Below are 60,314 nucleotides of genomic sequence, written 5' to 3' on the forward strand. Positions count from 1 at the left end.
GATGAGCTCCTATATAATTTAAAAATAATAATAATCCTGTATTAGTCATAATATAAACTTATCTTGATGCAGATGCAAGAGTCACATTGTTTGTATCCATGGCCTTGTGACACCCATGGGGGAGGAAGAAACCAATGGCCTGTAACACCCCTGCATGAAGCACAAATCACCTGCACCGATGGGTGCATGTTCCTGAGTGGAGCTCAGGAAAAAAAAGCTTTTCTGTTTTGTTCTCTGTGTGTGCAGATATGGACATACAAAGCCAGGAAGAAAAAGAAGAAACAATGTCTTTGGCTTTTTACTTCAGAGTCTGTTGTGAACTCTGGCTGCTGTTTTCCCTCATGGCAACAGATCTCTATTATCATTGCCCTTCCTCATACACCTTTCGTAAGGCCAGAATATTTCTAGTTCATCAATCCAGGCAGGAAAGCTGTGCAGGAGTTTTCTCTCCTTGTCTAATCTCCCTGTTGGGCCCACTTGTGTCTGCAGGATACCCAAGGGAGACTCTCAAAACGCCTTTTTGCTGGAATTCAATGGGGCATAAGTTCTCCAAATAGGAGGGCCCAGGGCTGCTGAACCAGTGGGCATAGCACACTCCACTCTCTTGTAGCCAAGACAGTTCTTCTGAGGACAGGGACACCATGCCCCTCTCAGCTGGACTCACTCTTTCTCAAAGAAGGCAACACCACATCATCTCTAATGGATGCCTGCTAGGCACACACACACTCCTGACTAAATCCTGCTATTGTAGATAGTGTGGGGTGGTCTAACCTCAACAGATGTTTGGGATGGATTTGGGTTTGCAATTCGCCTTCCTCACCATGGGCTGCATCCTGCCTCTCCCTGCCCCACCATAGCAGCGACTGCCAAAGGCAGCCTCAAGACCATCCACACAACACCAGCAACAAAGTACTGCCACAGACTGCTACTTGAAGGAGCCCACGATGCTGGCTGAAAGCCTCTGGACATTTGTCCCCTGTTTCCTCATGTCCCCCCAAAATACACACACCTTCTGTCAACAGCAGTAGCATTTTGGCTTTGTGTTGGAGGACAAACTCAGCTGCTGAAGGGTGCATTAACAACTGAAAACAGCTCTTCCCATCTACTCGAGGAAAGATGGGCTGGATGAATCCATGCAGAAGCCTGGAGCTGGCCTGCAGGCGACCAGTTGGACCACACATAACACGTCCAGCAGTTGTGGTAAGCTGCTAGCATCTGCATGGCCTCCAAGGCAATGCAGAGCTATCCCTTGATCTAGAAGGCTTGTAACAATGCACTCACATCTGTAACACACATAGAACATGTAGTCATCCTTTGTAAATTAAGCTTTTATTGCCAAGCCCTGTTTATGAAACTACTCTGAAGCATGATGCTTTTCTCTAGGAAGAGGTTTTATAGTCTTGCCTTTTCACACAGTGAAGAAAGGAATTCTTTTCCCTCAACCCTTTCTTCCTGCCACTGCCTTTCCACTAACTCCACTGCACAGCTCTCTGTTTGCAGTAATTATTCCCTCAATCTCTCTTACTGAAGAATTTTTGAAGTGTTTTGGAGAAAAACACAGTTTGAGCAGAAGTCAACAGGAAAGCACTAGTCTGGGATCACTCAGCTCCTTAAGCATCAGTTTGAAATTGTTTGCCTAAGACTTATTTTAACTGCTTAGAGTAGACCTACTGATGGGAAGCCCAAACATTCATTTTCATCCCAGAGCTGTGAATAGTTATTGCTTTTCTCCTTTTTTTAACTAGAAATTACTGTGATGAAACAGCAATTCACACAGCTAAGATCACAATTACCAAAAGAAATAATTAACCTCTCAGGATTTAACATACCTCTCTGCAAACGTTCCTCTCATTAAGACCTTGGGCAAATTAAGAAGTATGGTAAACCATATAGCAAAATGAGCTTGGCCATTGCAAGGTAGGGGGAAAAGAATTTAGTTGAGATGTGAATTCCAAGTTTAAACTGAAGAACACTTTCTGTCTCATAATGTTGCACAGAACTTCTTTAATCAACTGAAACACCCTAAAAAGACAAAATCTTGCAGTGTCATCTGTTGAGTGGATCTTCAGGAACTAACAAAAACATTGTACTATATCTTCAGGGAGTCTGGCTTTGCCAGTAGAAGTAATTTAGTCATTCTTACATGGGGCTTTTATTCAAATGCTGGGAAAAAAGCTTTTCACACATGTGCCACAATAATTACTGCCACTTCTGCTAAAGAAATAGGCAGAACCACAAACTGCTATATTATGCTTCAGCTCAAGGTGTGAGCCCTCACTCCCGGAAAAAGTTATCAGGAATTTTCAGACTTTCAGCAAGGTGATACTCTGAAACTCTTCCCAGCTTTAGCCCACTTCCATTCTTACAGAAGAGTTCATCTTCTGGTCTGTATTTAATTAGAGGCGTAACACACTTTGAAACTACTTCTTAGCTACATAAAGAAGTTTTTAAGATCTCTCCCTCTCCTCTTTGACCCAGTGGTTTTGCCAGTGCTTGCATTGCTGATTAAGCCTTTCTAAGCAGCATTTTGGCCACACCTGTGGCTCTTCACCTTCTCCCTACTCAAAGTCTCGCACATCAGAACGTTGTGCTTTGGCCTTCTATAGCAGTTGGCTAGAAATGAAAACAAAAGTATAAATGGTTGTGAAGTATTAGATTAATACAACATTCCCATTTCCTGGACTCTAGTATTCTAATTAGTTGGCAGGTGGTTCATGATCATGATGAATTTCATACTCTAGTTGACACATTTTCAGATGTTAATGTCCTCTAGAGGAATAAACCATGTTGTAATGACTGGAATAATGGCTTCTAAGGTGAGCATTTGGCTTATTATGGTTTCAAGCCCTGGCACTCAATGTACATAGGTGTTAGGCTATGCACTCTACAAAAAGGAAATCATTATGATCATATAATGAAAGAGCAAGAGGTTTACAGAAAAGGGGCTGTGAAGAGGATCTGAATTATGGAGAGAACAACCTCCTTCATCAGTGTGAAACAATAGTTAATCAAGAACTGTATATGACAGAGCAGACAAGCACTCACAGGCATCCAAGAGCCACAACTTTCTGAATAATTGCAGCAAGTTTCTTAGTGGTTGTATAGTTTCAGCAGAGGCAAAACTCCAATATCCTGCTTCCCTGTCTGCCACCCTTTCCTCTCCACACTCACTGTGAGCTGGTTTCATCAGGGGATAGAACTGAGGCAGATTGCACAAAAGAAACAAGCAAGAAGAAAGTTGTGCTCTAAGTTCAGTCCCATGGCAATGCAAGAAAAGCATCCATGGTGAAGCAACAAGGACAGCTGTAAGGATTTGCATGTTTGGACTGTAACAAAGGATCCAGATCTTGTGTCTTGTGAACAGCTTACAGGCAAGTGCTAACATTCCACAGGTTCCTTCTCCCATAATGCTCCCACAGTCTCTGCCCCACACAAACACTAAAACCTAAGCTAGTCTGAACAGTTACACCTTGCAACTAAAGAGTTACGCAAGGTGAACATCACCTGGGCTCCTCCATAAGCAGCATCATTTCCTAGAATACGTTTATTTGGGTACACAGCTCCCTTCCAAGTATTTTCTCAATCTCCAAATATTTCCAAGCACCACCATGCAGTAGCATTCTCCTCTAACAACCTACTTGTCATCACAAGCAGAATTAGCTCAGCGAGCCTCCACTGAAGATCCCACCATCAGGGATGTAGCCCACAGTGCTCCTAACAATGGCTTGTGTTTCAGTGTCGAGGGTACCATAATGATTTATGCCCTCCCAAGACAAGAAGAATCATCTGCTGAGCAGCAGCCACGGCCTTGTTTGCCGCAGTATTTCATAATCCTACCTTTGCCCCTGTAACACTGCTTTGAAAGTGTCCTCTGTCAAGAGCCACTCTGCAATCAACCTCGCTGACCATGTGTTATTAATTAAGTAATTTTACAAAATTAGAAATACAAATCACATTGTTTTCAACCAAAATAACCATCTCCCAATTATTCTGCCAACAGAAATGACTTGTAGCTTTTGGCAGGTCTTTTCCCTTTGGCCATTGTTTTCTTAGTTATTAACAAGGTTACAGTTGGTCCTTTTGATTACAAAGCTTTTTGGCCAGAATCACTGCTATGGGAAAACAAAACCTGAAACCCAATATCCTTCCAGAATTCTTTTGAAATTTGATCTCAGCACCAACGAGGGAGGAAGGTTAGGGGCCACAAGGGGCATATTTTGTAACTTTTACATTTTCTTTCTAGCCCAAGATTCTTAAAGATGAGGCAAATAGGATTGGAAAGAAAAAAAAAAAGAACCATTTTTTTTCACTTGTCTTCCCATAAGGTATATCCCATATTACTTCAGACTTGATTGTAATAATAAATGTTCAAAACTATTAACTAGGCTTATGGAGTATGCGAGCTAGAATAAGGCTACATAGCGTGGTGTTGCTCTGTGACTGCTCTTCCAAAGCAGAGCATTCACATAGCCCTAGAAGGTCCTTTCAGCCCCTCCAAAGCAAAACAAAATTCAGGACAACAGGATCCATGTCCTTCTTGAGCTGGATAAGGATCTTTACGAGGTATTTCTTAGTATATGTTCACTAATTAAAAAAAAAGGCACTTCAATGTGACCAAAACAAGAACATAATTGACTGGGAGAGCTAGGTTTCAACACAAGACCTGATCCTCCTAAACGTATCTCCAAAATCAGTCCTTGTCCTTCAACACTTCAGCGCTTAGGACCAAGGGTGCTATGGAAGCAGTTTCATCTTAGAAGGTGAAAGTGTGTGCAACAGAGCACTGCTCTATTCCCACTGGGGAAAGCCCAGTGCTTAGACCTTCAGCAAAATGAAACTTCCATGCATTTGCCTTCCTGTGGGAGCCTACACAAGTACGGACTGGCTTCTCCCCCTGTGTAATACTGTAATAAATAATACCAACAGAAATGAGGGGCAAGACCTGTACTTCGCTTGTTCCTTCCAAAGAGGTTATTAAAGCAAGGTGGTGAGCTGTTCCTGTCATATTTGTGAGAGTCAGCCTCATTCAGAGGGACATGGATGTGCAGGGGCCAAAACAAGCAAAAGAATAAGAAGCATTTCCAGGTTTTACTGTGAACTGGCTTCTGCCAAAGACCTCCGACTGGATGTTTAAACAAGCATGTTATGCACTTCAAGCTTGGAAGACTTTAAGGCTCGGGTATAATTGACTAACCAATTCAGAAAATGGCACACGGGGACGTCAACCCTGCCTTCAGAAACAGCCAGGGATCAAGCCTACCCTCCTCCGTTGTTCTGCTTTCTCGTTCTGTCAAGGACACCAAGTGCAGCAAACAAATCCAAGCAGTAACCAGGAGAATAAATACTTTTCAAGAAATAACAGACCGAGTCTTTCACAAGACAAACTGAAGGGAGCTAGATTTTTTTCCCCTTTTGCATCTCTCTGATATTTAGGGACAGTGATTTATACCAGCCTAGCATCTGGTCCCTAAAAGGAATATACCACTATTTGCTGCAATTAGAGCTCAGGCAAGCAGTACACTGGATGCAAATTACTTCAGCAACATTCAAATCTCAACCTTTGCAGTACCCCAGCAACTCCTGTTAGCCATCTCAAATTTTTTCCCCTCCCCAGCGATGCAGCTACAATAAATGCTACTCTGAGTCTGTGATTCTTCTGCTCTTACATGGTGCTTTGCCTGGGATGAAATTGAAATCTTTCTCACTCAGGAAATCCTTTTCCACAGCCAGCTCACTCCATCCTTGGAGCAGGGGGAAAAAGAGAACCCAAGGAAAAAAAAAAGATTAAAAGTCAAGCCATTCAAAAATTAACCCTTCAGAAGAGGAGGCTGAAAAGCAAACATTGAATGTTACCATTTTGACTGCAGAGACAGCAAGGCTAAAATTAAATAGTGGAGTAGTCTTGCTTGACCTTAGAAGAGAAAGATCATGCATTTCAAGACTTCCAGATATTAGTAAGATTTATGCAATGCTGCACCAGTGACACTCACAGAATGTGCATTACAATTGGCAATGGGCCTGCAATCCAGCCCCTGATTTCCATCATGTATTATAATGTAGAGAGAGTCACACACCTGCAAAGCTTGTGACAAATGACATTTCATTAACTTTGAGGACTGCTGGATCATTTTCCCAGGCTACAAGTGAGCTGGGCCATAATGGTCCTTTCAACAGCCTATCATGAAAAGAAAGTCACTATAATGTCCCAAATATTTCAGGGAGTAAATACTTCTCAATTTGTTGATGATAAGTTCTATGTCAATTAGGTGTAATGGGATAAAAGCCTATCATTAGAGATCCTAGGCCACACAAATTTAGACTGGTATTTCCTATTGCATGCTGTGTCACTTCCTCACCACCCTCTCTCTCTTATGCCTTTATTTAATTTTTTTACTGATTCAAGTGACTAGCAGAGTGGTCCAGTACATTTCACACAATCTGTTTTCATGTCAAGCAATCCTTCCAGGTATTTCATTTCATTCCCTTGATGATTTCACAGGATCAACAAATCAAGCTGTGAGGTTTCACAAACAGGAAAATGTCAACAAAAGGACATGGGATACAACACCTTGGTAGCTTTCTCTCCAAACAGAAGGATTCTTTGCTCCCCAGTCTGCCTTAGCTTAGTTACAACAGCCAAACTCTGTTTAAATCATGCATACTACACATGCATTAGGACATTAGTCTGTGCTGTTGAAAAGGAAGGGCTTACAAAACAGCTCTTTGTACAGCACATGTCAGTGTTTTGCTCACTGTGACTCCTGTTGCCCTGAGTAACAGCACTCCTCGTTGCTCTGGTGGCAGGAGAGGTGGGGATCACTCACATGTGTAAAGACAAGCACATTTCTAGCAGCTTTGCTACACCAGGACTCAAATCTTTGACCAACAAGGTTCACTTGTGAAACTTAACACAGCTCAGACTGAGGCTTGCAATTGGATCCCATGAGCATACAACGGTTCTGTAGGCAACAGATCCATGGTGGGATTCAGTTCCTGAGGGCATTGATTGCACCCCAGTGGCCTCACAAAAAAGGTCTAGGGAACAAGACAGCATTCAATCCAGCTATATGGTTACTACTCCAAGGCGAGGTTTCCCTGGTGTGAGGAAAGAAACACCTGTAATAAGCAAACAGATCGTCCTTTTGCCCAGCCAGAGGCAGAGCCTGCCTAGAGCAAGAGCCAAAAGTCTAGCTCTTAATGTGCACATTGAGTGTCTTCATACAAGTTTATCCCAGAGAAGTTGCCAGGATCATCACAAGCCTTCATAATTAAACTGTCCCCTCTGAGCATCATTGAGGAGCACATAAGCTCACAGCTTGCACAGATCGCTGTCAGACAACACCTGCAAATCCTCCCTCAGAATGACAGCTGGCCTTCTATGCCATCTCTTACACATTCAGATATTAGATCTTTCCTCTTGCTCAGATTCTTGTTCAGCCACAGAGGAATTCAGCTGGGATTAAATCACATGAACTGCAGTCCTGGAGCTGCCGATCTCTGTTGGTGTTTGCTGGTTTCTCAAGAAATCATGCTGGCTGTATGTACAAGTGTACTGAAAAAATGTCTGCAGCTTGAAAGTAAGCAGCACATACACAGAGGAAAATGAATATAGCCTAACCACAACCTCTGGAGACAACTGGGGATGCATCTTTGTTAGGAGCACTTTAATTGTGAAGATGCAAATGAGCTCAACAAAAATGGAAAGCACATGAAGTGCTCTTCTGTGCCGAAGAAAAAAACTCAAGTGATAATGTGAGATCATGCTGCTGCTCCCCAAGGAAAGCAAGCTCCATGGGTAAAAGTACAGTTTTGCTGTTGTAAATGCACCCACACTGGAGGCTCACACTGCCTGCTCTGCTCTGTGACCTGGTGGTTGCATCTCATAACATTCAGCATAGGAAGAAATACCTGAAAGAAGCCTGTCATGTACAGATGGCCCACAATAATTAGCCTTATCTATTGTGTTGATCGACTTTAAACATGCTATGCTATACTGGATTGACTCAGAAGGTTCTGAATCAAACACCACCACAATGATCCAAACTAGGTATTGATTGATTTATGTCAACATCTTCTTACTTTAAAGCATACTATGGCAGGCCTCATCCATTAATTTTGTCTGTTTAGGAGTTTAAGTTAGTGTGTGTATTACTATTGTATTTCAACTACATACCCTATAGTAAATAATCTTCATGATCAAATGACAGCCTTCATATCTCTCTGAGCAGAGTTCATCTGATTTATTAAAGTGACACCAGACATTTACTCAAGGAGTAAACAGAGCTGACATTATAGGATGATCTCTGAGGGGAATGCTCCAGGGTAAATACTGAGGAAAAGGAGTGGTTATGCATTCCATTCCTTTGTATTTCTTGCTTAATTCTTTACTTTCTTCTTTTAAACCTTCTTATTAGGATTACAGCATCTTTTGTAATCCTTAAGCAGTACCTTCTGAAAGAGACCCTTGTAATACAGTAAAGAAAAGCAATTGGCTGCATCTGGAGAAGCCAGACACAGTCTCAACAAAATTGCTCAGCAATGGAGTCCCACCTTGACAGGGGATAAACTTCTTCACCTCATTGCTAGTGACAACTTAACAATGGGATTGTTGCTCTTCATCCCTATCCCCAGAAGACATCAACTTGATTTACCTTTCCTTGTTAGGATCAAGGGTTTGTGTTTATAAGAACAAAGGGAAACAAAAGGGGAAAGACAAACCAAAAAAACCCCTTCCAGTTTAACCACAAGTGCAGAGTTTTCTCTTGTAGCACACAGACAAAATTACTCGACCCAGCAAACCTATCCACTCTGTGAATGACAGTAAGAAGCTGTGTGGCTCACTTCTGGTAGCAAATTAAACTAAAACTTAAGACAGCTATTCTGTTATCTGCATAGAACACAACCTTTACCCTCCTCAATATTAGGGCAACACAATATCCTGTTTCAAGATACTGCTGTAGGGAGCAGCTATTCCCACCTGCACCAGTGGAGAAAGCCAACTTCCTCAAAGTGAAAGGAGGAGCTATTCAGCTGACCATTTATTCATACATAGGATGCAAGGCTTCACACTCAAACATGAACAGAAAAATCCTCCAAGAGTATTAACATGACACTCATGGCAGCAAAATGTTTTCCATGCTGACCCTTAGACCAGCTACAGAAAACAAAAGAAGAAATTAGTCCCTGTTGTTTTTAAATCACAACCAAGAGACAGGAAGACACATCTGAAGAGTGGAAACAAGATGTCAGAGCCAGGAGGGTCACAAAGGACTTTTTCATAGATTTCAGTCTTTCAGAGAAGAATGCTGATGGTCTAGTGACTGCTGCTGAGAGGATATACCCTCTGATAATGAAACAATGTCCAAGTTCTCCTTGGCTACCTTCTCCTCCAGTTGTAGTACCTAGAATTCCTGGTGTAGCAGCATCTAAACATTACCTTCTTTCCCCATTTTTTGCTAGATATTTTGACAGTTCTTGAACAAAGCTGAAGCAAGGCCAAACAGCTCTCACTCCCTCAAAAAGACAGCACTTCAAACTTGTACACAAGGAAGGGGAGAAGGAGTAATAGATGCTGACTATACAGACATTGAGAAACACAGCACAAATGAAAGCTATCATTCATCATAATGGCTTGAGGGCAGTAACGAGGACAATGCTGAAGTCTGTTGAAATCTATCACAAATATCAAAGTTTAAAAGATCTCCCCTAAAATCCTAGTGTCAGTAAGGCTGCCACAGCAGAAGCACCACCTTTGACACGGGATAAAACTTCTTTACTATAAGGGTGACAGAGCACTGGAGCAGGCTGCCCAGAGAGGTTGTGGGGTCTCCCTCTCCAGAGATTTTCAAGACCTGCCTGGATGTGTTCCTATGTGACCTGCCCGAGGTGATACTGCTTTGGCAGGGGTGTTGGACTCAATCCCTGGAGGCCACTTCCAACTCCTACCATTTTATGATTCTATGACATGAGCCATCCTTTCCCCTCCTCTCAAATGGGGATCATCTAAACACATTTCCTCTCATCCTCCTATCAGACAGCCATGTCAGCCCCCTTACACCTCTAGGGAGAGGTCCTACACTCTAGGCCAGCAGACTCATGATTCTTGAGGCACTGTTTTTAAATGAGAAAGTGCCTTAGCTTCTCAGCTAAACTTTGAACTTAAGGTTCTTACTGCCAGACACACCAAGGACAGTTGGAAATTTGCATTTAGGTCACAACCAGCAAGTTAACTTCGTTCTGTCCTGAAAAACGCCTGCTTGCTTGGCTCATCCATCATCAAGGCATAATAAATTTATAATCAAAATTACATCACTTCAGCTGTTGCTGCCAATCTTTTCTTAATGGATTTACTTTAATAGATTATTTTTTTTTAAGTTTCCATGTGTCTGGAGTAGACAACAATATTAACAATGGCCTCAGAGGGGACTGTGGGGAAAAACCCCAGCAAACTAATGTATTCCACAGTGGCAAAGTGCTCTGCCTAATGGGATCCTACAGGGACGATGGAGGGACTTACCCTCACAGAGCAGAACTGAGCCTGTCTGCTCTTTCAGGGAAATGGAGTGCAAACAGTTAATCTTTTCTTTTCCCAATTCTATCTTCTCTGCCACTGGCTAGCATCCAAGCCCAGGAGGGTTGTTTGCTGTCATTTCAGGAGGGTTTGGCAGGGTTTAGGAGGGTTAGGTCTCTGCACCTGTAGATACCATTGCGAAGCCTCACTTTGTAACATTTGTGTGATGCAAACTGCTATTCCCCTTCAGCTATTTGCCTCAAAGTTTTGTTCTTTACTTCCCCATTTCTCCCCATCACTCAAGATGATGAGGCCAGTCCAGTGCTTACTACAATGTTAGGCCTTTCTGCTTAGCTTGAAAAGTCTGGTAACTTCTTCCACTAGATGAAAACAGCACCTACTACAATGAAGAGAAATAAATAAGTTCTGCACTCAAGGCAAACTCACCTCCAGATCCAGAAGACTGAGGGATTTTGAACCTTATGATGTCAAAACCTAAACCAGTCATTGGGAGTTTGCTTGGGTATTGAGATCAAAGGAATGTTAGTATGGTATTTCCAGCACCTACAAACCAGTTTCTACCAGTCTTAAGCCTGAGCCCTTTCATCACAAAACAAACCCAAGATTAATGGAGACTGTAATCAATTAAAATCAGAGAAAAATCACTTCAGTTGGAGCAAAACTGGAGTTTCTGTTTAAACAAAAGCATTTTGAGTGGAAATAAGAAAGTTATTGAAACAACAGCAACACTCTTCTAGAACAATTTTCTTGGGGCCAACAAACTTAACTAGTTAAGGAAAACGACAGAATTTTCTTCACAGGACTAGGCTACATCATTGTCTCGTAGAGGACTTGATGGCCCTGTCCTATTAGTCACCTTTACTATTAGATTGATGCCCTCCTCAGGAGTGTTATAAAAGGCAGCACTGGTGTAGACACATTGTTTATGAAGAAAAGGGAAGGGGGGAAAGGTTAAAAGTCCCTTTTGCTCAATGGATATGCATAATTTGGTATTCCTCTTAAAAAAAATAATAATGATGTAAAGTCTAAAGCCTTTGGCAGCTGCTAGTTATATGCTACCGGATTTCTTCCAGCAAGTGAGTATTTTGCACTCACACTCCGAGATACAAGCAGGGAATTCATTTTTGGGCACAGCCTGTGTGATGTTTTACCAATGGGTAGATTCAGGAGACAAGTCTTCAGAGACTCATGCTGCTGAAATTCTGGACAGGAAAAAGGAGTGACCAATATACAACGAACTAGATGTGTCAGTGGGCTGTGAGCGAAGATAAAGGACTGGACTTTGCATTCCTCCTACATTCAGTGGGGAAAGTGGGGCAGGAAGTGTGAATCACCACAAGTTTTGCTCAAGGAATGTAAAACAGAGCACGAGGTCTATTGCCCCCAGCACAATTTCACTACTGCATAATACTAGTGATTTCATTAGAGCCAGCCCTGATCTATTTCAAAGCGGAATCAAACCTCAGGTCTAAGGTAGTCCTTAAAATAAGTCTTTACTAATGCCTTATTATTTTAATGGTGTCATTCCACAAGAATCAGTCAGGCTAGCCAAGCTTTATGGTGGTATATATGAAAGTAAGATTCAGGAATTAATATACAAATTTCTTGGACCTGTAAGGTGTTCATTTGGTACTTTGAACTTAGACACAGAAATCGTGAGTGACCAGATGCTAAGCTGAGAACAGACACTATGAAAATTAGACCTCACCTCCAGAAAATTCCCAGGAAAAGTTTTATAAGAAGGAGACAACAACAAAAGTAGGTTTTGGTGGCTAACATCTTGCACTGGTAAAAACCAGCATCATTCCATTACGAGATGAGCATCCATTTCACTGGCCAAGATGGCCGTCACCCATCTTTCCCCTCCTATTAGGAAGGACGCAGCTCTGACCTGAATGGTGCACTACGCAGGTGTACTCATCTCAAGCAACACACCTAGCATGACACATCATGCCAGTTAGGACTGATAGGCAGTAAGCAGGGAAGACAAGTCAGCACCTGCTTAGCTCTGCTGGTAAATCTGCATCACTTCATTCCCAGAGAAGTGCAAAGCCTTTGGATTCCACGGAGCAAGGCTCGTTGCATCAGCTGGGGTCTTGTCCTCCCATCTGCACTTGAGAAATGCTGCCCTTTTCCACTCAGTATTTGCTCGAGCAGAAGAATGAAGGACCTGATCTGTTTCTTGCTTACACCACTGTAAATTCGGGGAAATAAATAAACAAACCGCATCCGCAGCCTTCCATGAGTATAAAACAGGTGCAAGCAGAAACAGGTCTACAGACTCAGCTGAATTCAGACGTCAATGTGTTCCTTTCCAATCGTGCAGGGATTACATTACGTTATGTATACACACTACACACATACGCCCTCTTCAAAAACCTCTCCGGAAACCAGACACAAACTAAGCAGAGCCCCTGGAAATGTAACCGGTTGCCATGAAAAGCTGCTAAACCGTGACAAGGTCCGAAGCCACAGCAGAGCCTGCCGCACGGGCGGGGAGCAGCAGGTTCACGCGACCCAGAAACGCAACGCGTCTGGGGGCTGAAAGAGTTTTCAAAGCGTGGGTTCCTTTGCTGTTGTTTTTGGGTGCTTTTTGCCGTGGTTGTGGTGCCTCAACCCCGCGTGAAGGTGTCGAAGGCTTTAAAAATACGTAAATAAAGAACCAGGAGCCCCTACCTCTCGCCGCGGCCGCCGGCCTCTTTGACGCTCCTTTGCTGCCCCCAAGTGGCAAAGAAGCCGAAAGGCTGAAATCCGCCGAAAGCGCCCGATGCTCACGCCACGTGTGAAAAGCCTCGGCCAAATTCTCCTTCTCGCTTTTCCCCTTGCCTGCCGCTACCTTTTCCCTCGGCCTCTGCCTCCTCCGGAGCAGCCTGCAGCGAGAGGGACGTCGCGGCGGCGCCGTCTTAACTCCTTGTGTCTGCCCGGCACAGGCACGCTCCGCACCTGCGCCAGCAGCTGCAGCACGCACGTGGGCAGGAAGGCGGGAAACAGTCATTGGGCAGCACCTCTAACAGGTGTGGTAAGCGAGGGGCTGCTCGAGCGCTGTTTCCTCTCACTAACATGCGCCCGCGTTGCCTCCTTGACGAGCTTCTGCTTCTTCAATGAAGTGACACAGGCGTGCTTTCTGCACGAGTGTGAGAAAGCCTAGGTCCTGCCCTTTTTTTCCTGCAGAAAGGTCATAGACTCATAGAGTTGCTTTGGTTGGGAAAGGCCAAATGATCGTTGAGTCCAATCTTCAACCTAAGACCACCGTGGCCATTAAACCATGTCCTGAAATGCCCTGCCCAAAGGTTTCTTGAACATCTCTAGGGATGGTGACTCCACCACCGTGAGGAGCTTATTACAATGCTTGACCATTTGTTTGATAAACAGGTTTTTTCTAATAGCCAATCTAAACCTCCCCTGGCATACTTTCCCTCTCATCTATCAAAATACACTGGCAGGCAAAGCACTTCACAGACCCGCTGAGGGGAGGTAATGAAGCCCACCTGGCACCGCCACCATTTTACTTCTGAGACTCGTCAGTGACTGTGAAACATCACACAGGGTCAACAGGCAGGGTGGTAGGGTGGGCAAAAAACACAGTTAGACCCCACCAAGGTCAGGATGAGCCTTGCATGTCTTTAGGAACATGCAGGGGATGTGTGTGTGTGTCTTCCTCGCTGGTGAAGGAAGGGGCAGAGGTGAGGTGGGGGCCCCAGCCTCTGGGGAGGGGGGGCTGTGAGGTAGAGGAAAATGGCGTCCCTTAAACCCCTGAGCCTGGAGGTGCAGTGGTGATGGAAGCAGGTAACAGCCCCACCAGGGGACAAGTTTTGCTCAAAGAAAAAGAAAAAGGTAAAAAAAAGGGCACTGGGGAGGGAGGAAGCAAATAAACCTTTTGATGAACCACTTAGCCTGGCTGCTCAGTTTGCTTAAACCATGCATGTTCCACCCATGTATTTAAACGAGGTAACCCATGCCAAAGCAGATGCCTCAGTGATTCTATTCCACGAGGGCTAGTTATAGGATTACAGTTTTGAAGAGTTAACCACTTCTTGCTGAAATGTATCAAGTGATTGTGCTGTGGATGGATGGGTTAGGGGCAGAGTGCTGCCCGCCCTGGAGGGGTGCAGGGGACCCTGTGGGGAGTGCTGACACCTGTGTGCCGGCGCTACAAAGGAATCCAACAGGGCGCACTGGTTTCAAGGGACATACATGCTCTTCACCTTCCCTTTTAATTTAAACTAATTTAACCTACTATAAGATGTTCTCCCTGCTTTAATAGATCTTGTTTTTGTAGCAATTACTGTCATTTAGGTAATATCACACAGATGTGCCCAAAGAGCACAAACTTGTGAGAAGCCCTGAAGAATTTCTGGCAGTAGTTCTTTCATTCAGTCTAATTTCAGAGGCAGAAGGAAAGCCACCCAGCTGAATTATGCTGAAGGCAGACATAGGAAAAGCAGCTGAAAGACTGAAAAAGAGATGAAATGGTCTTTAAACACAAAGGTAATTAAACATCAGAATTTACTTGCCTTCTCTGTTGTGCTGCAATCCAACTGAAAAATGCTTGCCTCTCAAGCTTGCCCAAGTAAGCTAAGCTACTAAAATAAGGAAGTATCAGAAACACTAAATAGGGGAAAATGGCAAATTTCTAAGTTCATGGTGGCTAGTTCTTTTTGCAGATGCTGTAAGATGTGTTCTTCAGTTACACCAAAGAAATACTCAGATTATCTTAACAATGGGACCACAGATGTGTTAACACACACTGCCAGCAAAGTTTACCTCACTTCGCACCAGCTGAGAATCAGCTTTTGGGTAGGTTTGGGGTTTTTCTCTGCTGTTGGTGGGACTTCGGCTCAGATGCCTGAGTAAATTGTTACTAATGTTTGCCAGCTGAGGTAATGGCCACCAAGGCCAGCAGGCTACCCAATACAGGCTTTGTCCTAAATGACTTAGAACCTCAAATTCCTTTTTGACACAGATGAGCTTACCACTATGCATTAACTGAAAGCTTGGCTCGATTATATGGTGGCTTTTTACTATGGGACTGAAAGTGCAGTGGGGCCAGGAAACTCCCTTGCTAGTCAGAAATCACTGTAGCTAACGTCACAATCTGGCCTCTTTGCCTTCTGAAAACCCATCCAGGCAAATCCAAGGGCAAAATCTGAGGCTTAATGTTTCTCAGCTAGGTGGCAGAAAACAAAGCAAAAAGGGAGAGGAAAAAAGTATTTTTTGAGCTTATTTTGTATTTGTTATTTTTTTCAAGTGGGCCAAGTCTCACACTGGGTAGTTTGGCCTGGTTTGAGGAAAAGTGTGGGGGGAGGAGGCAGGGGAAAGGGCACTACAGGGCACAGGTACATCTAGAAATATTAATCAATGCCCAGAAATTACTCATTTATCTACCAAAAATCTCCTGTGTGATTCCATATCTATAAAGGATGAGGTCAAATTCTTGGTCTTGTCCAGAAAACAGAACGCTGTCACATCCCAAGAACACCTATGAAAAAGGAATACATTAAATGGCACAGACTTTTGTTTTCCATTTCAAACCTGGAGCAGCTCCACAGCTTAAAAAAATAAACATGCATCATCCAAAACCCAACCAAACAAAAAACCCCCCACACCATCTAACCACCAAATTTGGTGGGGAAAAAAAATACAACCCCCCCCCCCCCACAAAACCACAACAAAACACAGACAGTGTGAGAGTTGTAACCCTTCTTTTCACTAGACTCTGGGTTTCAGATCTCTAATGTATTCAGCATACTTAAACAGAGAAAAGAGGTACCCTTACACTGGAGTTACTTAGGAAGCTAAATTAATTCCATTTTAGTTCAACTAGCATGAAGTTGAATTCCTCAATGTAAATCATTCAGACACATATGGCAGCAACCTTTGTCCACATTAACTTCTTTAAGATTCTGAAATCCACATAAAGCTACATTAAAACAATGCTGTTAGAAGTTGCAAAGTTGTGCTGGATCTGCAGTTCTGCAAATGCAGTGTGTTAGAGAGCCCTGTCATCATCTGAGATGAACTGGACTTTAATAGCAGAGAACCTATTTGTGGCTTCAAAACTCTGCTGGGAGCTCAGTAATGCTGATGACCATGCATGGGAAAACTGGAATACAAGCTAATGTAGAGCCAGTGTCTATTGTGCAGTTCTCTGAGGTTTCTCTGGAGCCCTACTCTGCACAGGTTTTTCACTGGATAACCTTTCTTTTTTAATCTCCTGTTGATACATTCCAGATTGTTACCTCAATGACGGAGTTACAACCTAGAGAGAGACCAAAGGAGAGCCACAAGGATGATCAGGGGACTTGAGCATCTCCCCTATGAAAAGGGGCTGAGAGACCAGGGTCTGTTTAGTCTTGAGAAGACTGAGAGGGGATCTGATCAAGGTCTATAAATACCTGAGGGGTGGGTGTCAAGTGGAGGGGGTCACAGTAATAACACACGGAACAATGGATACAAACTTGAACACAGAAGATTTCACCTCAGCATGAGCAGAAGCTTCTTTACAGTGAGGGTGATGGAGCACTGGAACAGGCTGCTCAGAGAGGGTGTGGAGGCTCCTTCTCTGGAGACTTTCAAAACCTGCCTGGATGCATTCCTGTGAGGACTGTCCTAGGTGATCCTGCTTTTGGCAGGGGGGTTGGACTTGATCTCTGGAGGTCCCTTTCAACCTCTAACATTCTGTGGTTTAGAAAAGCAAGGTCAGAAGTTGTAGCTAACACTGCTAATGTGTCCTATACTTCTAAAGTATAACCATGTTCTTTGACAGCTGTAAGAATAACTGCTCAACCTTTCCAGGGAGGAGGGCAGAGTGGGTTAAAAAAATTCAGCCATGTCAGAGACCAAACATGAAAAATTCCAACACAAGTAGTCAAAAGCTGGCAAAATTATAAACATCTGGGAACAGAACATTACCATAAGAAGCTGAGGCATAGTGTGGAAGTATCAGTGGTATGCCCTGTATATAATAAAAGGCAAACAAAGCTCAACAAACACTGTCAGAACATGGAGGAAGTGAACTTTGACCAACAGACAAGAAGATTTCACTGGAAGTCAGTTACTTAAAGCCACCTAGACTCTGAGTGCTGGTTTTGTTACACGAAGACATTTAAGTTGAGATAAAGATACTCAGTTTGAAACAGAGCTGCCCAATGCACTAATCAGCACTGACAGGAGAAGAATATATTGTGGTGCTCATTTCTGTGGCTTTCAACTAGCATAATCCTTCTTGAAGAAGAAGAGAGAGTTGGAATAGATTAGATCCTTCCTGGGGAATCCAGGACCAGGTTAAGGGAAAAGGCAGTATAAATGTTTTTAGTAAGGGAAGAGTCTAGATAAGGATACACATTGGCTTCAAGGAGATGAGATGTCTGACAGTACTGGCTCAATGATCTGCACCAAGCACCTTCTTGAATTACTTAGGTCAGGAGTTCCTTCTCCTAGAAGTTATAATACCTTTATGTAGTACCCACAAAAAAGCCAAATTCTCAGTTCTTTTGTGCTGGATTTTTGCTGCTGTGGCCCTAATGAAGTCAAGATTTAAACTGACTTACAGAGAATTAAGCTTGTGATGCTACACCCAGGCTTCGACAACAGCATGTCACTAATACACACTTTGTATTCTATTGCACACCAAAAGAACTTGTTGCCATTCAGGAGGTATACAACATGCAGGTGGATTTGTGGTGTGTACATACACAGACAGCACCTCATAAGATTAGTTGCCTTGAGGAAACGCTCTCTCCATGTCAACTTTGCAGCAGAAAACATGTTTTGTCTTGTGAGCTGGGGAGTAGGTTTGTAAGGGCAGTAAGTTAGAAAGATTGTTTATGCTGTCCAACTTGACAGTGTGTGTTACCAACTATTTCTCCTTACCTTTTAATAAAGAGGACAGCAGCTCTGTGCTTCTAAACAGTAACTGATTTGTTCCCTTGAGGCAAAAACCTCAAGTGACAACAAATAAACATTCTAGGAAAGAAAGGAGTGAAACATGCTAATGGAAATGAACATTCACACCGAATGAGAGAATAGCAAAGACCACTGCTTTTTCAGACAGCTTTTCCCTGGCACAACTCAGCAGCTGCTCATTTACTTCAAGTGAATCTGCTGGTAAACAGAAGCTTAGGAATTTGCCACCCAGAATTACTACTTTAGGAGAGTTTACTTTCAAGTGCAGCTGAGCTTTGTTTCTTTTCTGCTTGTTCTGGATGATTACTATGCAAGAACCATTACCATGAATCTGAGGTGATTCTTAGCTTTAAAACTATTTTGTACTCTTTGGAGTACCTTTGTCTTGCTGTAAAGCTGCAACACCAGAATGCTGCATTTTCTGCCACTTAATACAGGCTTTAAATTCGTCCACAAACGCGTCCGCACTAGACTGAGAAGCAGCCTCTTGGCAGTACTGAATTATCATACGGAATTGCTTCCATCCATTTGCTGGGGCTGCCAAGTTGAAATGATGCATGTCAAGGCAACCCCACACTGAAAAGTAAAAGATAGCCTCTTAAATGTTCCATTTATAAAGCTTTTTATTCACAGTCAAATTTAGTACCCTTTCTGAAATATATCACTTTACAAAATTGATACCTTGCCATCACAAGATTTCCACACCATATTCACTCAGCTTAGTAGTAAAAACAAGCTTTTGCTCTTTTCCCTTTGGTACAGCTGATGAAAGCTGAGCAGTCCAAGGTCTGCTTCTTAGATCACCAGCACGAAGTATTCCATAGATCTGTAATCTTCTCCTACAGGGGAGGTTAAAAGTCAGCAAAAAGGCCAACTGTTAGTTGTGTCAGTAAGATAATTCAAGCGCATCAGACTGGAAGATAGACACTGAAGAAAAGTTAAAAAGGAAAAGCAAACAAACAAGCACACAACTGTGCTGGGGTGCTACAAGTGACATGCAAAACAAAAGCGTTCACGTGGGCTTTCTGAAACTCCCTGCACAGAGTATCACTCATAGCAAATGAGCAAAAAGGAAAATTACACCACCACAATGAAGAACTTCACTGTAATTCTTTTCCCTCATCCCTGTCCCATATGATTCTAAAATGAAAAATGGCATTATTTACTTTCTCTATTATTTCCCTGAATTCCTGCAGCATAGCACTTTTTTAAAGCTCAATGGCAAATCAACTTCTCAGAAACACAGAGTCTTTATAACGAAGGCCCTGGTTTGGCATCGTTATTTCTCAGTTACTGAGAAAGGCTACTGACCAGTTTCAATTACTTTGGCCCTCTTCAGTCGGAAAGTGTCTTTGGCTTAACGTTTGTCAAAGTTAGGTTTTGGAGAAGCAGCACATTTCCACAAAGGCTCACCATAATTCCTCCAATTATGCTCTGATTTGCAGGCCACTGTTCAGCTAAACTAAGGTTCGGGGTTTTTCCTCCCCCAACTTCTGACTTGCATCAAAACCAGCTTGCTGCTGTTTCCTTACACTTTAACTCTCCAAAGCAGCCATACTTTACCAGCCAGTCATGTCTGACAGAAGAAATGAGATTCTGATCCTTTCAATTCTTCTTATGGACAACTTGGCACATATCCCAGCTTGTAGTGACGTTAAACAGAGGAAAGGGCTTCCCCCCACAGGTGTAAGGGTTTTTTACAGTTGCTTGCAATAGACAAGAATCTGCATGAATTAAGTCAAAAGTTCATTGCCAGAAGGAGCCATGTCCCACAAAATGCCACTTGGACCAATATACCTCCACCCCTGTTTCTGTGGGTTAGGAGTTTGTTGTTCACGATTCTCAAAAGGCTTCCTGTGATCAGCAGCTGACAGAAGCCTTCATCCAGGTAACCAGGTGTCTTCTGGGGCTGCAGAACCAGGTCTTCATCAATCCCTGGGCAGAGTATGGAATTTACTATGAAAAGCAGGATTTCCCATTAAATGTCTAATAATCTCAGCTCCACAAGTAAGAAGTGATTTTCTTAAACCCAAGAAATTCTGAGACCAGATAACTATGATTTGAGGTGATTTCCAATGAAACTGCAGCACTAATATGTTTTGGCATAACTTCGTGACAGGATAAAAAAAAAAGGAAAGGAAAAAAATCCATTTGTGAGGATACAGTTCTCCAATCATAAAAAAACTGAAGGAGCAGAAAGGAGCACCAGTGATGTGTTGCCTGTCCAACTCTTGGCTTGCATTTATAAGGGTGGAAATTAAAGTTCCAGTAAGATTCCTCCTTTGTATGCAGCTAGAATAAACTCTCTGTCAGAGAGAGAGGTTTTCTAAGAGACTTTACACAGCTGGGAGAAGACAGAGTTTGTAAGGTCAAAGATGCCCATTTTGGTTTAGTGAACATGTCTTCACACAGCTGGGACAGCTGATGACACGGAGTGTTCTCCCTGCAATATTTTCTTGAGAAGTTAGATGTGTAAGGAGGGAATCTTTCCCTAGACATTTAAAGATGCATCTAAGAAAAAAGTAATTCCCTGACTGGAAAATCCTCACTGCATCGTGGCCAGACATACACCACAAAGTCCCCAGCCACTGATTGGATAACTGAGTAGTAACTGCAGCAGTTCAATGAAGCCAGCTAGCCCAAGAGCCAACATCCTTGAGGAGCAGGTAGAATGTTTTCGCCTAACTCCGTGAGTCAAGTCCCTCCTTGCCAACGTCCTCCAAATTTTGCCAAGCACAGAGCTTCCCAGATGCTCCCAAATCTAGTTGTTAAACACTAGGAGGGCTTAAAACCTTGAGTTTCTTTTTAATTTCTCTTCTGAAGTGTATTTTTTTTGTAATCTTGGAAAATGCCACAGGTAACCTCGGGTCCAATTTTAGCCATAGCTGCTACCTTCACATGCTCTTGCCAACCTTATCACTTTCTTGGGGCAAAGATTAGAAAGCAAGAGAAGTCCCAAGAGCAGGTAACACATTAAACACATGCATCAAAACACAATCTTGAACAGAATAAAGACTATTGCTCACTTTTAACTGCAAAACCCGAACACAAGTTCTTCTGATTGTGACATCATTTATTACAGAATCACAGGATCTACCTGCTTGGAAGAGATCTCAAAGATCATCCAGTCTAACTCTTGACCCACCAGCACACCTAGCTCTAGTCAGGCCAACTACAGCTATATATAAATAAGTCATACTAACACAAATTAGAGTTTTGAATCATTTTCTCGTTACGTAAGTTAGAAACATTCTCAGAAACAGCAGTTTAGTTTGTGCTTTTCCCAGCTGGTATGCTTAAGTAGTATTAATTAACACATATTTATAGCAGAATGAAGACAAACCAGGGAAGTAACAGCAACTTTCTGCATTGCCATTGGCATTAACAAACAGCCATGGGACTGGAAGTCTCCCAGATCGTTCCTTCCCTTTCAGGCCCTGCAGAACCACTGTATAAATGATGGCTCACCCAGGTTTCTGCACACAGGAGGCTGGCAAGAACAGTGACTATTTTAAGGCAGGAAAGCTATCTTTTATTCCCACAGTCCTGGAGCTTTTCCAGGGAGGAACATTCACAATGCTCAGTCATGTCATTTCACTTTGAGGCCTCAGTGAGGTTAAATATGTAACCTGCAGCCTAGGTGTTCCAGGAACACTTCAGTGATACAAAAACACTTGGCATTCACAACCACGCACTTCAAGCCTCCTTCTAATAGGGCTCTTAGTACATAACAAGCCCATGGTGATGCCCCCTCTGTAGGACATCTGCCTGGGTTGTTTTCTTAGTGTTGGAAAAGTCACAAATGCAGGCTGTGAATGATACAAGCCTTGAAAAAAAAGAATACAAGTTTACAAAGTCACATTTGTAACATCTATTTAAGATGCCCTATCACAAATGTCAAATAACTGGATATAATTAATTACACCAGCTGGATTTCAGCCTCAGTCCTAGCTAATAGCCTTGCATTATTCTTGTTTAAGCATTTACCAATTAAACCTGTGTACTTTCCTGGACACTGAATTATGATCCTTTTCAGAAACTGGCCTTTTAAGACAAAAGCTATACTTGAAGCTTAAGAGGAAAACCATGTAATGGCAATGTCCTTCAATCCCCTTTTAATTAACAGCAATGGGCACACATACAAGCTGAGCTCTCATTTCCTCAAGACAATGCCTCTCAAACCATAAGATGTTATCTCAGGACCCCCCTGTATCGAAGCGCTTGTGCCGCTTCAGACCACTTCTATCCTGTTCTCCTCCCCATTAGTTCATAGGGCACATGGCCTTTTTCCAAACTGATGGGTTCAAGATTAACATTTTGCACCTCATGCTCTGGCTTTGCACACACAGACTTCCACAACCACACACACTCCAAAACTCTGTTTAGAATAATCTGTAACTGTCATCTCCAGCAGCAAGTTGAAAGGGGTAACGACAGGACACACAGACTGCTGGATGAACTCTGTCCAAACCTCCTGAGCACACCAAGAACTACTTTACATCAGTATTGCTATCTTTGGTTAAGAACACACTTTGGGTCTTTTGCATTTTTTAACCTTAATTGCATAAAAAAAGACTCCCAAGTCCAACAGCTCTTTCATTTGGCACAGCCATGCCATCAACCCATAGAAATAAAACATTCTCATTTTAGCTGTGCAGCTGGCAAATGTCTGTGGCCTTCTGACATACACACTGCAAGCAGCAGTCCTGTAGATCAGTAGGCAGCAGTTAGGTGCCTAAATGAACAAATACACAACCAGGTTCTCTTGAAGGAATTGATATTTATTCATAAACAAAACTGTGTAAATTCATACCAGCCACTTTAAAAGTTTCTAGAGCTAGGCAACAATTGGCTGAGTTTAACAAGCTTGTCAGTGCACTGAACTTGTACTTTCAAGTATGTATTTTTAGATCGCCAGTGACAAAAGAACCTTCATTCTAGCCCCTAATTCAGTTTAGTCCACATTCAGCATAGGTATCCTGGACCCCTTCCTTCTTGTCATTTGGTTTTTGACACTGACAGTCTTGCCCAGCCACTTTTGCAGACTGCCACCCAAACTGCAGCTTGGTTACTGCTGGCTGCTTTTGGACAGATAATTGGGATTTGCTTTGCAGTATATTGAAGAATAAATTAATGAGGTTCTTCTGAAGGAAGTAACACACCTCCTCTCCTCAATGACTGAGCTTCACCTTTTGAGGAAAACAGCAGGAGTTTTTATTGCACCCAAGAATGCTTTCCCTGATGAATGACTGAGAAACAGCAATGGATGACCACACTCAGAACCATGGAATGCGCTGGCTGGAAGGCACCTCTAGAGGTCATCTAGTCCAACCCCCTGCAGGAAACAGGGACATCCCCAACTAGATCAGCTGTCTCAGAGCCCCATCCTGACCTTCAATGTCTCCAGAGATGGGGCCTCCATCACCTCCCTGGAGAACCTCTTCCAGCATTCTTCCACCCTCACAGTAAAAAGCTGCTTTCTTCCTGACATCCAGTCTAAATCTGCCCTTCTCTAGCTTCCAACCATTGCCCCTTGTCGTACTGCCATATGCCCTTGTAAACAGTCCCTGTCCAGCTTTTTGCAGGCTTCCTTCAGATACTGGAAAGTTGCATGAAGGTTTCCCCAGAGCCTTCTCTTCCCCAGGCTGAACAACCCCAACTCTCTCAGCCTGTCTTTGTAAGAAAGGTGCTCCAGCCCTCTGATTATTTTTGTGGCTCTGCTCTGGACCCTCTCTATCAGGTCCCTGTCATTCTTGTATTGAGGGGCCCAGAGCTGGACACAGTACTGCAGGTGAGGCCTCACCAGAGCAGAGCTGCTTTTGATGCAGCCCAGGATGCCATTGGCCTTCTGGGCTGCGAGTGGACATTGTTGGCTCATATCCAGCTTCTCATCCACCAGTACTCCCAAGTCCTTTTCCACAGGGCTGCTCTCTATCATATCACTCCTACCACCTCTAAGCACATTTCTCTTTCTCACAGTGTCAGCAGGAAAGGATGAGCACTGCAGACAAAATTCCAAGCGAGTTCCTACCTGTGCTGTTTGCTAAGACTGTCCCCAACCTGCTCCATTATTTGGACACTACAAATGGCCCCCTGGAGATATCTGTTTTTTCCATTGACCAGACATGGTGGCTTTGAGGGGAAGCCAAATGGCCTCTTTGTGGCCCTTGACGTTCCATTTTCTCAGAGGCAACAGAAGTAAGGAGATATGGCATACATTCAAGTTCAGAAGCTGAAAAGGAAGCAGTTTAACACAGTAAATAACCCTCACAAAAATACAAATACAGCATTTCACACAGCAATGTAATGAGAAAGCAAACATGGCTCTTTCACAAACACCACAGACTGGATAGAACTGGTTCAGACTTCTTAATATTTAGGGGATTAAAGGCATAAGAAAGTGTAAATCCTTCAGGTGTTAAAAAAAGGGAAAGGGGATTCTCCAGCATTATGAGCAAAGTATCACTTGCATCTATTACCAGTAAGTGTATGTCAGGTCACTGTCATTTGAACACTGAAGTGTGCCTGCTCTCAGATCAGATGGCAGACACACACCTCAGCGTTCTGGGCAAAATAAAACCCTATCAACATTCCTCTACCTTCATCAGAGGCGTGCGATACAGCACCGCTACAAGATGGGTTCAGGATATAAAACACATGTAAAAATCAGCTCTAGGTGTCTCTAACTTTTACATGAGGGGAAACAAAGCTTCAGTCCATCTTTCTCTTCTTCCCTTTGGCAGGGGTTTTGGAGGTATGTTCCTTTTCAGCACTTGGTTCCCAGAGTGCATTTCTTACAAATCTCGAGGCAGCTCCTTTATTGAGTTTGGATGCCTTTTTCTTGTCTGCTATTTCTTTGACCTTGTTCATGTAGGTTCTTATTCTCTCCTGGGGGGAAAACAGAAATAAGAAAAGAAAGAAAAGGAAAATGTATATTTCACACCATTCTCCCAAGACTGCTGTTACAATAAAATCAATGAGCAGAAGCTCTCCACGCTATCCATTCCTGTAATAGCTAGAAAACCACCACCATTTCAATATACATACCAGGCTCTTTGCTAATTTGAGCCTTCTGCTTTAGCAGATCTTCCACCACAGGTGCCTATCATACCAATAGCTGCATGACATCCACTGTCTTAGGAACATGCAGTCCTACACAGATGCAGACTCTAATCTACAGCAAGGCAAGAATTGCTCTTGCAAGCGAAACTAGAAAACAAAGCCCTCCATTCAGTTTGGAGTTTGGCCTGCATCAAGATGGCAAAGTAATCTTTAGATATTTCCCATATTTATGGATAGTTAATACTACCTGACTGCTGCCTAAAAAAAAATAGAATTCAGCATGTACAATCCAAGCCAAAAGCATCCTACACAAAATCAAAGATGTTAAAAGCACTATACCTGCAATCACACAGAAGTTGTGAGGTTAAGATCCTGAAATGGTCAAGGGAGCTTATCAGTGAACCTATTTAAGGCAGCCTGGTGAATTTCCAGCTGTAGCAAAGTTCTTTTTACAATGTAAATTAATAATTAGAAAAGCCTATTTCCACTGGCATTCCACAAAGCAAGGAGATACTGCCTTGCCACCTCAGCCTACCATAGTTGTTCAGTGCCTAAGGGGTTCTGGAACAAAGCATGGCTTAGATTCAGCCCCACCTAAATACACTCTCCCAGCTTGACAAACTCATTTATGTGCCAACTCATCCTCATCTACTTCTGCAATCAATAAAGAAAATTACCCTGAGAGGGTAACCAAACCCTTCTACGGTGGGGGAATCACCCTGTGTTAAGTGCCTGCTTCTCTCCCCTGACTAGAGAGGATACTTACAGTAATTCTGTAAAATGCATAAAGGTTTGGTTAACAGATTTTATGTCTACACATTTAGCCTAATAAGGCCTCCAACTCCAGGGCCTTTAGGTGTTACTGGAATGCAAACATTAAAACATACACATATATATATGGCACATGATTTATAAATGTGGATTAACAGAACATTTATGGATATCCCTAACTCAATAGATTTTATTACACAACCCACACATTCCTCACAGCTCTTGGAGTCTGGAACGTAAGTTACAAGACCTACATTACAGAACTGATCTTCAGTTCTGCAGGATTCTAAGCAATTGATTTGCCATTGGCCACTCTTTCTGTATCAAAAAGATAGCTTTAATGAGGAGAGCTATACAAGGTCTGAAATCATGATAGACTGTCATATTTCTTTGGTGACTGAGATGGCCAACAAGAACAGATGGCAAACCTACATCTATCAGCTTGGGGAAAAGGAGCTGACAAGTGCCAAGGTGACAAAGGAAGTAACTCCAATAGCTTGAATTCAAGTTTTACTAACACACTTATGAATCCCCATGTATTCCCTGTATGTAGTCAAGGAGAGCAACTCTAAAAACAATTGTGGCAGAAGAATCTTTTTTCATTCCCTTTCCACCTGAATAAGAACAATCATAATGCTCCTGGAAGGAAGGAAGGAAGGAATGTGCATTTATTCACCCTGATACTTGTAAAAGGGAGAAAGACTTGTCTAAGAACCTAGGCTGTGATAATTTGATCATTCTTCAGCGTTAAAATGACTGACAACTGTGCAGTAAAATACCCGCATAAAATATCCACAGCGGAAAAAAACCTATTTCTTTTGTTTTACTATCACTAAATTAACACAATGCTCAGACACTACATAATACACAAGGAACAAGAAACTGACTGAAAGCTCATGAAATATTAACTGAGCCATTTTTTAAATATGATCCAGCCTAGACCACTGAAATTAAAAACAGAAGCATTCTTATCACTCAAGCTAGCTTTGCCACATTTTTTCAGTCCTATCTTCAGCTGGTTATGTGAGGATTACATTTGAGCAAAGTATTTTCCTATTGCCCTGATGTAATATTGTCATTTATACAGGAATTAAAAGGGGTAACTCTAAGTTTGTAAGTTTTGATACTTTTTTTTTCCCCTTTATTTTTCCTTCCTCAGGCTACATGATTTGATTTTTTTCAGTCAGCTGAACTTTCAGATAGTTGGGCCTTCTGGACTGTAGTCATGCATCTAAATGGAATATAAAGACAAACCCAGAAGATTTATTACAGGTTGTAAATATGTCACTAATGCAAAATTACTGGACAATACACATACTACTGGTGCCAAAAAAGCTTTTAGCTTTGTTGCTGAACTGGATTCTTTACTGCTGAGAAAATGAATTAATGGAGGACTTGGAAGGGGGAGGGGAGCTCTTTCCCGTCTTCGCAAGTAAATCAATTGCGTTCTACTTCCAGAGTCATCCAAAAGTAAGGAAAAGCAGCCTCAGAGTTTAACATGATTCCAAGTATTTGTAAGGAAAAAAAATGTCATACTGGAAGTTATAAATTATTATCAGACATGCAACATTTTTCCATTTAACAGATAGCAGTGAAAAGCTGCTCTGTTCAGAATCCAGTCCTCCAAGGTGGGGAAAAGAAAAGATGACACTATTCATCTTCTTCTTCTCTTCTAATTTCAGGAGGCTACAACTTTGCTTTAAACAGTACTTTTTGGAAATAAAAATAGAACAATCTTGGTTTTAAGAGCTGAGCAGGGCATATGAACAGTTGTTTAACACCAAATACCATAAGCACACGAGTATGACAACGCAGCCATTTGAAACAGACACCAACATATTTTTAATTCTATGCGAGTTAACCATTCTGGACAAGAAAGTTACTGCAGTGCAAGCAACATAAGAATCTTACCAGTTCCTGTTTCACTGGATGTTCTTTTGGATTGATTCCCTGAGTAACCAAGTATACTAGAACAAAACAAACCAACATGGGTTATTCTTGAAACTGAAGGCTGTCATGACTGAGGACCCTTCCACATAAAACCATTAACATGAATTGGCGTTAATGTCCTGAATCTTGTGTTGTCCCACAACTGCAGATTCAGGACACTGTGTTAAGCATCTGACAAACTATTATCATCAAATATTGTGGCTAAAATAAACCCAACCCAATAAACCTAGCATGTTTAAACTTTTAGTCCTTAAAAGGACACAAAATGTTGTCATGAAGAACACACTCTCATGCATGCAGAGAGTCAGATTTTGTGAATATCCATTTTTTATTTGGAGTTTCAACATCATTTACCCTATGGTGGGTAGTAATTTGGGTCCTCAGGGTAATTACAGGTTTCTAATTATTTAGCTGATCTTTGCAGCTGTCTAGAAGGTGCTCAAAAGCAATCATAAATACTGCTTGTTTCCCCTACCACAGACTTACCCCAGAACATTGAATTCAGTGTGTACACCGAAACCAAATCCAGCTTTGCTTGCTCAAGAGGGTCTAACTAGAGTGAAAAACACACACAACACAAACACACATTTGAAGACTTGTGCACATACTTTAGCAATATGCACTTCATACAATGGTGAATGCATTCAGAATACACCCTGAACGAGCCCACTTTTGCACCACAAGCTGATTGAGACTATGCACATTTCTGTGCCACCACAGAACCAGTCTCCCCTCTGAAAGTATTAACATCACTTTTCCAGCCTGATGTTAAATGCTGCAGTCACAGATAGCCAAAAGCACAACAAGCTCTTGGCCTGTAGCTCTTAGACTACCCTTCCCACAGTCAGAAATCAGTCTCTATTGAATTAAGTTTCTGTGGAAAAAAAATAGTTGTTGCTATCAATGGGTAAAAAAAACCCCAAAGCCAAACTGAAACTCAAATGTGACTGTAGTACACTGCAGACAATCAATGAGCATTTACACCACACATGGCAGACTCTGTTCAGTGCATGCTGGAATACTTAGGGCTGTAAAGCAAAAGAGGAATAAAGGTAATGAGGTTTTTTTCCTTGGCTGTCAAAGTCAATTTATTATTTCAGCCCTATAGCATTTCCAGAAAGGCTGATAACATCATTGTACAGCTCACTAGTTCTAACATGGATACTGTCAAAAGATCAGTGTTGTCAAGACTGTTTTCTTTGTAATTTATTTGTGTTTGAATCCCCAGAGGATAAAGAAGTTCCCTCAAGTGCTGGATTTTTCTTGCCCTACAGAAAGAAATTATGTTAAAAGACAGAGAGGCTTGTATGAAGTCTCAGGGCAGTACCCTGCTTTGCCTTTATGTCCTGAAAAAAAATAAACACATTTTACAGACTTATGCTTTGTAACATTGCTACAGGACACAAGTGCCAGGTTCTGCAGGTCTAGACTTCTAGAATCAGATCATTTCTCTCTGCTGTCAATTCACCTTCGCTTCCTTCTGGGTATACCCAGTTGCATTCAGTCTGTCATGAAAAGGTCTCAAAAATGTGAGTGACCTCCCCGTGATGAAAGAGCACCCAGCACACACTTCAAGAACGGTCAGGAATAAGCTAGAAAGTCCTCTACCTAAATGACTCACTGGTAAGATGATGACTTTTCAGCTTGAAGGAACAGGTCTTTCATTGTTTCATCTGTAAGAGCAGCTGGATACTTAGGAATGTAACGATTTAAAATGTTTCAGGTATCAAAGGTAGGCAGTGTCAGGTTTTCTACCTCTCTGTGCAGTGGCTAGTCTAACCTGCCCTTGTATTTCTGTTTGGGTTCCCAAGGATTCTTGTGCTAATAACAAAAGGGCTGTCAAAAGCCAGATTATTTACCTTTTGGAGAAGCTCACTCCTGGGAACTGACATCATTGTCTTCAGCATCTCATCTACAGAGCCAAGAGATTTTTCAAAGGCTGCGAGATAATCGTGAATCTCAGTGGGGTATTCTTCCGTGTTAGTGTCATCTTCTGACATTTCCATCTGCAAAAAGGAAACAAAACTAATCAGCCTTCTTCATTAAGGCCCTGCAGAGTCAAAAGACTGCATTTTATGATACCAAGCATTAGTATTTGCTCATCAAAAATAAGAAATGCCTGCTTCTGAAGAGCTCTAGCAGCTAGTGTCAACAGTGACACAGCTGAAGGTCCTGTGGTTTCAGAGGTGTCGCCTAACTGCTGTGCAACAGGGCACAAAGGAGTGTTACAAATGACACAGCTGTAAGTACCTACCTTCCTAACAGTCCCAAACCAGTATTTAGCTTTTATGGTCTGTGATAGAAAGAAATTATTTGCTTGTTTAAAAGAAGTGGTCCATAAATCACAGCATATAAAGAGCTACACCAACAGGCAGCACACAAAAACAACACCCAGCAGTCCAGACATTACTTCAGCTTTAGAGCAATCACACAGCACCATTTAAGTCAAGCTCAGTTACATCTTCCAGTGCTACATTTAAGAGTTGGTCCAAGAAATCCTTTGTGTGAGCCCTGTATCCAGTTTTTCTGAATTCTCTAGGGGATATTATAGTCTGTGGTATAAGTCTGCTAGCTGATCTGGTCTGGGGATTTCAGACTACCCTGGAAATCCTGTGGACACATCTATGCACAGCAACTCTGCAAAAAATCCCTTCTTTGATCCAGCATTCATGGCAGCATGGCATGGCTACTGCCAAACCATCTGGCTGCTCCTTTACAACCAATATCTTTAATTCATCTCAAATCATACAGCACCATCAATCTTGGGGACTTATTGGTACTTAGAGCTAGGTTATTTTCTACAACCTTCTACTGACTGAGCAACAGCATTTGGAATGTTGTAAGGAAAGAGGAGACAAAATAAATCATTTTGTGGCCAAGAAGGCAAATGGCATCCCAGGGTGCATGAAGAAGAGTGTGGCCAGCAAGCCAAGCAAGGTTCTCCTCTCACTCTGCTCTGCACTGGTGAGACCACCTGTGAAATACTATGTCCACTTCTGGGTTCCCCAGTTCGAGGACAGGGGCTTGCTAGAGAAGGTACAGAAAAGGGCTACAAAGATCATTAGAACAACTCTGTCTCCTCAGAAGGGAGACAAGTCTCTTTGTCTGGAAAAGAGAGGACTGAGGGATTTTATAAATGCTTATAAATACTTAAAGTGCCAGGAAGATAGGGCCAGGCTTTTTTCAGTGGCACTCAGTAACAGGGAAAGGGATAAGGAGCACCAACTGAACACATAAGTTCCATCTAAACATGGGGAGGAACTTTTAATTTAAGGGTGGTGGAGCACTGAACAGGCTGCCCAGAGAGGTGGTGGAGTCTCCATCTCCAGAGACATTCAAAGCCAACCTGGACGAGTTCCTGTGCAACCTGCTTTAGGTAAATCTCCCTTGGCAGGGGGGTTGGACTCAATGATCTCTGGAGGTCCCTTCCTTCCCACTCCCTATCATTCTGTGACTTTCCTGCTCATTTGGTGAGCTGCATCCAGAAGAGTGGGAGCATATGTGTCACTGCAGTCCTTCCTACTTAGATCTGACAATCCCACTACCCAGCTGCTGCATACAGAGCGGCGGCACATAAGTTGTAGAAACTGCACTTCATCTACAAGCACCAAGTGCAAACAGCAAGGAAACAGCAAACAGCTGTCACTGGAGTTTGTTTTAGATAATGATTTGATCTTTCCCTTTTCCTGGCAAGAATAAGGTATGTGTGAGAGAGGTTTCTTTTTATTTATATTGTCTCCTGGAGGTCAAACAGGAGGAAGACTGGGAGGTGTGGTGGGTTGAAAACAGTCTGGAGCTACTCAAGCTTGTCTGCAACTCCAGTTTTAACTGCACCAGGGTGATTTCAGAACTATCAGACAATTAACAGACCCAGTCTCATCACTGCTATTTGCACAGCTCAGTATTATAATCCTACTCAGCTTCACAACTTCTCATCCTGAGCTGGTTTTCAGATTGAGTACAGAACCACAATGCTAATGATGACACACTGAAGCTCCCCTCCCCAGCTCAGCAGGTAACTCACATGTAAATACTATTCAAGCCAGCTGCAGCACACCTAAGCAAAAGAGCATAGCTGAACCTACATGATATTGCCCCCAGAAGAAAGCTGATCTGGGCCTACAATATTGCCCCCATAAAGGCAAATTACCAAAACAATTATTTTTGCCATGAAGACAGCATTGTTTGTGCTTGGTTTGGTCCTGGCCACTCGCACTAAAATCACCCTTCTTAGGTTGATTAAAAGAATTCAGAAACAATGTTTGTTGTTAATTTTTATCCATACAATACATCACAGGAAATACTCAAAGCTACAGAAGAAAGTACATTTTCCCAGCTGTTAACAGAGTTAAGCCTGCTTAGAAGGTGTCTGTCCATACATGTTTACTATCCTTACACGTGCAGGGAGAGAGGTGTAATCCAATCCAGCTATCACCTATAGAGCCTACCATCACTGCAGCACTTATTGTACTATGGTCTTAATTTGATGGCCAGGCATGAACATAGGGATAAATTCCAACTTTTCTCTCTCCTTTTATCAGGGCATCCAGCAATAGCAACTGCAGGAATAACAAAAATTTCAATATTAAGAACCAACCCCTCCACCAAAACCCCACAGCAGGAACATGCTACCAGCCAAAAGTAACTTCATCTGTTTTATGGCAGTTGCAAGGACAAGCAGTCACTGGAGTACACATGATATTCTTTCTACTAGCCCGAGCTAGACCAAAAGAATGAGACAGAGAAAGAACAGCGAGATGGAAAGATAACAGGAACAGTCCACAACATATTTTTCTATGATTGCTCTCTCATGAACCAGGGAAAAAAACCCCAAAGTTCCCCTTGTATGACTAAGTATTTACTTGACACTGTCAATTAGCAAGGAAAGGGGGGGGTGAGGAAATGCATCAGCCTTCAATGGATGGAGACTGCCCATGAGCCAATGTACAGAACTCTTCACTGGTAAGTCTGCTCCTTCTGCCCCAGGAGGAAGAATAATTTGTTGAACTTGGGGTTTCTGTTCATTTCAACAGGAACTAGCAAGTTCCGACTCCTGCTGTGGAGGGGCCTCTCTTTCCATTAGACTGTTGTTTCAGCATTACTAATCTCTGAGCAGGATATGTTACAGTGTTGGCATATGCCAACAATAAGGTGGCAGTCAACAGCCTAAAATAGTTTTGATAACATTAAATCAACAAGAGCAAACTCACACTGCATTACAAACCACGTTCACCGGAGACTCCCCAGCGTGGCTTCTGCCAAAACCAACACACAGACTGCAAAGTCACACCTGCAGAATGACAAGGCCAAGGACAGGAGGCACCAAGGCCACATCAGTGATTCTCTAAACACACCCAAGGGCTCTACTGCACTCAGCAGTTACTAAACCACAGACAAAATTTACCTCACAGGTTTACAAGCAGTTCTCTATGTATTCTGAACAATGACAAATTTGATTCAGCTCCTGAGCTCAATGTTTGCCACTCAGGGTTTCAGTGCTGAATTTGCTGACCTTCAACCAAATTTTATTGTATTTATTTATTTCAGGTAGTTGTAGAGGGCAATGAGGTCAGACCTGAGCCTCCTCTTCTCCAGGCTAAACAATCCCAGCTCCCTCAGCCTCTCCTCACGGGTCTGTGCTCAAGGCCTCTCCGCAGCCTTGTTGCCCTTATAGCTTTAGGTTAAGTGCTTTCTGAATCCTTTCACACGAGTCATCCTGCCACTCAGTTAGCAACATCCATGCATTCCTCTTTGAAAGTGTTCTGTGTTTGTAACCACAAAATACATAGAATACATAGAATACATAGAATAAACCAGGTTGGAAGAGACCTTCAAGATCATCGCGTCCAACCCATCAACCAATCCAACACCACCCAAACAACTAACCCACGGCACCAAGCACCCTGTCAAGTCTTCTCCTAAAAACCTCCAGTGATGGCGACTCCACCACCTCCCCAGGCAGCCCATTCCAATGTGCAATCACTCTTTCTGTATAGAACTTTTTTCTAACATCCAGCCTGAACCTCCCCTGGCGCAGCCTGAGACTGTGTCCTCTTGTTCTGGTACTGCTTGCCTGGGAGAAGAGACCAACATCCGTCTGTCTACAACCTCCCTTCAGGTAGTTGAGCCAGACACCTTCCAATTTTGATTTATTTTACAATAATGTGTTGCCATTTCTGTCTCAGAAATGAGGCCTTTTAATTAGCATAACCTGAAGAGTAATTTGCAAGGCAAAGCCCCTTCTAAGTTGCTAGCAGCAACTAAGCTTGCAGAAAAACTGTGACAAAGCATAAGGCAGGAGACATGTTCACCCTTGCAGCAACATCAGAGAAAGGTAACAAGATTAACTTCATTACAAGCACTTGAGCTTAGTAATTTTAAGCATCACCTGCCTTTCTGTCAGGGAAAAAGAGTGGTGAACTCCAGCTATGACCTGGCCGTGCAGGCTGTATCTTCTCATCGGCATGCACGTTCTTCCTGCAACAACTGCCAAGTTCTCACAGTTGCAATGCTATTTTCCTGACTTTTAATAGGAATGTTTACTGCCCAAATATAGCCTTCTGGAGTATAACCCTTCTCAAGGCATGACTCCAGCTGAAAACCCTCTTTTTCATGGGCAGCTACACAAGTCATGAATTCAGCTGTGCTTATGCTTACCACCAAAATCTGCACCACACAGACTCCATCCCCTGTGCTCGATAGTTTCAGAGGAGCAACCACAAACCTGGCACAGGGACTAAGAGCTCCCCTGGAAGCCTAGTTCAGCTCCTAAGCCTCACATGCATACCAGGTGAAGTAGATATGCATGCAAACCATGGCCTTCCCAACAATTTAGAAACCAAATCCCCTGTTCCAGCACCTCTTTGTGAAAAATGAAACACTGTACTGATTCTTCAGACACAGCAAAATGGGGTTCTAAAGAAGGCCTGTAAGAGAAACGGGAACAGGTCTTTAACAGGACCTGTTATGACAGGCCAAGAGGTAATGTTTTTTAAACTAGTATTTTTTTAAGATAAATGGATTTAGACTGCATGTAAGGATGACACGTTTTAGAGAGAGGGTGGTGAGACGCTGACCCAGGTTGTGCAGAGATGGTAGGAGCCCCATTCCTGGAAACATTCCAGGTGAAGCTGGAAGGGGCTCTCAGCACCGGGCTCTAGTTGCAGATGTCCCTGTTGACTGCTGCGGGGTTGAGCTAGACGACCTTTAAAGGCCCCCTCCAACCCAAACCGCTGGGTGATCCCGTGATCCTTAGCACGCCAACCGGATGCCCGAATGCTTTCGGTCACAAGACTTTCTCGGGGAGCTGGAGGTACCCCTGAAAGCCCACACAGGACTGCTGCTTACAGTACATCGCCAGGCCCTATCACCGCCACTTCTAAACAGACTGGAACCCCAAAGGGTCCTCACAGCCCACTTGCGAGCCGCCACCACAGGCCCTGCGTCTGACAACACAGCTCCCCCTTTTCCAGCGCCTCTGAAAAGCCCTAAAAAGCACCCGGAGTGCCTGGACGACAACGCTCACCCCCACGCCAGGCTCTCATCTCCCTGTGCTCCCTGGGCAGCCGGCTCTCGAACCCCCAGGAAAGGGGGAGGGACAGGCTCTTACCTGGGGGCCGCGGGGCCCACGGGCCACGCCGTCAGGAGAGGCACGAGGAGGCGGAGACTCCGCCGGCGCGCGGCGGTGACGTCAGTTCCGGGGACAGGGGGCGCGCGCGCGACGGCCGCGGGGCGGAGCCCTGAGCGGCGGCTGCCGGCGGCCGCGGCGCTGCCGGCGCGCCGGGTAACGGCGTGGCGGCGGCCGCGGCGCTGCCGGCGCGCCGGGTAACGGCGTGGCGGCCGCGGCGGCGCTGCCGGCGCGCCGGGTAACGGTGTGGCGGCCGCTTCCCTCCTTACGGAAGAGGAATCGGGCCCGCTCTTTTGCAGCAGAAAACCTCGCTGCCCGGCGGCCAGCCCTTGGGGGTGGAGAAGGGAAACAGCCGCGTCTCTCCGACTGTTCCCAAACGCTCCAGTTGACTCCTGGGAAAAGGGGAGGCGCAAACTGGTTTTCGAGGTAGCCCCTCAGCGCCGGAGGTGCCTCGTTTACACGGAGATGTCCCAGGGGAAGGGCTGTTTCTGGCTGAGGTTCACAGCATGGCAGGAGTTGGAAACGGCCTGTGAAGATCGCCTAGTCCAAGCTCCCAGCAAGGCAGGCTCACCCAGAGCAAATCGCACAGGAACGCGCCCAGGCGGCTTTGGAATGTCTCCAGAGACGGAGACTCCACAATCTTCTCTGGGCAGCCTGATCCAGTGTTGCGGCACCCTCAAAGGGAAGAAATTTTCCCTTACATGAACCTCCTGTGTTCCAGTTCATGTCCCTTGTCCCCTGCCCTGTCACTGGACCTCACCGGACCCCACTGAGAAGAGTCTGGCTCTATCCTCCTGTCACATCTTCACCTATTCCTCCAGTAAGGGTTGGTTTCTTACTGCATTACAGGTTGTATCTGCAACTGTTTGTCCTCAAAATTTCGGCAAATAAATCTGGGTTCAAAATGCAGTGGATTAGTATTTCCCCACTACAAGAGCTTGCTGAGTGGAAGATTGCATAAACACATCTGTGGCTTCCAAAGATAAGACCTGCATTTGACACATTTACCTTCTGACAAGTGCCAAAAGAGAAGTCTCCATCTGCATCAAAAGCATTGGCTTTACGAGCCAAAGACCTCTCTCTCCTTGTTTCCGGTCACAATCTTATCTGAAGCTTATTATAACTAAAGTCTGCAGCCTATCCCCTCCAAGGCACATTAAGATAGGATCACTGGAATCCTTCACTGTAGTAGAAGAGGGCCTGTTCTCAAGCATAGGTTAGCAGGAGTGTATGTGGCTGATTAAGTCACGGCTGGTTGCCTGAAGGGAATGTGCTGAGCTGGCTTACTCATCATCAGGTTTTCTAGAGAAAGAAAAAAATATGTCCAGTCTGAAGAAGGATGAGGTCAAGGCAGGGGAAAGTAGAAGAATGTATTCACAGAGGGAACATGAATACAAGTCTGAGGGCCTTACCCGGCTTCGGGGCACTTCTCTGCCTTCAGCACAATTGAAAATACTGCAAAAGCGAGGTTAATTTGTTCCTGTTAATATGTTGATTTATATCTAAGTGTTGTACTATGTCTGTTCTAATTAAATCAGTATGAAATGCAAATATGAGTCTTTTTCCCTACTCCCAGTTGGAAGCATATCTAAAGATCTTAAGATGGAGTAGTTACTTGTTTGCATCTTGTCATCTCCTTTTCCTCCAGGAGATGTAGAGGTTTAGGTTTTCAGTTTCAACCAAAAATGTCTGCACAAGCAGTACTTTTCTCTTTTTTTCTGGCAGAGTATTTATAGAAGTGGCAAACACAGGGATTCTTTAAGAGCCCTTCTGCTGTATGTGGGCTGTATACACAGATAGAACATCTGGGGCAGGAAATGGTATCCCTGATGTCTGCTAATAGTATCATATTTCACTGCTGTCTTCATAACCATTTCTTAAATTCAAAACCCAGTCTATTTTATCTTGGTCATTTTTACTACTACAGACACAGAATTGTGCACTGTTGGTAAAAGGAATAACACAGTATTTCACTGTTGGGTTTTTTCTTAACTTTCAAAACCCACCATCTAAATTACTTTATCTTGGTCGTTTTTACATGCCAGAATATGGAATCACACACTGTCGGCAACAGGCAGTTTAGAAGACATTTTAAAATCAAATAACGTTTAAAACTCAGAAGTGCAACAGCCTGAGTGGTAGCAGAGAAATAGCAAGACCTGCGCTCCAAAATGAAATGAAACTTTGCATTTCCAGTGCACAAAGCGTCTGCAAGGACCTCAGAGCACTTGACATATGTTTAGCTCGTTCTTACCTCGGTACTTGCGTGTCACAGGTTGGGAAATACAGATAGGGAAGTTGACTGATAGACTAATTGATTTACCAAATGTTAGGTGGAAGTTTCTGCCAGAATCTTATTTCCTAAACCCAGTATTTTGTTTCAATCACAAGATGAAAGGGAAAGGCAACACACGCTGATCAATGTTCAGATTCAGCCATCTCTGTTTGTAGTCTAGCATTAATGCAACACAGGTTGTACTCAGCCTGTCCTGATCCTGCAGTGTGGCTCTCTGTCTCCCTCCAGTGGTTTACATTTGTTATAGACTGGCTACTGGCTCCAAACTGCTACAAAATGTGCATCTGGCATTTCATTAAGTGGAGTTCCCAAAGTGTGAGTGCCTTAAGCCTTGGAATTTCTTCACTCAGACAGTTACTAGGCATATAAGCATTCGTTTTCTGCTTAAAATGCCTGTTGGTTGGTTTGCAAAAGCAGCAAGCGAGGAGTTAAGGATTTCCATTTATCCCAGACAAAACCTGACTGAGATACAGCTCATGTAATTCAATTGTTTTATGCTGGTGCCACTCTGAAAATATATTATGATTTTATATATTTGGATATCTATATAGAGATCTATCCAAGAAATGCTGTTCTGCCAGCCAGTACTTAATGGAAGCCGTTTCATTTGAGACCCCTATGAATGATTATTGATTTTTCTCCATGTTCCCTGAAACAACAGAAAACAATCCTGAGTATTTTCTCCGAAGCAGGTGAAGTGACAGGCCTCTTTAACATAATTACTCCTTTATTATGATGTATCTCGCTCGTTGTACATACTGTATATTGATTCCTGCAGAGTCAGTGTTCTTTGTGGAGCACACATGGAGGTCAAGTCTTGCTGTCGTGACCTCAGTCTGGGTCAGGCAAAGCACCACAGCCTGACCTACAGACCAGCTGTGGCAACTCCATCTCCCAGAAACAATGCCACTTGACAAGCTCACATAGAAGACAAATTTTAAAATAGCCTAGATGATTCTTCTGTTAGTCTGGTGTGAGTACAAAGAGGGATGCTAGAAGCTGCTTGTAGCAAAAGGGTTTATAAATCGCCAGCAGGATTAAACAAAACAAACAAACCCCCCACCCAGATGCTAAAGTCAGTCCCAAAGCAAAAAGCAGTTGTAACAAGCACCTGCAGTCATCCTAAGGGAGAAAATAAAGCCACAGAATTGCTTTCCTGCACATCCAGCTGCTTCTGACACCAAATTGCTCTTTTTGGCCTTTTAAGGTGCATCCTACTGCAGAGATACTTCATTAAATAATTCAACCTTTCTAAGCAGACACTTTTATCATGTGTCTACCAAAAGCCCAAACATACAGGACAGTCTCTTTTATTGAGTTTGTTTCTATCTTAAACCTCCAGAGGTTCAGCAACCATGCTGAAAATGCAAAACCAACACTGACTTACGTGAGATTTAGTCTACAAGAGTACAGCCATGCTGGCTTGAAGCTAAGCTGAGACATTCTGTGTTTGCAGTCTGGAGGTTATATTTAAAGCACATTCATCTAAACCTGTACAACATCACACCTGCAGACCACAAGGAGTCCTGGCCTACTTTGTTTAAAGTCCAGTTGTGGACAAAGTCATTAAAAAGCAAAGTATGAATTGGTAGCTTTTAAAAGCCCAGGTGTGGGCAAGCAGACCATTTTGGGAGACCACACAGAATGGCAGGGGTTGGAAGGGACCTCTGGAGATCATTGAGTCCAACTCCCCTCCCAAGGCAGCTTCACCTAAAGGTCATGCAGGAACATATCCAGGTGGGCTTTGAATGTCTCCAGAGAGGGACACACTAGCACTTCTCTGGGCAGCCTGGTCCAGTGCTCCAGCACTCTTAAGAAAGTTCCTCCTTATGTTTAGATGAAGCTTCTGCCCTTTATCTGTTGTCCTATCACTGGGCGCCACTGCAAAAAGCCTGGTCCCATCCTCCTCACATCCACCCTTTAAGTATCCCCTCAGCCTTCTTTCTTCTAGACTAAAAAAGACCAAATTCTCTCAGTCTTCCCTCACAAGAGAGAGGTTCTTGTTCCCTACCATCTTTGTAGCCCTCTTCTGTACCCACTCCAGCAAGTCCCTGTCCTTGAACTGGAGAGCCCAGAACTGGACGCAGTATTTCAGAGGTGGCCTCACCAGGGCAGACCAGTTTGGCAGATGTTAGGATCTGTAGTAAGCTTGAGTCTGAAGAGCCTCAGCCACTTTAGCTGCTTCTGGGGTAGGCATTTAGTGGTTTTGAGGCCCTGCAATATCATCTAATGAATTTGCACTCTGATTTATGGGCAGGCTGGCAAGTTCCCAGCAGAAGATGCAGCAGGAGCAAACCGAAGCATGAACATCCATCTGCTCACCAGTACTTGCACTGGCTGCTCAGTGGGACACAGGTGAGTACCTGATGCTTCCTCTGACACATCAGAAGACAAACACTAGCAAAAGGACAGCTGCCTGGCTCAGTGGCATGTTTATGGTAACGTGTCTCTGCCAGGATTCTGCAGAGACCTGATGTATGCAGGGCGTGGGGAGGCAAGGCAGCAGTGGAGTTATTGCAAGGCGGATGGCGAGTCCAGGAAGAGAGCTGTCTGCTAACTTTGTTCCCCAGCCCCTAGGCAGGGTAAGAAGGGGAACAGTCTTGAGGCTAACAGAGATGTCCCACCTCTTCAGGAGTTAAAAAACCTGTAGCAGGGACACTTAAGGTACTGGAAAAGAAGTGTAACCTCCAAACTGTTCTCTGCTGTGATACAGTTTGCTGGGCTTGAGGACTGAGTGTGTGGCAGCTAAAGCCCAGGTGAACTCAGACTCACCTTTCTGTTAAAATGCTCTGGAAATGTCTTTTTTTTTCCCCTGCACTCAAATTAAATTAGAATGGCTTTAAACTCACTAAACACAGACTCTTTCCCCTTTTGAAAACATAACATTCTTAATCAAAATACAGATGGAAAGGTACATGGAAAGAAGGAAACTGAGCTTGATGTAGCTTTGTTTTAGGGAGGAAAAAGAATATAATTCAATAAGACTAGCTCAAGCCCTCTGATTAAAGCTTTTTTAACATAACAGATAGGGAGGATGAGATCTACACTGAGATAAAGATAGTTAGTACAGATCAAAAGAGCTTGTGTTCATGCCAACCAGATTAAATGACAGGATGTGGTGAAGTGCTGGGCACCGTATCTGGTTCCTTTCCATACAAAGCTTTATTGGCTGAGTGCAGATATCTCTATTAGGTTACATGCATTTATATGTGGGGACTGGAGAAACAAACTGAACACAATCTATCAGCTGTAGACTGTTCTAATACTCTTCTAAGACTGTTTTTTTTGTTTTTGTTTTTTAATAGCTCTCACTGAGCTTATGGAAGTAAATTGTGTCCAAAATTGGGGTTTGTTTCTAAGTGCATTAGTAACCCACTGTTCTCACTCACTGGTTTCTGTGCATAAGTTCAGCAGGACCATGTATTTCCTACTCCAGCTTCCTTGTAGCAGGAAGCCTAGGACAGCCTTAGTAGCAAACTGAACTTGGAATCCCAGTTGCCTCTTTTTAAAAGAGTCTTTCATATTTATTGCTCTGCACATGGCCCCTGAAGAGGCAGGATATGGGACTGGGAAGGCTCTCTGGTCTAACCCAGTGTGGCTGCTCTTATGTTCTCCTACACTCTGCAACATCAGGATGTGGGAGGAAGGGAATGTGAATGTCAGGAGGGGGAAAACTACCGGATATGAAGATGCCACAGGCCCGTGCCACTGCACATTTCAGCAAGGCAGCATGAAGGGTCTCTCCCCATCTGCTGAACAGGCTGCAAGGTCCTGCCTGGTTGAGCTATGTCAGAAAGAAACATGAAGGAGAGGTTCTGTCATCTGTGCAGGAAGACTGATGACTCAGAAAATGAAAGGTTTAGCATGGGATGCAACTGAACAGATTTCTTTGGCTGCACCTACATCTTATTGTTATTTTTCATTGTTGCTACAGCACTGCCTAGAAACCTGAGCCTCACAGCACTCCATGCTGCAAATAATCAAGAGAATAAATCTTAAACAATCAGCAAAAGACAGAAGAGGAGGAAAAAGCCTTTAGTGCACAGAGGACATCTATAATGTTTGATTATTTCTGGTGGACAGATGCAAAGCAACATCCCAGCATAACCAGAGCCAGAAACAGCTACAACTGCAGTAGAAGAGGTGCATGGTTCCATTATCATCTGTGAGATGGGCAAAGGGGGCAAGAGGCTGCAGCTTCCTCAGCCCTCCCAGCAAATCCACAACTAGGAACCATATGGCTTTGTGCCATGGGCAGTCATTCACATCTGTGCCAAGTGAGAAGGCAACATTCCAGTGCTGATGAAAGTCTTTGCACAGAAAAAAAATCAGGTCCTCAATATTGTCTGAAATGGAAATATTGCCAGTAGTGTGGTCCAATGCAAGCAGGCTTCACCTGCAAGAGAAGGAACTGGTCTAGTTGGAGATGTCCCTGCTCACTGCAGGGCAGCTGGACAAGACAACCTTTGAGGATCCCTTCCAACCTGATACATTCTGTGATTCTGTGAAGTGGAAGCAGCTGGGACCTGGGAGACCTAACCCTTCATTTACTCGAAAGAAACAGTAGTTTCAACAGCAAAACTTTACCAGTGAGACAGCTGGCAGCTAGTCCCTAGCCCCTCTCACCTCTTGAGGCACAGCAAGGGGATTCATTTCTTACCAAATGTGTCCTTCTCTAAGTGCAACAGTAGTAGCTGGAAAAATGGGCAACCCCTGTTAAAAGCCAAACCAGCCCCCCAAGGTATGCAAGATGTGCCCATGTCCTGGCTGCAGGAATGCCCACAGATTTTTCTCTGCCCTGAGCACAGAGCAATGGTTTGCACAGGAAACGAGCACCAGCTGCCGAGCACACAGGCTGCCAAAACGTGGTCACTCCTGGTACAGCCAAACTCGGCAGCACATTCCATTCCCTGGCCCAGGGGCAGGCAGGGGTTTTCCAGAGTGCTCCTCAGTGCTGCATCACAGAGGCTTTGGCCCTCTGCACTTCATCTCTGATGCATGACCATTTTATTTAGAACAAGCTTAGCTTGCCAGCCTCCAGGCTGCAGAAGCAGAGTGCCAGTCTTCAGCAAGAGGAGGAAGGGCTATAAATAGGGCAGGCAGGGCTGCCACAGGCAGCTTTTTGTCTGGTTAAGTTTTCTTGTTCAGCCTGGCAGAAGCAGAGATCCTGTCTGCTGAGAAGACACAGCACAGAACATGCACTAGCAACAGCTCTTTGCTCCAGCCAGTATCTTTTGGTTCTCAGGTACAAAGCTAATGGAGGCCATCTTTGAACAGTGCATTTTTGACTCACAGAATGCACTGGGTTGGAAGTGACCCTCAAAGGTCATCTTGTCCAAGCCCTCTGCAGTGACCAGGGACTAGGCTGGGTTGCTCTGGACCCTATCAAGTTTGACTTTGAATCTCTCCAGAGATTTGGCTTCAACCACATCTCTGCACAGCCAGTTCTAGTATCTCACCACTCTCACTGTAAAGAACTTCCTCCTTATGTCCAACCTAAATTTGCCCTGCTCCAGTTTCAACCCATTGCCCTATTGCTACAACCCCTTCTAAACAGTCCTTCCCCAGCAGTCCTGTAGGTCCCTTTCAGATCTTGAAATGCAGTTGCAACGTTTCCCTGGAGCCTTCTCTTCTCCAGGCTGAACAGCTCCAGCTCTCTGGACCTGCCCTCAGAGGAGAGGTGATACAGCCCTCTGATCATCTTCTTGGCTCTCTAGACCAAGCACTTGAATCAGTTCTTTGAATCCTGCACCCCCAGCTATTCAAAGGCAGCTACAGCCCATCTGGCAGAGCTGTGGTTCCCCCTGTTCCTTCCTGCTGGGATGCACCCAAAGAGGGACAGCATTTACAATCATTTCAGAGTATGCTCTCAGCACTTTACTGTACACACAAACAGATGGGATTACTTGTGCCAAAAAGAAATAAATCATATATTAAATATTACACTTGAAAGCAAACCATCAAGTCCTAAGGAGAGCAGCTGAGTCTCATAAATCATTGCCTTCCACCAAGCATTTAGCCTGCATCGCTTGGTAAGGCACTTGCAGACCTACATCTAACATACTGCACAACCTGCCATTTGCTTGCCAAGCCAAAGTGAACCTGCATGTACAGCAGCAGCAGAGCTTAGCTCAGCACCTTTCTGACAGATGGACAGACCTTGGTAGCCCTTGCTTGGGGATCTTGATGGTCTGGTCTCAGCTTTAGCAGCGTTGATGCTGGCCCCCACAGCACTGGGAACCCCACCAGGGCACCTCCTTGGTTCTGACCACACTGGGGCACCTTCCCAGTATCAAGCAAGATGCCTCCTTCACAGGGGGATGGATTCCCACTGGTCAAATATAAGGGCAGCTTTTCTGGAAGACAGCCTGTTCCATCTCCAGATAGTTTTGTTTGTTACTGTTCATTGCTGTGCTTTCAGCCTTGCTGGCCCTTGCTAAACCTGAGATAAGAGACTAAATGTAAAGGCAGGCTAGAGCCCAGTATCAGTGACCTGCTGACACTGAGTCCATCCTGCCATGGCCTCCCACAGACAGACTGGGTTTGTGGTCTATTGCAGTTTTCCTGCTGGTTCCACTCTGCTACGCAGGCATGAATGATTTCTTCATTCCACAAGGCTTAACAGCCTGTGATCAGCCTTCTGCACTTTTTTTCCTCAGCTGGTGTAATCAGTTGATACCCAGAGGTTAGTAAGGACAACTTCATCCCACTTGTGTTTAGCTGGAATATCTCAATAGAAGTCTGAAGTCTCTCAGTGCAAACCTTGTGCTCGCCAGAGCTGACCGACAATGCACAGGCAAATCTGCATTCCATTTGCCTTTTAAGTTGTGATTCAGCTATCCCCAAACCATTTTCAAACACAAGCTGGGGCAACATTTCCAGATTTTGAGAAGCTGGTGAGAACAGAAATATAGCAAGGTCCAGTTTGGGTCCATCAGCACATTCAGACCTGCCTTTGCCCAGCTACCATGTCACTTGCTGAAGCAGAGAACTCATCAGTCCCTAGCAAACCAGAGTGGCAGTTTTGGCAAAGGTTTCAGAGCTGCTCCCCAGCAGGCAGGGGACATGCACAGTGCCAGGCCTGCACATTTGCCTTCTCTCACTACCTAATCCCAGCCTCAGTGTCTCCCTGCTACTCCAGCCCACCTTCAGCACTGCAGGCTGTAAACCTACACAAGAACACTTCTCCTCCAACCCCCTGGATGTCTGAACAGTGGGACTTGGCTCACATTAAGACAACACTCTGGATAATTTTATTTGTAGAATACCAAGTTGCAAACAGATATAAAAACAACAGAACATAAAAACTCATTAGGAAACCAAACTAAAATAATCTACCAGTGCATTTTGCTCTTAGTTTCAGTATGATCTTCAATAAAAACCTTAAACCTGAATATCTCAGCATTCACTGGAGTTCTTATAATGTATTGAAGAACTGTAAGTCGCTTTAACAAACATTCTCATTAACATACCCAGCAACACACAGAGTTTCTGTGAGGGAATGAGCATAAAGCAGTCCCCATTGCATGGGTGTGGATGGACAGTACTCCATGTGAAAAAAACAAACTATTTAATGAGGGTGAAGAGATTTGCACTGTAATGAAACTGAACACAAATAATGTAAAGTGATTGCTAAAATCACAGGCTGCTCTAACACAAAGGCACATGTTACTGTGACTCTAAATTCACATTTCTAGAAGGTGAAAGTCTTGTGCCCAGGCAACTTCAAGTCACTGCAGCACAATCAAACAACTCTAACAGCATGTATCTGAACTTTCAATAGAAAGATCTGGTTTCTACGTCTTTAATCCAGTTTTAATGAGAGGAATTAATTTAGAAAAAGGAGGGCTCTCCCTCCCCTATTTACAGCCTGCAGACCATACTGCTCTCCCATCAAACTTTGTTAAGCTTTGTAACTATCAGCACCCTCACAGTTTGGTCAAAGGCACCACAAACACACAGTCCTTTTTTGTCAGGGCTCCAGTCTAGGCTCGAGATGGGCTGCGTTGAGAGAGTCACGTTCTGCAGGAGACTGACAGAACCTGCCACCCCCATCTCAGCTCCTTCAGAGTCCTTCCTCGAGCGCTGAGCTGGGTACTCGCTGCCAGCAAGAAAAGTGGAGGGGAAAAAACACTTAGAATTTACCAACACAAAGACATCATCATCCTCCCTAAGAGCTTCCTCTAATCTATAGGGAAAGCAAATAAATGTCTGAAAAATAACGACTGGTCATACCCAGCTACATCCACACTGCACACTGAGCAGCTATTTCATTAGAGACAAACTGAGGCAGGCAGTCTTGGACCCTGACACCCCTCCACTTTCTAACCATTTGGCTTCTGCCATAGGCAAGAAAATTTCATCTAAGCTACCCCTCTGAAACTCAAAGCACCTACCTCACTGCTATGAGGAGGGTTGAATTATTTTTACATGTCATATAAGAAGACATAAACATAAGAATCATTACGAGTCCAGGCTGTCAACAGTCTCCTCAGACACAGCTGCTACCATATGAGAACTTTCCATCTATCACCTTCTTCACCAAGGATATAATTAGATCTTGATTATGTGAAGAAAAGTGACAAGAGCAAGATTCACCTGTGCTGTTGTCACATTCTTTCAGGGATTAACTCAAGATTCCAGATCAAGTATTGACACTGAAATCACTTCTGCATTTTAACTGCATAGTCTGATGTCAGAAACAGAAGCCCACTCATGGTTTGCCAGAAAATTGTTTCTTAAAACATTAGAAGGTTGGTTTCTTACTGCTCTTGTGGTAGGCTGGAGAGTGCTCACTTACTATTTCCAGAGATGAAGGCTCCCAGCTCCTCCGCTGGTCATGAAGATGTCCCTGTTCTGCGGCAGGTGCCGAACCTGCCATATGGTGGACTTCTGTGCCTAATAAATAAGCATTATGTAGAAGTCAGCTATGGATGAGCTTCACAAGAGAACACAGAGAATCTTAAACCAGCCATCCCTTTTGTGACAAGAACCCAGCCTCTGCACAGTGGATATTGGAGCATCCATTCTGAGGCAGCTTCCCTTCCTCTGGCCCTGCGGCCTGCTGCTGCAGGAGCAGCCAAGCCACTTCCCACACAGCAGAATCATAGTATCATAGAATCAGTCAGGGTTGGAAGGGACCACAAGGATCATCTACCTCCAACCCCCCTGCCATGGGCAGGGACACCTTCCACTAGACCAGGTTGCTCAAGGCCACATCCACCCTGGTTTTAAACACCTCCAGGGAGTGGGCATCCAAGATCTCCCTGGGCAACCAGTTCTAGTGTCTCTTCACCCTCACTGTAGAGAATTTCTTCCTAGTATCCACTCTGAATCTCCCCTCTTCCAGCTTAAATGTATTCTCCCTCATCCTACCCTTGTAAAAAGCCCTGTTCCAGTGTCTCACCAGCCTTACTGTATCGAATTTCTTCCTAATAGCCAGATCTTTTGGAACTACTCTAGAACTACAGGATTCCCAGGCCTAGGTGACAGTTCCCACAAGTCGCCACAAGGTGGCAGTCACCACAAGGTTAAGTTCACTCTCTGCATCGCAGAACGGGAACGGTTGGAAGGGACCTGTGGGTCCCATCTAGTCCGACTCCACTGCTAAAGCAAGTTCATGTAGATCAGGTTGCACAGAAAACCATCTGGGTGGGCTTTGAGTATCTCCGGAGGAGACTTCACAACCTCTCTGGGCAGACTGGTCCACTGCTCCATCACCCTCACAGTAAAGAAGTTTTCCCTCACGTTCACTTCCTGTGTTTCAGTTTGTGTCTGTTGCCCCTTGTCCTGTCAGTGGGCACCACTGACAAAAGTCTGGCCCTATCCTCTTGTCATCTGCTCTTTAGCTACTGATAAGCATCTGACATCACTGAAAATCACTACTGAAAGGGAACATACTACAAACACTGTGTAAACTCAGCAAACCATGTCTTTTCTAACATCAAATTTTGTCCACTCAAGTAAGTAAGTACATAAATAGATAAATAAATACTGTTTTATAAAGAATGCAAACTAATCACTGCTGTGGTCACAAAAGGTTTGAAGAGTTCTCCGCATTTAACAGCCTCCAGGTTACTAAAGCCTCTCCTGTATATTACAGGATCATAGAATTGTCAGAGTTGGAAGGGACCTCAAGGATCAGCCAGTTCCAACCCCCCAGCCATGGGCAGGGACACCTCACACTACAGCAGGTTGCTCACAGCCACATCCAGCCTGGTCTTCAAAACCTCCAGAGATGGGACTTCTACCACCTCCCTGGGCAACCTGTGCCAGTCTCTCACCACCCTCATGGTGAATAACTTCTTCCTAATATCCAATCTGAAACAGCCCACTTCTAGTTTTGCTCCATTCCCCCTAATCCTATCAATACCTGACATCCTGGAAAGTCCCTCACCAGCTTTCCTGTAGGGCCCCTTCAGATACTGGAAGGCCACAATAAGGTCTCCTCACAGCCTTCTCCTCTCCAGACTGAGTAGCCCCAACTCTCTCAGCCTGTCTCCACAGGAGAGGTGCTCCAGCTCACTCCCAATATGCCATCCAAAATACTTGGTTCTGATGGACAATAATGATTTCTGTGTCTCATATGAGGTCTGATGACTGCAGGATGAAAACTGTTTGCAGAGGGCTCACTTGGTTTGGGGATATATTTAAGGTTTGAATCTGCATGCTCATCACAATTTAATATGGTCTCTGCTAAACATGACTCCCAGACCAGGGGCACAGCTGAGTGGGCAGATATACAACTGCAGCAGGCCCAGACCAGGGAAGCCCAGCTATCAGGTTATAAAAGGGAGGAAACCTGAGTGCTGGCAGCTGGACACACAGGAGCCCTTTAACTGCTTGCCCCTGGAGCCACACCAGCCACACTACCACATTGCTTGTGCCCCAGTAACCTAGGCATCTATCACCTAGCAAAGACAAGAGGTGTAGCCCTAATACTGCTTTGCTGGCACACAAAGTTTGTCTCTTACTGAGAAATTCTGTCACTCCATACCTTCTCTGAAACAGAAGCAAAACCTTTGGTTGGATGCTGAGTTCTCATATCAAAAACATGAAATTTTCCCTCAAGTGATGTGGCCACCAGCTTGTTCATATTGACATCTTTTCTGTCAAACTCCACACTGCAAACCTGGAAATATTAAAAAAAAACACTAATTATATTTGATATAGAAATATACATTTATATGTATAATATACATATTTATATATATATATATATATATGACATTTAGCCACTGCTGAAAAGAAGTGAAAGGTTTGTGATTTGTAAATGCATATTAATCATTAGTTATTTTCACAATGACATCACCACCAACCTGAAACAAGAAAATAATCTCAAAACATGAAAACCCAGGAAATCTCCTATGCTATCCACACCAAGAATTTGAGGGATGCAGTTTGCTGAACATAGAGAAAATAATTCCTTGGTACAGTCTCAGCAGAAATATCTTCTGGGTACATTTCAGGGTCCTAATAATTTTTCCATCCTGCAAAGGAGCTGGAAGGAAAGAGACTTTCCTGGTTTCCTTACCCCATTCTTGATGCTGGTCTCCCATCGCAGCGACATGGTTTTTAAGTCAAACAATTTGATATCCCCATTGTCATACCCAGCACACACAACACGCTCCTCCTGGTTGTAAGCATTGCCTAGGCACAGAGAAAGAATTCATCACAATACAGAAACCCCCTTTAGTCTGTACATTTCAGACCTCCTAAGCTGCCAGTTTCAAACTGTATGTATGCCAGGAAAATATTACTACTGGGAAATGAAGATGCAACAAACCAGCTGGGTTTCAGTCCTGAAGGGTATAGCAAAACAGTCTGCTGCTTTTGAAAATGAGAACAGAATTCTTTCCCACCTTTGTCAAATCCTGCCTAACCCATACATACTGAGCACTGCATGCTGCTCCTGTCAACCTACACAAATATATTCCTTCTCCTAGATCTTCACCTGCTACAAACCATGCTCTCCAGGCAGCACCACGGCGCTGCACTGGAAAGCAGTTCAGCAGGTCCTTAACAAGCATCTGAAGCACAAAATGTTAGTGGGAAAAGAAGACTTTTCTGCAGAGCCAGACTGGTAGGGAGGCCTTGGGTGTTACCACAGCAGAAGCCTGCCTCAAAAACTCTCAGCTGACAGGAGCAAGCAACTCATTGGTGTCTGAAAGAAGTCAGCTCAGAGTATGTAGCTCAGGATGAACCTGGATTTGGCTCAAGTTGCAGTAACTCAAAAGAAAACTGAAGTAAATACGAGGCTACTTTTTTATCCACTCGTCAGAGGAAGACAAAGGTATCAACAGCAATAAGCATTACATCTGCACCTTCTTGCCAGGCAATCTCCTTCCTCTCCATTTTGTTACTATGATCCATGCACTTTCTAGCAGTTTGTAAAACTTTGACTCTGGAGGCAAAAATGGAGTTAATTGTGTAGAGCAAAAGCAGCTGGCTCTCTCCAAAAGAACAAGTGCCAAGAACACATCAAGCATTGCTGTTGTCTTTCACCAGCTCTTAGCTGCAAGGATCTTCTCTTGAATCGATGCCTTAAAGCTTAGAGCTGGAACTACACAACAACAGTGACTGCTCCTCTGTGCACTGCAACATTTACACTCCTTCAGCACAATGCAGCTGGATGTGCAGGCTGTGTGTTTCTAGGCATAGAGAGGGAGCTTGCGCTGTGAAGCGATGAAGCTTTTCTCCGAGCCATCGAGGTTGGAGAGGCCCTGTCAGATCATCAAGTCCCACCACAAGGGATGACCGACGGCCAGGGGTCCAATATCCTATTATCACGACATTGCTTTCTTTTGAATAAAACACTGAAAACAGATTTGACAGCATTGAAAAGCAAAACCTCCTGCTGACTGGTCCACAGAATGTACACCATCCCATCACATCCTGAACTCCCTTGGCAGCTATCAAAGCAGTCACACCAGAGGAAAGAATGGTTCTCATCTGGTGAATTACCAAACGCTACTGTCCAGCAGTCTCTTTTGCTCTCGCCCTCTGCAGGCTCCATGTTAGCAACAGGAGTATCCTTCTGCCTCGGGTCCCACACCTTCACAGTTCCTGTGAATAAAGGACATTGGGTTTTGTGTTATGGACACACTGCCAGGTTCTGTTCATCTTCCCAGGAAAGGCCTTTGCTTTTCAGCCTGCCCATTCAAAATGAGGGAATACTTTTCTTTCCATTCCAGAAAGCCCAACTGCCCTTAGAGGATAAAACAAAACAACCCCAAACAAATGAGAAATAAAGCAGAAGTATTTGCTAAGGATTTCTTTTTCCCAGCTGATATTTTGCATTTATTTTGCTCTTAGTTCTTTCCATCCCAAGCCTCAGCAATAAGTTATCTTTTGCTGATCTGCAGCTTCTAGGAGAATTCAGAGGAAATGTGCCCCAAGCAAGATTCAAAAGGCAGAGTATGCAGAACTAGTTGCAGCACATTTGTAACTAGTTCAGAGGGCAGCCTGCACCCTGCCATCAAAGTTTGCAGGCTGCTCTCTCAGAGTAACTGCAAAGAGTTGTAGAGTTCACTAACTCACCATCTCGACTGCCAGTCACAATTTCTGGCGCACCTTCCCCAATTCCTAAGCCACCTACACCATCTATACTGTTTATGATTTCCTTATGACCTTTCACAGAATACACTGGTATTTCAGGAGCTTCTAAATTCCTAGGCAAGAAAGAAAAAGAACAGATAATATGGCATCTTCCTTGACACTCAAGATTCATATGAAAATGACAGGACACTCTAGCACAAATTATGTGAACTCCTATCAACAGTGGGTACAAAACACAGATTCACCAGGAACAACCACTGCTCCTTCTTCAATCCCTTTTAGGGCTATTGCTGCTGGTCTGGAAGTTCTTGCTCAGTTCTGGACTTCTTCGTAAAAGCAGTTGTGGGATTCACCACAGCAACCCTCAAGAACCAGTGTTTCTGTTGGGCTCAGAATGAATCATGCCACAGATCAAAGTAATCCAGTTAGCTTCACTTTCAGTAAGTATATTTATGTATTTACCAGTGAATGACAGCAGTCACCGATTCCCCACCTAACTCTCACTGCTGCTCTCCAGCTTTGACTGAAAGCTGCATCCAGCTCTGATTTTCATGATCCTTTACCACTGATTCTCATCCTTTGAGAACCCTTCTGATTTTGTTTTAAATTTCAACTAGAGACTAATCCATCTTGTTCCTGCAGCTCCAACAAAACTAAACCAATAGTTCCTTGGTAAGGGAAACATAACAATAACAATTGTAATCATCATCATCACCATCCCCTCTTTTGACCCTGTAACAGATTAATTATCCACATCATTTAGGACCCTGAAAGAAATACTGTAATTTCAACATTAAAAGCACATATTTAAGCATCAAACTGAGGTTGAACACAACTCATGCACCCATTCAAAGCCTCTTTTCACAAGAGGACCTAACAGGGCTGGCTGCCCACAGAAGGTGCAAGTGAAACAGCACTGAATTGTTGTGCAGAACTCACACTGGTTTTACAGAACAGGCATGGTGCAAATAAGCAGCCAGCAAAGCCTACGACTGAGTCCCAGGCCCATGAAGCACAGAGAGAGCATCGTGTCCAAAAGCCAGCTGCATCCAGAAACATCAGCTGACACACACGTGGGGCATCAAACGAAAAAGCTTTGAGAGAACACGCATGCTTACCAGATGTTAAGGTTTCCACCAAAATCTCCTGTAGCTAAGTATCTTTGCTGCAGAGATGTAGCACCAAAAGTTCCACATTTTAGAGGTTTAGGTTTTTCAATCTTTCAAAAAAAGGATACATTTTGTGTCAGCACAGGGGAAAAAGCAACACAGCTGCAGGCTGGAGGAGCAGATTCTTCAGAGCCTAAGAGTGGCAGATTTCAGTGAAACGTACAGCACAATCACAGTGTTACCACAGGCAGATTACACTTTGTCTTTACTTCTCTGTGCACATAAATGGTCTTAAAAAAAACCCCAAACACCTTGCACTTCAGCTTGTTGATGATACCCAGAGGCTGCTGTGTCTTCTGATTTGCAAATGCCATGCAGAGGGAATCCCAGCTCTTCCCAGAGCCCTGCTGATATGCTGGGATAGGGAGAACGAAGCCATTCTGTCATTTAGTCTGTCGTGTGTGCACCCTCAGTGCCTCATCCCTACAGAACTATATTAAGTGAAAAAATTGATCTGCTGGGGGCCCGCTGGGCATGGTTACCTTATAGGTCCTTATAGGTCAGTTTGAGTAAAGAAAAAAACCACAACCACCAACCAAAAAACCTCAACCAACCACGACCACACAAGCACAAAACCAAGCAAACACAACAAGCAAAACAAAAGTGGAAAGTGACACACACCCGTGCATGTTTAGTTTGGAGGAGACCCTAAAGGTCATCAAATCCAACCGTTAACCTCACACAGCCAAGTCCACCGCTAAATCATGTCACTAAGTGCCCCTCTTAAACCCGTCCAGAGATGGCGACTCCACCACTTCCCCGGGCAGCCTGTTCCAGTGTTTAACAACCTTTTCAGTAAAGCTTTTCCTAATGTCCACTCTGAACCGCCCCTGGTGCAACCTGAGGCTGTTTCTACTCATCCTGTCGCTTGTTTCTTGGGCGAAGAGTCTGATCCCCCCCAACGCCTTTTGCAAACGAGGTCTCCTCTCAGCCTCCCTTTCTCCAGGCTAAACAATCCCGGTTCCCTCAGCTGCTCCTCACAAAACTTGTGCTCTAGGCCCTCCACCAGCTTCACTGTCCTCTCGTCCCGCTCCAGCAACCGGAGCCCAGAGCCTCGGGCGTTCCTCGTAATGCAAACCATGGCAACCAGTCAAGCCGAGCAGGCCAGAGCAGCTCGGGTAAAGGGGACGGTGCAGGCTGGCGGAGCTCAGCTAACGCAACAGGCAGAGCAGGCTCCGTGGCAGGGCATTCTTCCAGTTCCCTCGCGCCGGCTCTAGACGCGCGCCTGTGTCTCCCTCCCCGAGCGGGCCGAGTCCCCGGGGAGGCGATCGGTACGCTTTGGGCCGCCGCGCAGCCGCCCCCGCCAGGGACTCACCTCCCGCAGCAGCGCCAGGCGCCCGCCCCGCAGCTCGTAGAGCTGGAGGATGCCGGTGCCGCGGGCGGCGCTGCCCAGGCAGAGGAGACGAGCGCTGCGGGGCACCCACTTGCAGTCAAACAGGGTGTAGCTCAGCGCCTGCTGCGCGTGGGCCACCACCTGCGGACGCTCCGACACCGACGACATCCCCGCCCGGCCGCCGCCCTCGACAGGCCGCCCGCGCGCACCGCCCGGCCGCGCTCCGGCGGCGCCGGAAGGGGCGGGGCGGCAGCCGGCTCCCTTTCCGGCGGCCCCGCGGCAGGCGCGTGGGCTCGCGCGCGTGGCTGTGCCGCAGGCGCCGAGATGGCGGCGGCAGGAGAGGGCGAGGGCGCCGGCGCCTTCACCTGCGTCTCGTCCAAGCGCAGCCGGCAAAAGCGGAGGGCGGCCGTCGCCATGGACACGGCGGAGCCGCGGCCCAGCAAGAGGCCGAGCTTCCCCCCTGTGGCCGCCGAGGCGCTCGGGGTACGTGGGGAGCCGGGCGGGGAAACACCGGCCTGGTCGCGGTGCCGGGAGGAACCGAGCGGCCGGGAGCTGCCGGGGTGGGGCGCTGAGCAGTCCTTAACACCCGAGACCGTGTCCGGTTCTTGGCTTGCACTGGCTTCATGGCCTGCTTCTTTCGCCGCTAGGCTGGGAAAAGCGAGATCCGGAAGGTTCCGGTGCCGGCCAACAGGTACACCCCGCTGAAGGAGAACTGGATGAAGATCTTCACTCCCATCGTGGAGCACTTGCAGCTTCAGATCAGATTCAACTTGAAAACGCGGAACGTTGAAATCAGGGTACAGAGAGCTTCTGCTGTCCTGCTTCACACCTGCCGGGCTCTGCCTCACAGAATGCAGGGGTTGGAAAGGACCTCTGGAGATCTGCTCCCAGCTCTCTCCTCAAAAGGCCTTCCTGCGCCCTGTGTGGATGGACTAGGAAGTGTTCTGAATCCCAGATAAGTGGTAGGATGAGATTGTGCCAGGGGAGGTTTAGACTGGATATTAGGAAAATTTCCTTTACTGAAAGAGTGCTCAGGCCTCAGAACAGGCTCCCCAGGGAGGGGCTGGAGTCACCATGTGTGCTATTGAATCTGTCCAGTTTTCGATGTACCTGCTAAAACATCTTTAGGATTTGCCATCAGAATAACGTTGCCATCCTCAAGCTCTCTGCCCCCATCATCCTTTTTCCCTGCTCTTCTCTGTTGCAGTTTTGTTTATATTGCTTAGGTTGGGGGAGGTTTTCTCATCCAAAATGTTTTCCTGAGTTGGTGTCAGTGGGGGATTTTCAGCAACTTTTCTTTTCCCTCCCTTCCAAACCTGGGCTGTGGCAGCTGATGCTCTATTCTTGTTGAGGGTCAAGGTTATCATAAACCACAGAGTATCCCTGGGGCCTTTCAGTAAAACAGTGTAGGAACATTGCCTGAATTTTCTTTGGTTAGACTGCATCTCTTAGATTGTGTTCAAGTCCTGACCCTGCTTAGGTTTGCAAACAGAGCTCCTTGTCTTGCAGACTTGTCAAGAGACCAAGGACCTCAGCGCACTCACAAAGGCAGCTGATTTTGTGAAAGCCTTCATACTTGGGTTTCAAGTGGAGGTAAGTGTCTCAGCAGCTCCAGTGTAAAATGCTGACAGTACACAAAGAGAGAAAAGTCCTGAGGTGGTGGTGTAGAAATAAACTTGTTTGACATCGTGACTGGAGTGCAAGTCCAGTTTCTTAAGCTCATGAAAGAAACAAATGTAATTTTTCAAACAACAGAAGATTGGGAAATGGAAGACAGCTGTGAGAGGCAAGCATGAAGCAATCATCTGGCTCTGAAGTGCTCTGCACATGCAGAGACCATTCGTTGTGCTTTAGGCCAAGCCAGTGTAGCTCTTTTGAATCTCGAATCTGGAGGAAACAAACCCACTTTATCCAGTACTGCACTGACATCACTGTAGGGGTGGAGGGGAATGTGAGGTGTCTAAGCAAGGGGTCGGGTTGTTTAGGCTGGAGGAGGCTGTGTGGAGACCTCCCTTTGAGGTTGTAGTGAGGTTGGGTGGACATGGCACTCCAAGACCACCACATGTGGCTGTGGTGGTCTTGGGTCGGCCTCTTCCAACCGGAAGACTTCTCTGCCATACAGATGTAGATTGCTAGTATCTAACTCTGTGCTGCTGATGTCATCTGTGTGTGTGAAGGGAACATGAGCTCTCAGCTCTGCTGCGGTACTGCAGTGCTCATCATGCTGATAACAAATCTCCTCACGTTTTAGGATGCTCTTGCTCTCATCAGGCTAGATGACCTTTTCCTAGAGTCATTTGAAGTCACAGATGGTAAGTGGTTTCTGCTGCTGTATTCAAGGATTTGGGTGCACCACCTGCAAGGACAGTTGTATGCTGCTTTTGCCCTGCTCCACAGGAAAGCCATCAAACAGTTATGGCTGTTAATATCTAGGGACAGGGGGCACAAAAGGGTTGTCCTTTTTCTAACATGCCCCAATGCAACCCTTCCAAATCTTCATCCTTAGAAGTGCCACTTCTTCAGGGTGATTTGCTTTTTCTTCTCAGTGTAAAGATTATTCTAACCTTAAAGGTGACCTGGAGTGTGTGGGGAGTACAGCCACTGGATTTTTAAACTGGAATGGGCTTTATTTCTTCCAAAACCTTGACAGCAAGGGAGGGGAAGTAGATAATGGAAACATCTTTCATTTCATGTACTGGTGGGACTCAGAGACTCCCATTTGGAGCAGCACTCAATCTGATCCACTCCATTTCTCCTGGTGTTAATGGTGTGTGTTTCCTCAATCTGCATTGCTCAGTAAGGGACTGCCTTCCACTGCAGGTCTGGGCTATTCAGTCTGGAGAAGAGGAAGCTCTGAGGAGACCTTTTTGTGGCCTTCCAGTATCTGAAGGGGGCCTACAAGAAAGCTGGGGACTTTTTAGGGTGTCAAACAGTGACAGGACTAGGGGCAATGGAACAAAGGTAGAATTGGATAGATTCGGATTGGATATTACCCATGAAGGGTGATGAGACACTGCAACAGGCTGCCCAGGGAGGTGCTTAGAAGCCTCATCCCTGGAGGTTTTGAAGGCCAGGCTGGATGTGGCTGTGAGCAACCTGCTCTAGTGTGAGGGGTCCCTACCCGTGGCAGGAGGTTTGGAACTAGATGATCCTTGAGGTCCCTTCCAACCCTAACAGTTCTGTGGTTCTAGAGACAGTCCCAACAGCACAGTTGTTTTTGTATGACTTCAGAACGAGTTGTTTCCAGTTTGTTGAACAAGGGCAGTCTTACACACCACTGCTGTTACACTGAGCATCTGACTCTCATTTCAGTCAAACCTCTGAAAGGAGATCATCTGTCAAGAGCCATTGGGAGAATAGCAGGGAAAGGTGGGAAAACAAAATTCACCATTGAAAACGTAACCAGGACACGAATCGTTCTCGCTGACGCGTAAGTATTCGGCTTCCCTCCTTGCAGGGAGAGTGCAATCCCAAAACTGAGCCACATCCTCTTCCAGGAGAGAACTTGGAGTTTTGGAAACACTTTTAGGGCAGTAGCAAGATAAATCATTTATAAGTGCCACTTTTAACAAACAGTTGGAGTATTTGTTTGCTCCCCTTTGTCATTGTTCTCCTACATGAGCAGCACAGCTAGAAGCTGATTAATTTCCAAGGGCAGAACTCCTTCTTGGGAGCAACCGAAGCTGAACCCACTAGCCCTGCAACACTTTCTTCCTAAAGCTATGCTGTTACATTTGCAAACTGTGAAATGTTTGCAGAAGGGTTGAGGTGAACACAGGTTTTATACTGTAGAGTTTCTAGGTTTGAAGTGCTCATTTGCAAGTGTAGAAAAGAGACTAATAACTGATCTGAAATTCCACATTCGTCTCTAGCCTCCAAACCTATTAACTATGTGAGACTCTGGCAGAGTCTTTCCCTTAACTGCCTTTTTTTTTACCCCCCCATAGGAAAATTCATATTTTGGGCTCTTTCCAGAACATTAAAATGGCACGAACAGCAATCTGCAATCTAATTTTAGGTAAGTCCTGTTACACTTTCCATTGCAGAGAAACACATCTGCCTTCTGTGGGTCCTGCCTTCTTCCCTGGTGCATCCACAGGCTGCTTTTAGAACAGGGAGCTTGCTGGGCATTGCCTTGCTGCCTTTAAGAGAAGGCTCTGGGGAAGAAGCAGGGAGCTCAGGGCTTAATTTCTGGGTCAAAAATCCTCCCTCTGGTGCAGAGGGAAGATTTTCTGCCTCTTGCATTTAGCTGCAGAAGGGCTAGTTTGAAGGCACTGTCCAGAAAGCCAAAGCAGGTGGCCTGCAGTGAGAGCAGAAGCCTACCTCTGCACTCACAGGAGTAGTCAAGGTGGTTAACCTTGACCATACTTCTCCCATGGACTTATTTCTCCCCTTTTACCACGAGATGAGAACAAAACATGAGTTATCCTCTCTGCTGAGTGAACTTGTGCTTTATTTTGCAGGGAGTCCTCCATCAAAAGTTTATGGCAATATCCGGGCAGTGGCCAGCAGAGCAGCTGAAAGATTTTGAGCAGTACAGCTGTACCACCAAGGACTGGGAGTGGTGCATGGAGCTGCACAAGCCCTCAGTCTTCTGCTTGATTTGGAAGCCCAGAGGAGAACTGGCACTGATTATGCAGTCTGATTTGAACACACACAGCCATTAAAAATATTTTAAATTGCTTGTGTCTGTGTTAGAAGTGCAGATACCTGATCTTACTTAAACATCCTCAAGCAGAGCCATGGCTCATTACTGACTTTCTGAACATCAAAGTATTAAAGAATCTGCTATAAGGACTTCAGAAAGCCTTTGAGCCTAAGGGGATCAACACAGTTAAATGTTCATCACCACACAGCATGGATCATTATTTTCCTGGGAAAGAAAGTCACCTGGAATGCAAAGGTCCATAGCTGGCTGCCCAAGAAGTCTCTGCTGATGATAGGACAAGGTGTCACATAAATGCAGTGAGCCAAAGAGGTAACAGGCTTGAGTTCAGGTACTCTCTTTATCTGCATCTTTTTATTCTCCTGATCTGTAAGAGCAGCCTAGCAAAAAGCCACCAGATTAAGTACTTGCCAGTGTACAGGGCACAAACAACTGGCAGGTGCTGGGTCTTCTTGAGATGATACTTGCAGGGAACAGAGTAAGGGGAGAGATGACAGAGCCCAGCTGCAGTCAGACTCTGATATAAACTTGCCCTTTGCTGCTGCCCCTGCCAACCAAAGGTTAACAAGTCTCTGGCCAAGTAATTCAGTTCAGGTTTGTGAATGAAAAAAATCAGAAGATAACAAAACCTGTAGCAAGCAGAGTTAAGCATTGCCCTCTGCCCCAGCTTCCAGAGCAGCACTTTCATCACATGGGATTATCATCGTTCTAGCCAAATTCATTCAAGCCTTCTGTTGCCAAGAGATTTAAGACTGGGCTGAGCTACTTCCAGGTACAGCTCTCAGCAGTGTAAGCTATACAAAAGGACAGTTCAAGAAAATCCTGCACCTACCTGGTTACCACATTTTCTGGTCCTTAGCTTGAAAGATAGGAGAGTAAGGCATAGACAGAATAATCCAATCTTTATTCTAAAGCAGGTGCCTACTGAGTAATTAAAAGCAGTAGAGACGGGGAGGGCAGCACACAAGGCCCAAATAACTGCACTACAAAGAGCATCAGCAAACAGCTTCTCTAAGGAAAACCTACTACAGGGTCTCTAGTCTGAAGGAGACTGAGAGGTGACCTCATTGATGTTTATAGATGTGTAAAGGGTGAGTGCCAAGAGGATGGAGGCAGGCTCTGCTTGGTGATGCCCAATGACAGGACAAGGGGCAACAGGTGGAAGTTGAGGCATAGAAGTTCCATGGAAATGAGGAAAGATATTTTCACTGTGAAGGTGACAACTCTGGAACAGGCTCTCCAGGGCAGGTTATATAGGTTTTGAGTCTCTCTAGAGAAGGAAACTATCTGGATGAGATCCTGTGTGATCTGGTATAGGTGATCATGACCTGGCAGGGGTCCCTTTCAGCCCCTAACATTCTGTGAAAGAAGTTGCCTTTCCTTCTTTACCTACATTGTAAGACTTGAAGATTTTTAAGCCACTTTCCACTCGCCACAAACATTCTGA

The 60,314-nt window shown here is 44.6% G+C and overlaps 3 protein-coding genes across 4 annotated transcripts; 1 reads left to right on the forward strand and 2 right to left on the reverse strand.

Annotated features, from left to right (window-relative positions):
• Positions 1-25,147: 25,147 nt before the first annotated feature.
• On the reverse strand, positions 25,148-30,219 carry C1D (C1D nuclear receptor corepressor). The gene is made up of 4 exons (XM_009901295.2): positions 30,079-30,219; positions 28,706-28,772; positions 28,181-28,236; positions 25,148-25,324 (listed from the first exon to the last, which is right to left on the reverse strand). Exons 1-4 carry the CDS (start codon positions 30,217-30,219, stop codon positions 25,148-25,150), a joined length of 441 nt encoding a protein of 146 aa, XP_009899597.2.
• DNAAF10 (dynein axonemal assembly factor 10) lies at positions 30,117-54,401 on the reverse strand. 2 transcript variants are annotated; one of them, XM_054177218.1, is made up of 8 exons: positions 54,184-54,401; positions 52,818-52,918; positions 51,682-51,812; positions 51,106-51,207; positions 49,676-49,791; positions 49,139-49,273; positions 46,943-47,040; positions 30,117-30,225 (listed from the first exon to the last, which is right to left on the reverse strand). In XM_054177218.1, coding segments are annotated over exons 1-8 (870 nt in total). In that variant the 5' UTR covers positions 54,370-54,401; the 3' UTR covers positions 30,117-30,224. The 2 variants fall into 2 exon arrangements, with proteins under 2 accessions (XP_054033193.1, XP_054033192.1); XM_054177217.1 differs by lacking the exon at positions 30,117-30,225 and adding an exon at positions 45,590-46,243.
• Positions 54,402-54,525: 124 nt separating this feature from the next.
• Positions 54,526-58,875, forward strand: PNO1 (partner of NOB1 homolog). The gene is made up of 7 exons (XM_054177203.1): positions 54,526-54,684; positions 54,849-54,998; positions 55,711-55,794; positions 56,453-56,513; positions 57,514-57,631; positions 58,149-58,219; positions 58,665-58,875. The coding sequence occupies exons 1-7, from the start codon at positions 54,526-54,528 to the stop codon at positions 58,730-58,732; spliced, it is 711 nt and encodes a 236-aa protein (XP_054033178.1). The 3' UTR covers positions 58,733-58,875.
• Positions 58,876-60,314: the final 1,439 nt, after the last annotated feature.

Source organism: Dryobates pubescens, chromosome 39 (assembly GCF_014839835.1).
Source record: "Dryobates pubescens isolate bDryPub1 chromosome 39, bDryPub1.pri, whole genome shotgun sequence".
Taxonomy (NCBI): domain Eukaryota; kingdom Metazoa; phylum Chordata; class Aves; order Piciformes; family Picidae; genus Dryobates; species Dryobates pubescens.

Excerpts from the sequence above, each read along its gene's own strand:
- PNO1 (XM_054177203.1), top strand. The coding sequence starts at position 54,526 with ATGGCGGCGGCAGGAGAGGGCGAGGGCGCCGGCGCCTTCACCTGCGTC. Across the intron at positions 57,632-58,148 it reads CGAATCGTTCTCGCTGACGC|GAAAATTCATATTTTGGGCT; the intron begins GTAAGTATTCGG and ends ACCCCCCCATAG. Across the intron at positions 58,220-58,664 it reads AATCTGCAATCTAATTTTAG|GGAGTCCTCCATCAAAAGTT; the intron begins GTAAGTCCTGTT and ends TTTATTTTGCAG.
- DNAAF10 (XM_054177217.1), bottom strand. The coding sequence starts at position 54,369 with ATGTCGTCGGTGTCGGAGCGTCCGCAGGTGGTGGCCCACGCGCAGCAG. Across the intron at positions 51,813-52,817 it reads GGTGGAAACCTTAACATCTG|GAATTTAGAAGCTCCTGAAA; the intron begins GTAAGCATGCGT and ends TTTCTTGCCTAG. Across the intron at positions 49,792-51,105 it reads CTGCTGGACAGTAGCGTTTG|GCAATGCTTACAACCAGGAG; the intron begins GTAATTCACCAG and ends CTCTGTGCCTAG.
- C1D (XM_009901295.2), bottom strand. The coding sequence starts at position 30,219 with ATGTCAGAAGATGACACTAACACGGAAGAATACCCCACTGAGATTCAC. Across the intron at positions 28,773-30,078 it reads GGAGTGAGCTTCTCCAAAAG|TTAGACCCTCTTGAGCAAGC; the intron begins GTAAATAATCTG and ends TTTTCACTCTAG. Across the intron at positions 25,325-28,180 it reads ATCCAGTGAAACAGGAACTG|GAGAGAATAAGAACCTACAT; the intron begins GTAAGATTCTTA and ends TTTTCCCCCCAG.